Source organism: Musa acuminata, unplaced genomic scaffold (assembly GCF_036884655.1).
Source record: "Musa acuminata AAA Group cultivar baxijiao unplaced genomic scaffold, Cavendish_Baxijiao_AAA HiC_scaffold_1138, whole genome shotgun sequence".
Classification (NCBI taxonomy): Eukaryota; Viridiplantae; Streptophyta; class Magnoliopsida; order Zingiberales; family Musaceae; genus Musa; species Musa acuminata.
Window position 1 is genome coordinate 2,265,025 of NW_027021350.1, and position 72,089 is coordinate 2,337,113.

Sequence of the window (72,089 nt, forward strand, 5' to 3'; positions counted from 1 at the left end):
ACCAAATTAGACTGATAAATCCTAGCCAGCCACCATCGTCATACCTTATTAACATCCCTGCCCTCAAAAAAAGGTTGTAATGATAGGGACAATACAAATTTTTCCTCAAAATTAATTAAAATAAACTACTTGGTGCTGATATTGCAATGAGCTTAGTGTCTTTAAATACTTAAACTTCACTTAATAAGATGGTTTCATGTAAAGAATATTCTTTTGATCTATATTTCAACTATCATATATATAATATTGATATCTACATTCGTTGTTATGGATCGTACAGTATATCTTGATTATTCATGAGAGTTTCTAGAGATTACCTAGATCTCTAATCGTGATTATATATAATCACTTTCATATAAGAGAGTCTCTATCTATCAAGGATGTGTACAGAGTCGTATCTCATGAAAAACATCGTTTCATATCTCTTTTAGGGATATACGCTTCATATACCTTTACATATAAGTAATAAACAATCATCATAAAATTAATGGTTAGAGTTAAGCTCTATTTATGTATTAATATATTTTTTACTCTTTATTTTTTAATATGCTCCTTGGCCTGGGGTTCTAACTAGGTTAACGTATCCCCTTAATGATATTAAGATTATAGTTCTCTTATTTGTGTCTTTGTTAAAACTATCATGACATATTATATAGTCATATAATTTTTTTTAATTTATAAAATATATAATTTATTTTATGTTTGACATGAATCATGTGAACAAATAATTGTAATACATAACAATGTCATCAAGAAGCATGCCAAAATATTTACAAATTATCACACTGAAATGATGATAAGTAATTACATATAATAAATAAATTCATAAATATAAACATGATATTGTTCGCACTACATTTCTTAAGAAATTTGAAATGTTCCCACATTTGTAAGAAAATTTAGCAGTAACATATTGTAAGATATACTTTACTAATATGCATAACATTATTTTATATATGCATCACATAATATTTTATCATACAGATTTTCCATAAAAGTATATTGTAACATTAATAACATTATAATTTTGTTTCTATGTACCATAGACTTCCACATTTCAAATTATTATTTGCAGATTAAGCTTTATTTATTTCTATATATTAGACAATCTTTATAAGTTTATCCATCCATGTACATGTGTATACTGCTTACTTATATTAAATGCATAAGAAATGAAATGAATCTAGTAACTTATTCAAGCAAAACAAAAAAATATACATGTAGCTTTTGATTTAAGATTCATTATAAGTTATAGTAACTCATGTAAGGCTATTCATCTTATAAAGGAATAGTGTTTCAATTGTACATTTTAAATTTAGTTTACTACTAGAAGCTTCCAAATATAAACAAATGTATAGTGCATTATAATTAAATTTCATGATCTTTATTTTGCACCTATAATAAGAAATCTTTACAAAGAAGAAACAATAATCATGCTTGGAAGTGATTAAAAAATAATGAGAATGCTCACACTTTATCATAATATAAAATATTGAGTCATGTCTAAGAAAACTAAAAACATGATTCAATATGTCAATATCAACCATGATGCATTTTAATGTCATCATCAACTACCTAAAAGCTATGTGCATGACACAATCATGAATTTTACGAGTTCACTGCTAATGTAATTCTATAGGGGTAAAACTCTATCGTAGCATATCTAACTAACGATCTACTACGATTCCTCCTTTAGATTATATGAACTCCAAATTAGATTATCTCAAAATCTTTTGATCTAACATCATTTTATCCTAAAATGAACACAGAATAAGATTGGATTTGTCTTTTCTATTGGTTATGAGAGAAGTTTGAAGTCAATGAGATGAAATCTGCCTCCAAAATATCACCGTACTGTTCGGATTTAACGGCGATGAAATCTTTCTTGCTACATCAGTAGCCAACCATACAATAATAATACAATGTCTCTGGCAGCCTTCTTCCGTGGGCCCCACCCTTCTCCTTTCGTTTCAGTATATACTCCCCTCCCTCTCTCTCTCTCTCTCTCTCCCTCTCGCGACAGCCAAACCAATCAACGAGAGAGAGAGGGAGAGCGAGGAAAAAGGCCAATGAGGTTCTCTTCCCTGTCCTTGCTTGCTCGCTCCTCGGGCTCTTCCTCTTCCTCCTCTCGGATATGCTTGCTGCTGCTGGTGGCGGGCTTAGCAGCGGTAGCGGCGGCTTCTTGCTCGCCAGCGGAGCAGCAGGAACAGGACAGGGTGGCCCGCCTTCCCGGCCAGCCCCGCGTTGACTTCGCCCAGTACTCCGGCTACGTCACCGTCGACGCCCGCGCCGGCCGCGCTCTCTTCTACTGGCTCGTGGAGGCGCCGCCTTCCGCTCAGCCCGCGCCCCTCGTCCTCTGGCTCAACGGCGGCCCCGGGTGCTCCTCCATCGCCTACGGCGCATCCGAGGAACTCGGCCCCTTCCGGATCGATTCCGACGGGAAGACCCTCTACCTGAATCCCTACGCTTGGAACACCGGTGGCTTCTCCCTCAAAGATTCGACTTTTATGCATCTTCGTGGTGTGTGTGCTCGTAAAAATCCTTCCTTTACCAACTTTTCCGATTGAATTTGGTGTCGGCAGTGGCGAACGTGCTGTTCTTGGACTCGCCTGCAGGCGTTGGCTTCTCGTACACTAATACTTCGTCTGATCTCCACACTTCTGGAGACCACAGAACAGGTTAGATTACTAGTTTTCTGTAAGAAAAATTTTTCGGTTTCAAATAATTCTTCTTCTTCTTCTTCTTTCTTCTTCTAGCTGTGGATGCATATAATTTCCTGGTGAAATGGTTCGAGAGGTTTCCTCAGTATAAACATCGCGAATTCTACATAGCTGGAGAGAGCTATGCAGGTCTCATAAGATTAATCACCGGCTTAATTCTTCTGTCATATATTCTTAGTCTCGAATCAATTCATTCACACCCGAATTTGATTCATCCCTTTCGACACAGGGCATTATGTTCCTCAGCTGTCCCAGATTGTGTACAGAAAGAACGTCGGCGTTGAGAATGGGACCATTAATTTCCGGGGATTCCTGGTAAGTTGTGCAACCTTTCTGCAATCAAATTCCTTATCAGTTCGAATTCTGTATCAATCCCTCTTTTGTTCGCATTCTTCTTTATTGGCTCGTTCAACACTAAATCGACTAACGTAAAAGCTCATAAACATACAAGGATTGATGTGTGAATTCTACTCTAAGACAGGTAGGCAATGCAGTGACCGATGATTACCACGATTATGTTGGAACCTTCGAGTACTGGTGGACTCATGGCCTCATCTCGGATGCCACCTACCGAATTCTGAGGGTCCGCTGCGACTACCAAGCCTCCGAACACCCTTCAGATGCATGCGTAAACGCCCTCGACACCGCCGATTCAGAGATGGGGAACATCGACCCTTACAGCATCTACACGCTTCCTTGCAACGATCATCCCCGATCTCTCAAGCGCAATCTAAGGGGTCATTATGTGAGCAATCCGCTCCCGAGTAAACCGCAAATTTGACATCGATTGAATTCCCGTGTTTCATCTTATGCTTCTTGCAATTGTGTCTTCCCAACTCAGCCTTGGATGTCCAGAGCTTACGATCCCTGCACAGAAAGGTATTCCAGGATTTACTACAACCGTGCCGATGTCCAAAGAGCGATGCATGCCAACATTACTGGAATACCATACGGTTGGGATACATGCAGGTTTGTGTTGGAATGACTGTAAATTTACGTGAAAGTTGAGATTCCACTGATCGTTCACCTGAAACGCATGACAGCGATACTATTAGTGAGAACTGGGGAGATTCACCCAAGTCCATGCTTCCTATTTACCGTGAACTCATTGCAGCCGGCCTAAGGATATGGGTTTTCAGGTACATTTGAGGAACTCTGTCTTTTTTTTCTCCCTTATTTTAAATACATAATATCTGAAAACTAAAATCCATTGGTTTTTTACATGATGAAATCTATCACATATGATGAACTTTCACTATAAAGGAAACATGGACTTCTTCTTCATTCATCAAACTGCCTGAAGCAAAAGTAGATATTAAATTTCACTGGAAAATGCTTCCGCAAATGAGATTGAATCAGATGCATGTCACTGAATTGTTCGATTCTGTTCAACCTGTGAAGGATGCCAGCTTCAGATCAACAGATGAACTAATTATATTTCAGTTTCTAGAGACTGCTTCACAACCTCTATAAACAACACATTTGTTTTGATTTGATGATAGAATTTTTGCTAATGTTCATCCTCTGATATCTATGGCTGTGCTGCACTTTGCGACAGTGGTGATACAGATGCTGTAGTCCCCTTAACTGCAACAAGATACTCGATTGATGCTCTCAGATTAAGAACCCTCGAGAAGTGGTACCCATGGTATGACCATGGAAAGGTCAGTCACAAGAATCCTCTCTCTGATGCTACTACTAGTTCACGTTCATGATGAAGCTTATCGGAGAACATTTCGGTGTCTTTTCGTGTTCGATACATCCATTAGGTTGGTGGATGGAGTCAAATCTACAAAGGCCTAACCTATGTGACTGTTACGGGAGCCGGACATGAGGTCCCTCTTCATCGTCCCCGACAAGCTCTGATGCTCTTCGAGCATTTCTTGAAGAACAAGCCCATGCCGGCGCAGCCATAAGAAGGTTGGCCAAAGCAGAAAGCTCAAAGAAAGCAACAAAGAATAAAGATGGAGGGCTGTTTGATTCTTGGTGGATACAATCTTCTTGTTTCGGCTTTCATTTATCTATACATAATTCGATATATTTACGCTGTTATTTTTTATTTTTATTTTAGCAGCCACTATACCATAGCATTAAAGGTTGCTAAGGGCTATGATCAAGCTTTATATGTTGTCTTCAACAGCAAGGAAATAAAGTTACGACACACGCAATTCATCATTAAATTGCCTCCTCAAGTGTTGGTGGTCATATTGATGGTTATTTACTGTAAGTTTCTATGCTAAGTGATAGGGCATATTTTGGCCCTAGATGAATCGTTAACCACGAATCCGACGCCACACGTCGTCAGAACCACAAGGTGTACGCCATATCAGGTTCGGTACCGATATACTGTGTGACTTGACCACCCCGAGAGCTTGGGGCGGTGCCATTTGACGCCGCTCAGACACCCCCAAAGACGTTATCTCGTCAGAAAAGTCATCCCGCCCTTGCGAAAGTCAGTGGCTACACTGAATCGAGGCGCAACCAACCCTCGCACATAGGTATAAAAACCCCTATCCGATACCCGGCCAGGGGAGAGAAAAAAACGAGGGCGGACTGAACTGACTTGCTCGTCGAAGGGGCCAAAGTCGAGAAGCACCCGACGAAGGCCATTTTACAGGGAGGTGGGCACCCCCAAGTGACGGGCGTCTTTACCCTGGAGTCATCATCCGATACGCAGAGGAGGGTGGTCCGTCGACCCAAATCCCAACCAATGCCAGCTTGCACCCCTCTTCCCAAGGGCGTGCCCACGCCGCGAAGAAAAGCTGCCAACCACCCCGGGGATGAGAGGATACAATTCCCCACAAACGACACTCAAGTCGGCAGGTCTTGGAGCGCCAACCCCCACCCACTCACGAGGGCTCAACCGACCCCGCCGGTCCGACCCTCGCCCGAGATGCTCAAGAGGCGCAGCCACCTCATCATCCTACTTATTCCACCAGAAGTTTCCGACATCGGCCCGCGGACCTAACCGTGTTGACTCATCAACCATGGTACTTTTGTTCACTAACATTTTGGCACTAGAAGGAGGGCCATGTCGCTAGAACACCTGGCAGGAGCTTGCCCCGGGAGAGAACTCCCGACCTCCCTCCCTCCCACCAAACCAGAAAGTCAAGCCCTCCCCGGCCCTGCGGACGGGAGGATACCGACTTCGACGCCAAATCGCTACTGGCGTCTGTTCAACGACCCGGGATTGTCGCCCTCGAGGCTTGCCCCGGGGCCCTTGGTCGTGACACTTGAGGCGTTCCTTAGCCTAACCAAGCAAGTGTAGGCTATGGCGGGCATGATGCAGACGCTCGCCCCAATCATCCCTCAAATCGTGCGGTTGGCGACACCCCCGACCGATCTGACCCAGCAACCCCCGAATGGGGAGCAAGTCGGGATCGAAGAAGCCCAAGAGCAAGTGACAGACCCGAGGGGTCCTCCTGGGCAAAACACACCTGCACCCTGCCGAGTCACGCTATCTCATCTTGAGCCTGACACCATATCGTCCGACTCGGTGGACAACTCGCTTAGAGCCCAGCTATCCTGGGTCAACCAACGCCTGGATGCATTCCAGCGCGAGCTTCGAAAATCATAGAGCGAGTCCAGCGAGGGCGCCTCGGGCGGGTCTCCCTTCACTCAGGAAGTACAGGACAAGCCAGTACCCCTCAACTTCAGGCTGCCGACACTGGAAACATATGACAGAGGCTTCGATCCCATGGAGCACGTCTCTATATTTCAGGCCCAGATGGCCCTCTATGGCACCTCCGATGTGCTGATGTGTCGAGCGTTTCCGACCACTCTGAGGGGGCCAGCGCGAACGTGGTTCAGCTGACTACCTCAAACCTCAGTCTCGTCCTTCGACCAGCTCACCAAGAAATTCGAGTAAAACTTCCTCACCAGCACGCGACTCAGGCCTTCCATGGCCACTTTGCTCGCACTATCTCAACGCGAGGATGAGTCGCTCTCTCAGTTCATGGCATGGTTCGCCACCGAGATCCGGGGGTTTTCGGATGCTCAACCCTCTCTAATCTTGCAGGCCTTTTTGATGGGTCTGAAGCCTTCGAGGTTCTTTTGGTCATTGATCGAGAAGCTACCAGCGACCATCTCCGAAATGCTCCAACGCGCCAACCAGTACGTTGTCGCCGAGGCACTAGTGGCGGGGAGGCACGTAGAAGGCAAGAAGCCAAGGTTTGAATTGTCTTGGGGAATGACCTCGGCGGTTTCGACACCTCCCCGCCGTGGGCTCAGCTGATAAGAGCTATCGCTCCCAAGGCCCCCGCCTCTTCCCCTAAATGCATCCCGCACCAAGATCTTCCTCCAAATCAAGGAGACGGGTCTCTTGCAGCAACCTCGTCCTATGAAGGCCGCCCGCATAAATCAATCCAAATATTGTAGGTTCCACCGAGACCACGGTCATGACACAGAGGACTGTCGCGACCTCCGGAATCAAATAGAGGCACTAATCCGGAGAGGCCACCTCGGATGCTACCTCAAATCCCAAGAGGCGACTCCACGCCCTAGGGGACCCACCGAGAGACAGATCGACGTCATTTCTGGCAGGCCAGTAACTAGCGGCAGCATCACGACAACAAGAAAGGCCTACGCCCGCAGCACGATGGAGAAACATCCCCGGCCTGAGCACGAGCCTAAAATCACTTTTGGGGCAAGAGAGGTCGAGCGCTCCCACCATGATGACGCTTTGGTGATCTCCATCCAAATCGCCAATGCTCGAGTTAAGAGGGTGATGGTTGACACCAGGAGTTCCGCCGACATTCTCTACTTCGATATCTTTAAGAGGCTCGACTTGACCGGGGGAGATCTCACCCCTGTGGCATCAGCACTTACAGGGTTCACGGGGGATTCCATCTCCCCATCGGGGAGGAACCGAGAGCGAAAACAATAATGACCACCTTTATGGTAGTCGACCTGCCCTCGGCCTACAATGTCATCCTTGGCCGCCCAACCGTCAACAAGATCAAGGTGGTGGTCTCCACCTACCACAGAACCATCAAGTTCCTGACCTCGGCTAGGGTTGGGGAGGCCCGAAGTGACCCAGGGGAGTCGAGGCGATGCTACCTCACTGCGGTTACTCTCCCAGCAAAGCCGCACCCAACTCCGGTTCCCGACCCCCGTGGAACACCCGTACCACGAGCGACGCTCGAGCCCCTGGTGCCACTTATTGAGGTACCCCTGAAGAGGAGCCGATCCGACCAGAATGTCAAGGTCGGGACTGCACTCCCCGAAGAAGACTAGCTCCACCTTGTTGATTTCCTGGGAAAGAACGTCGACATATTCACATGGTCCCCCAAAGAGATGCCCGAGATTGACCCAGAGATGGCGCAACACCGACTCAACATCAACCTCGAGGCACGGCCGGTAAAGCAAAGGCTAAGAAGGTTCGCCCCCAACCGGCAGAAAGTGATCGGAGATGAGGTTGATCGCCTTATAAAGGCCAGGTCTATCGCCAAGGTTAAATACCCCCGGTGGTTGTCGAATGTAGTCCTCGTTAAGAAGCCTAATAGAAGTTGGAGAATGTGTATTGATTATATCGATCTCAACCAGGCATATCCCAACGACTGCTATCCGCTCCCCATGATAGACCAATTAGTTGACGCCACCGCAGGCCATGAACGCCTTATGTTCCTGGATACGTTCTCGGGCTACAACCAAATCCGGATGGCGACCCAAGACCAAGAAGACACTGCCTTCGTCACCAACCGGAGAGCGTATTGTTACAAGGTGATGCCCTTCGGCCTAAAGAACATTAGCGCAACTTACCAAAGAATGGTCGATAAACCTTTTAAGCACCAACTTGGGAGGAACATGGAGGTATACGTAGACAACATGATTGTAAAGAGCAGGGTTGCAATGACACATTTGGCCGACCTGGCAGAAATGTTTTAAATGCTTAGGCGGTTCAACATGCGTCTGAACCCAACGAAGTGTGTCTTCAAGGTCAGCTCAGGGAAGTTCCTCAGCTTTATCATTCACCAGTGGGGGATAGACACCAACCTAGAGAAGGTATGTGCCATTACCGAGATACACTCCCCTCGCTCGGTCAAAGAGGTACAACGACTAGCCGGGAGGTTGGCAGCGCTTAGCAGGTTCGTGTCGCGTTCAGGCGATAAGTGCCTCCCCTTCTTCCAGGTTCTACGGCGGGCCGACAACTTACTTGGACCCCGGAGTGCGAGGAGGCCTTCGAAAAGCTGAAGGCGTGCCTCGCCCACTTGCCCCAACTCGCCTCACCCGAGCCAAGCGAGACCCTCGGCCTCTACCTGGCGGTCTCAAGCCATCAGCTCGGTGTTAGTTCGAGAGGTACCATCGGCGCAGCAGCCAGTGCATTACATCAGCCATATCCTCGAAGGGCCCGAGACGCGATACTCCCTGATCGAAGCTAGCTCTCGCCCTTATCATGATGGCCCAGAAGTTGCAGCCCTACTTCCAAGCCCACACAATCAAAGTGATCACCGACCAACCACCGCGATAGACCCTTTCCAACTTTAACACATCGGGTCATATGCTCGATGGTCGGTCAAGCTCAGCGAATTCGACATTCAGTACTCCCCCAGGACCGCCATCAAAGCTCAGGTGCTGGCTGATTTCATTTTTGAGCTAGCTCCCGAGGACCAGGCTGTAGGGCGACAAAGCAGCCAGTGCATGTGGACGCTGCACGTAGACAGCTCATCCACTTCCGGGGGGGGCGGGGTCGGGCTTATCCTTAGAGACCCGTCGGGAGAAACCCATGAAAGATCACTCCAATTGTAATTTCGACCCACTAACAACGAAGCCGAGTACGAGGCACTGCTCCATGGTCTATGCCTCACTCTGGAGTTGCACATAGACGATATTGAAGTCTTCAATGACTCCCAATTGGTGATGGGGCATGTCAATAGGAGCTGCGAAGCCCGAGACCCAACGATGGTGTCATACCTAATGGAGGTAAAGTGACTCGCCCACCAATTTAACCGCCTTTCAGTCGCCAGAATACCTCGGGCACGGAACGAGCGGGCCGATGCGTTGGGCAGATCGACCTCCACCCGCATCCCTAGGTTGGCCCCAACCACTGAGTCCGTGGCAACCCCGACAATAATGACTCACGAGGTCGCCAAAATGAATCTACCACCGAATTGGATAGAGGATATCCTCCGCTACAAAGCGGGCGGGAAGGAGCTCGACGACTCGACGGCTGCGAGATGGTTAAGGTGAGCTCAAGCTTGGTACTATGTCATCAGTGGAAGGTTGTACCGAAGGGCTTTCTCTTAACCCCTCCTACGCTGCCTCACACCGTCAGAAGCCGAAACCATCCTTGTCGAGCTCCATGAGGGGATTTGCGGGGAGCACATCGATGGACGAACCTTGGCCTTCAAAACCCTCCGGCAAGGGTACTATTAGCCGACCATGCACTAGGATGCCATGTCATACGTGCAGCAGTGCCCGCAATGTCAGTGACATGCCCGACTGCCACACCAGCCGACAATTCCCCTGACTCCGATAGATGTGGCCTGGCCCTTTGCCCAATGGGGGTTCGATCTCCTCGGGCCCTTCCCTCCGGCATCAGGTCAACGACGTTTCCTCATAGTCGGGGTCGACGACTTCACGAAGTGGGTTGAAGCCGAACCCTTGGCCTCCATTACCGAGAAGCATGTCCAGAATTTCACATGGAAAAACATTATCACCCAGTTCGGGATCCCGAAGGCTATCATTGCAAACAACAGGACTCAATTCAACAACACTAAATTCAAGGCCTATTGCCAATCGTACGGAATCTAGTTGAAGTTCAGCTCGGTCGCACACCCCCAAACCAACGGCCGGACCGAAATGATGAATCGAGCAATTCTGGAAGGCCTCAAGAGGAGAATCTCAGGCGCGCATGGTGCCTGGGTGGATGAGCTCCCTAGCGTCCTGTGGGTAATGCGAACAACTCCCAAAATCGCCTCGGGGGAGTCCCGTTCAGCCTGGCATTCGGGACCGAGGCAGTCCTTCCGCCCGAGATGTTATTCCCGACCTTGCGCACCTCCAACTATGAGCAAGGGCACTCTGAGGAGGGACTGCGGGCTAACCTAGATCTCCTTGAGGAGAGAAGAGCCAGGGCACATCTGTGCGCCTTGGCATACAAGAAGGCGACCACTCGGATATACAACCGAAGGGTCCATCTACGTCTGATCCAGGTTAGAAACCTTATCCTCTGAAGAGCAGAAGTAAGTGACCCGACCCGAGCAAGGGGAAAGCTTGCACCCAACTAGGAAGGCCCCTATCGAGTCTATGACATGGTTTGAGAAGGAACCTACCGACTCAAGACTATGGAGGGAAGTCCCCTGCTGAGAACATGGAATGCTGCGAACCTGAAGAAATTCTACCCTTAAGGGGGAGCTAGTCGGGACACAGAAAAGATATGGGAGCCTACGCATCCACGGTCGGGGAGAAGAGCAAGCCAGAGTTCCAAAATGAAAGTGCTTCTTGATTATAAAGGAGGTACATATAGTGGTCGGGCAACACGGCCCCAAGCCCGACCAGACAAAAAAAAAAAGAAAAAGAAAGAAAACAAAACACAAAAGGAGAGGGGGCGTAGCCCCTAGCTCGGGGGAGGAGTCATCGACCCATCGTCGAAGGGGACATTCGCAGGCATGTCGACATCCTGGTCTGCCAGGTGGTCAACGAACGAGTCCGACTCCAGGTCCAGGTCTGGGTACTTCACCTGGAAACGAGCACAGGCCACCCGATACTCGTACTCGTACGTGACCTGGCCCGACCTCACCAGGCCGCGCTTGAACCCGGCGGATGCTTTATACCCAACGGCCGCTTCCTCGACCCTTCTAGGCAGCCCCAGCCGCTCCTCCTCTAGTGCCTCCTCGGCGGCCTGGGCCGTCGACCTAGTGGCCTCGACGTCCTAGGAGAGAATCAGCAGCTCATCATCTGATGAACGGATGTGTGACCAGCTTTCTTCTAGCTCAGTCTTGAAACGAGCCACCTCCTCACCCAACGCCATGGCGTGCTCTTCGACCGCGGCAAAGGCCTCCGGACCCCCCTTGGCTCGTAGCTCCAGGTTCTCCCACTGGAGGGCGGCGTCAAGCTCCATCTGATGCCCGATCACCCGTCCGGCATCGAGGACCCAGTCGATCAACGCCATTCCGTAGTGTTGGCTCTGCATGAGAATCGTTGTCAGCATCCACAAAGGAAGGAATCGGTAGGAAGGGGAAGCCATCACTTACCCAGATGAGCAACTTGGTCGCCCGCTCTACCAGGACCTCGAAGGCAGAGCTGTAGAGGTCCTTGGCTAGCGAGGGGTGCAGCGCCCCTCGGACGAGCTCCTGGGCGGTTTCTCCATCACCCCAGGGGTAGCTGTCGGCCTTCAGAGTCGACCACCGGGTGGTGTAGGGGGCTCCCGGCTCCCCAACCGGAAGATCAACCATAAGCTGGGCTTGGAACTGCCCGCCCTCAGGCCAAGAGAAGATGCGGCACAGCTCCTGCACTGGCAAGGGGCATGCCAGCCCCCTCTTGGAAGGGTCGCTACCGGACAACCCGGCCGACCCCTTCCCCTTCCTACTCTTCGAGCCCTCCCCCTGGGCAGGGACCCCAGGTGATACCAGGGAGGTGCTCGAGCGAGTGGCCCGGCTTGCTAGTGTCTTCTTAACTGTCGTCTTCATTTTCTTAGGAGGGCGCTCTGATGCCGGTGATGTCGGCGCCCTCTTCGGCGTACCCTCCAGTACGACAATCCCACCTCTGGAGCCCTCCCCATCCTGAGACGGGGGCTCGACGACCTTGGTGCTGGCGGTCTTCTTCATTGATCATAGGTCAACCATTTCTGCAAGAATAGACAACGGTCAGACGACATGGGATGAACGAGTGAGTCATTATATACGAATAGCCATACCCCTGATGGTGGGGCTCAGCTCAGCTCCAACCATCCACTCCTCAATCATCTCTTTAATTACCTGAGAAGAGGATAGGATACCCTTTAGACGATCCACCATCGTTGTGTCACCAGCAGAGAGCGATGGGGGGGCATTATCGATGGACTGAATAGCCCACCCGGTGCTGAAGCCCCACTCTTGATCACAATTGATGTAAAAGAAATGCTTCTTCCAACCTTTGTTGTTGGAGGGCACACCACTAATCTTGAAACTACTATGGGTGGTCAAGTAATATCCGCCTGGTCCCCTCCCCAAGCGGAAGAAAGCTAGAAACAGAGACCGGGATGGTTCGATCCTAGCCCCCCGACGCTCCCAAATGAAAACCATCAAGTAGCGCCAGGAGTTGGGCGACACCTAGGATGGGGAAATCCCCCAGAAGTAAAGACAATCCCTAATGACGGGGTGCACTGGAAACCACAGCTCAACTTCAAGCACCCCCACAGTCAGCCTGAATCCGTCGGGGACCTGGTCATACGACCATTGCCCCGGACGAGGGGTGTGTAGGCCATAGCACTTCGGGATGCGGTAGCGATCCTGGAGCACTCTCAAAATATCCTCGGTCACCACCGAGTCTACATCGTGCCAGGACTTGAGGGCCTCAAGCTCGGTTGAACCCTTTGAGGTCTCTGAAGAGGCGCTACCCGAGGACACACTCACTACCTCATCCTAGGAGCTTGCAGGAGGAGAAGGAGAAGGCGAGGGAGAAGGAGTGGGAGAAGGGGACAAAAACGAAGACAAAGATGAAGACGGAGATGGAGACATCCCGACCTTAGAGTCGCGGGAAAGAAGCCCGATTGCCGAGGTGAGGGATTGAAGCAAAGAGGATGGAGGAGTTGCAAGGAAGGAGTCGAGGCACAGGACGAAGGACTGATCACAAGAGTGATGATAACCGCCCTAGATGGGGACTATAAGATGGGCGTGACCCACGGCGAGGTGGCGATTAGGGCTTCCCAAGGAGAGCAACAGTCGCGACATTTAAGACCCATCACAACCCCTCGGATTCGCCAAATTCGCCCGCCTCAAACTCCCCGCTAGAGGCATCCCATCACCCGAGATCCCCCCACCGAAGGCCGTTCAAAATGAAGTTTCCCGCCATGCCACATGGCGCTCCACCTGGCCCGCCATGTGGCACAATGGCGTTCAGGTATGACTCGCACCCAAGCACGATTCCTGCTCGAGTCACTCCAGATCGCCCCCGACTGGCGACCTATCAGCCCCAAGCACGATTCCTGCTCGGGTCGCTCCAGATCGCCCTCGACTGGCGACCCATCATCCCCAAGCACGATTCCTGCCCTGGTCACTCTAGATCGCCCCCGACTGGTGACTCGTCAACTCCAAGCACGATTCCTACCCGGGTCGATCCAGATCGCCCCCGACTGGTGACCCGTCAGCCCCAAGCACGATTCCTGCCCGGGTCGCTCCAGATCGCTCCTGACTGGTGACCCGTCAGCCCCAAGAACAATTCCTGCCCAAGTCGCTCTAGATCACCCTCGACTGGCGACCCGTCAGCATTCGATATGGAGCCGAGCTCAAAAACTCGGTCCCCATACTCAATACGGAGCCGAGCTCACAAACTCAGTCCCTGGACTCAATACGGAGCCGAGCTCACAAACTTGGTCCCCAGACTCGATTCGGAGCTGAGCTCACAAACTTGGTCCCCAGACTCGATTCGGAGTCGAGCTCCCAAACTCGGTCCCCAGACTCGATATGGAGCCAAGCTCATGCGCTCGGTCCCCAAACTCGATAAAGAGCCGAGCTCACAAACTCGGTCCCCAAACTCGATTCGGAACCGAACTTATTCGGTCCCTAGGTCCAATTCAGAGCCGAATCTACCCACTCGGCCCCCAGATCTAGCTCCTATCCGAGTCACGCTAAATCGCTCTCAATTTGTGACCCGTCAGCACCAAAACCCGAGCTCGGATGTAGTCACTTGGCCCACAGGCCCAACTCCAATGCCCGAGCCACACCTCGCAGCCAATCTAACGCCCGGATCGCATCCCGCTCAATCCGATACCCAAACCGATGACCTAATCCGTTATCCAAATCACCCCACAACAACCTCGACTCGCCGGCATCAATGTTTTGATTTCACTTCGTCAGACCCCTATCGTTCAATCAACGGGGTTGGTCCTACCTGCATCATGGGGTCATACCCCTCTAAATCACCCCCGATGAGTCAATCCACCTCTCCCACGGAAACACCCAGTATAATCACGTCCCTCAGCCCCAAGCATGCCTCCTGGTCTGTTGGGGGTCTGTCGGCACACCCCGGAGGGGAAGGAGAAGTGATAGGGCATATTTTGGCCCTAGATGAATCACTAGCAATGTCACACGCTGTCAACCATGAATCCGACGCCACACGCTGTCAGAACCACGGGGTGCACGCCACGTTAGGTTCGGTACCGATATACTATGCGACTTGACCACCCCGAGAGCTCGGGGCGGTGCCATCTAACGGCGTTCAAGCACCCCCAAAAATGCCATCTCGTTAGAAAAGTCATCCCACCCTTGTGAAAGTCAGCGGCTACGCCGAACCGAGGCGCAACCAACCCTCGCATGCAGGTATAAAAATCCATGTCCGACACCCGGCCAAGGGGGAGAAAAAAATGAGGGCGGACCGAACTGACTTGCTCGTCGGAGGGGCCAAAGTCGGGAAGCACCCGACGAAGGCCATTTTGCAGGGAGGTGGGCACCCCCGAGCGACGGGCGTCTTCACCCTGGAGTCATCATCCGATATGCAGAGGAGGGTGGTCCGTTAGCCCGAATCCCAACCAACGCCAGCTTACACCCCTCTTCCCAAGGGCGTGCCCACGCTGCGAAGAAAAGCTACCAACCACCCCGGGGACGAGAGGATATAACTCCCTACAAACGACACTCAAGTCGGCAGGTCTTGGAGTGCCAACCCCCACCCACTCACGAGGGCTCAACCGACCCCGTCGGTCCAACCCTCGCCCGAGACGCTCAAGGGGCGCAGCCACCTCATCATCCTACTCATTCCACCATAAGTTTCCGACATTGACTCCCGAACCTAACCATGCTGACTCATTAGCCATGGTACTTTTGTTCACTAACACCAAGCATCTCACATGATGTGTGATAAATTTCTCAAATGTGTCAACTAGAGGTACATATCATTCTTTTTAAACTAAATATCACACTTTGTTGATTTTTTTTGTGGCTTTTGTTTTAGTGAGTCATAGAAAATGAAGAAAAAATAAATCATCTGTTCTATGCTTATTCGATTGATATATGAGCATTTTGGATATATATATATATATATATATATATATATATATATATATATATAATTAATTATTGAGGAAATAAAATATTATATCTTTGTTTATAAAGAAAGCAATTAATAAGAAAATTTAAAATATATTATTATTATTATTATCCTAAAAAATAGTATTAAAATTTATGTTTTAGTATTGGTACGTATATAATTAAATATAAATCAGGTTTGGATATTTTTAATTATATTTATGTACGAGTATGATAGAAAGATAGGTATCAAATTACCAAAATAAATTAAAAGGCGGTCAGCAAAAATGAGATGAGCCACCGCGGGGCAGAAACCCGATTCCCCGAGTCTCCGTGTCTCCGAGTCCCGACTCAGCCGATTCCAACTGATTGCCGTGACGGCCAAGAAGTTCTCCGTCTCGCCAGTGGTATTCCCCTCCTCCGCCGGGAACCCCAACGTTACCCACGAGCGCCAGGCTCCGCCCTTCCAGCGTCCTCGCCCCTCGAAACCCGGCCCCGCCAACACTAGCATCCCCTTCATATCCATGGATATCCTCTCGATCCTGAACCCCCTCCGCGTGAACCCTAGTCTCCACGAGGACGCCGACCTCTCCGGCCCTATCCTCTTCCTCATGGTCTTCGGTCTCTTCCAGCTTCTCGCCGGAAAGTTCCACTTTGGGATCATCTTGGGTTGGTTCATCGTCGCCGCTCTCTACCTCTATGTGGTCTTCAATATGCTCGCCGGACGGAACGGGAACTTGGATTTGTACCGGTGCTCGAGCCTGGTTGGGTACTGCATGCTGCCGATGGTGATGTTCTCGGCAGTGTCGCTTTTTGTGCCCCATGATGGGATTGTGATCTTCGCGATGGCAGCAGTTTTTGTGCTGTGGTCGACGAGGGTTTGCACGGGGCTTCTCGTAGAGTTGGTGGCATGTCGAGACGAACATCGCGGCCTCGTAGCCTACGCTGTCTCGTTTACATGCTCTTTTCGCTGCTCATTATATTCTGATTCGTGGTGACAACTCACAGCCTTTTGGTATTTCTTTCGCTTATCATTTACTTGATGCAGTTTTGTCATATGGTCATTTCTCGTCATATATGATGCAAAGGATAGTAGTAAGACCTTTTAACACAAACGCGGAACGAGATTGGCCTAATTATTTATCTAATTAGACCTCTCTAGAATCCCTATTCTCGTACTTAAAAATTTATATTAAAATTTTTATAATTATGAAAGTAAAACATCTAGTTCTATTTATCCTAATGTCATTGATTTTATCGATAAAAGCATAAAAATGATAGGCAAAAAGATAATTTCAATATCTCGATTATATTTTTGATGGTGACGGACGATAATACTATTGGTGGTCGCAAGTGACTATTGTAGATGAGAAAAGAGAGCGACAGCGAGAGGTGAGGCGATGACATAAATGTCGATTTTCTACATTTGCGTTGGTTTCGCTTGGCAATTATGTCGGTGCCGATACAAATGTAAAGTAGTAAAAGAGTTGCTTGGCATTTGCATCAATGTTAACATAAATGCAGAGTAGCATCGTCTTTCCTCACATCATTGTCGATGCCGATATAGATGTAAAGCTGCACTACTCTACATCTACATCTGCAATGGCATCGATTTAGATGTTGAGCGAGCGACAATGCTCAACATCTATGTCGATGCCACTTTTCATATATGTCGATGTCGATGCAAATGTTGAGCGACCCTTTCGTCGCTCTACATCTATATCGACGTTGATACAGTTGCCGAGCGATACTGACATAGATGTTGAGTGTTGGCATCTATATTTATTGCCTCACGTTTCGTTGTCACTCTTCTTCCTCATCTACAATAGCCACCCGTGACCCTTAGCGACGTCATCATTCGCAACCATCGAAAACGTAACAACAACTACAAAATTGTGAATCTCAATTATTTAAGATCGATTATGAGAGTAAGAGATCAATGACCCCATGAGAATAAAAGTTCAATAACTCTACGAAAGTCCTGCTTCTTTGGTACTATATTGCTTCTATGCTCATGACCCCATTATCCATCACCTCATATATGTTTCTCTTTTTGTATGCTCGGTACATCCGCCCCAATGGCATTGTGGACCTCCTTCGAGTCCACTCCCATTTATAATGCTTAGTTTTGGACAACTAAGTCCATCTGGTTGTATCCTTGCTTCATCACCCGTTTTGACCACCTACTTCAACACCTTTATATTCGCCAAACAATTCTCCTTGATCGATAAAATGATATATTATAATTTTAATCTATAGCCTCCGCTATCATATTATAGGGCTCATACTAATCTATTCTCCTTGCATTGTTGATAGCAATATTCACTTATTCAATTTTGTCATTTAACTTGTCAAGCTTTCTTGAGCGAATATGAGCTCCAGAGCAATCCAACCTTTCAATTGCCTTGATCATATCTCTATATAACCAAGTCTCTAACGGAACTCATTGATACTTGCATTCAAAATTATTCATCAAAGATACACTACCTCATACATTGATGATCAAAGATTTCATTCGATGCAAAATTCAGTACACATACAAAATACCGACCTTTGCGATACCATGATATTTACTTCTTAAATTCATAATCCTTGCTCTCAACAATTCCAAATCATACCTCCATATAACAAAGTTTATCACGGGACTCACTCGAACTAGTTAACGTTAATATCTTCATGATAATGACAATAATAAAAAGGTCATGCGCTAACGTGCCCTAATTTCAGCCATGATATCTTCCTTCCTTCGTGGCATTCAAATTTTAGTCAAGCGGACACATGGTCATCTTTTAATTCTTCAATTCTCTTCAACAATCCCCTGTTCTTAGCTTCAGTTATTTGGATCTGTCAAAACTTAATTATGAACCAACCTAAGTTCGCCATCTCCTTTGTTAGACCGAATTACCTCAAAGACTATGTTTGAATAGTGTTGTGACTTTCATGAGCATAGATTTTTTGGTTGTAAAATATGCGGTATGGAGACCTTAAATTTTCTGTCTTCTACTTGAGGCTAAAGTGCGACCCATTGGGAATAGCAATTAGGGTTCGAAACCAAGAACATCTTTCTGTCAAAACGAGTGTCAAGGGTTCTGTGAAAGTTTAAGTTTCAAAAAGTATAATTTTGGTAGAACGTAATCACATCAAGTGGCTGTAGTTTAGTGGTAAGAATTCTACGTTGTGGCCGTAGAGACCTGGGCTCGAATCCCAGCAGCCACATTTTGAGTCTTTTTGGCACACCGTTTTATTTTATATTCGAGAAATTTTATTTAACATACGTACGTTCTCGAATCTATGTATATATAACGATATATATGGCAGAACAATAGTGTTATATATATATATATATATATATATATATATATATATATATATATATATATATATATTAATTTGGATTTTTCTAAGAGTATCGTAAATTTAAAAAATTCTAACAAAGCACCCAACTCCTATTGATAATAAAATTATTTTGCTCCCACAACTTTAAAAATTTTTTATCCCTAACATACGTACGTTTTATTTTGAGTCTTTTTGGCACACCGTTTTATTTTATATTCGAGAAATTTTATTTAACATACGTACGTTCTCGAATCTATGTATATATAACGATATATATGGCAGAACAATAGTGTTATATATATATATATATATATATATATATATATATATTAATTTGGATTTTTCTAAGAGTATCGTAAATTTAAAAAATTCTAACAAAGCACCCAACTCCTATTGATAATAAAATTATTTTGCTCCCACAACTTTAAAAATTTTTCATCCCTAACCCTAATCATGTCTTCGCCCACACCTAAGAGTATCGTAAATTTAAAAAATTCTAATAAAGCACCCATCTCCGATTGATAACAAAATTATTTTGCTCCCATAACTTTAAAATTTTTTCATCATAGCCCTAACTCTAATCATGTCTTCGCCCACACCTAATCACATGACCCATCAACCTTTGCGTGGAGGTATAGGCGATTATGGGAGGGGGAGGAATGCGCATTGAAGTGCAAAAGACCATAAAAAGGAGAGGGGGAAGGGACAACTTTATGTATATATAATGATATATATGGCAGAACAATAGTGTTATATATATATATATGTTAATTTGGATTTTTCTAAGAGTATCATAAATTTAAAAAATTCTAACAAAGCACCCACCTCCTATTGATAATAAAATTATTTTGCTCCCACAACTTTAAAAATTTTTCATCGTAACCGTAACTCTAATCATGTCTTCGCCCACACCTAAGGGTATCGTAAATTTAAAAAATTCTAATAAAGCACCCACCTCCGATTGATAATAAAATTATTTTACTCCCATAACTTTAAAAATTTTTCATCATAGCCCTAACCCTAATCATGTCTTCGCCCACACCTAATCACATGACCCATCAGCGTGGAGGTGTAGGCGATTATGGAAGAGGGAGGAATGCCAACATTGAAGTGTAAAAGACCACTAAAAAGGAGAGGGGGAAGGGACAACTAGTAAAACGAGTTCACATGTGGAGGTGTAGACAATAAGGAGAAAGGAGGATGATAGTTGGTATTATTAGCGTACATGCAAAGACATAAGGGGGGGAGAAGGACAACAGAGGCATGATCAAGCACAAACAAAGGTGTAACAAAGGATAGTGATCGATACAGATAAATGATCATTAAAAAAAATACTTTATAAATAATTTTCAAACTTCATATGTTTTACAGAAAAAAAAATCGAAAGTTAGCGTTTTACTGAAAATTCATCATATATAAATAAATAAATAAATAAATAAATAAATATATATATATATATATATATATATATATATATAATTTTGTTATCAATGATATTTAAATTCTAATATTCGATACAAATCCGACCATCATTCGTCTCTCTTTTGCTTCGTCTTGAAACCCTCGTCGAGGGAGATGGAGAACGACCCAAACCCCCATGACCCTTCGTCCGCTGGAGGCGGGGAAGAGGCGAAGAAGGGCCTCGTTGTCCTCCTCGTGGGCGCCCCCGGCAGCGGGAAGTCCACCTTCTGCAACGACGTCATGGCCGCCGCCCGCCGCCCCTGGGTCCGCGTTTGCCAGGTCGGCCCCCTTTTTTCTGTTTCCCCTTTATCGATGGATTCGTGCGACCTAATTGTCGCGTAAAGCCTTCGTTTTCGAAATCCGATTGCTTTCTGCTTTTGTACTCTCCGTTGCATGCGAAACAGCAGGATGAGCCTCGACTGATCTTAGGATTCGTTGGAAGCGGTGGCTCTGAATTCTATTTGTTGTTGTCATATTCCTCAGCTTCTCTTGCAGAGTTTGGTGTATCTTGGATTCAATAAAGTTGTTTCCTTTGCGTAGGGTGACTTCGATTTTAGGGAGAAATGAAGTGTCTTGCCGTGTACTTATTGGCCTAAGTAACGATTCAAGTTGTACATTTGATCTAGGCTCTGGATGTGAAATGTATAATGTGTTTGATTCCAGTACATCCTTCATGACGTGAGCTGCATTATAACTCGTCTTGTCATAGCTGGTTTTGTTATTCGAATACTTCTTCTGATGCTCAGGGTTCAATATCTCTTCGTTGATGACATGAGTATTGCTTATGTCAGATTGATAATTATTTGATGCATAGTCATTTATCTCAGTATTTCACATTTTGGTCGTATTTGTTTCTTCCAACATAGCTCAAGAATGAATTTGATAATGCACACATCAGATTGCAAGTAGGTTTCTGTGTTGTTTCCATCTTTGTTGCATGCAAGAGTTAACAATGTGGATTATAAAACTTTTTTCTTTATTTCTACTTCCTGTTTAGATATTTGATTGAACCTTGCGCAATGGTGATTTCTAAGTGAGATGATTGTTTAACTTAACTCCTGACAATTTCCTGTTTAGGTATTTGTTTGAACCTTTCAGTCTTAGTTTTTGTTCCTTGAGATGGGAAGGTAAATGAAAATTCGATTATTTAATTTTATGGTATCCTCTTGTGTCAATTTTCTATTATTATAGTGGTTATTCTGGGTATAAACTAAGTGCATCTTTTCCTCTAAGTTTTTATGTTCTTATTTGAACCATCTTTTATACCATTAGATGAAACATTTGACCCACTAGGTTGAGAGGTTGGTTTCTTTGGAAACCTCGGTAGAGATACTTTAGTTTGAGTTGTTTATGGACTCTCTTTCTTGGTTGTTACTTCTGTTCTTCTTTGACTAATAAATATGGTCTAATTAGCTCATGTTGCTTAAAGGAAATTCTTGTTCAGACTCATTTTGATGTTTGAAATTTACAGTATTGCATCCAATTCCTCATGTTAAAAAATGCATGTATTCACCTTGTCTTCTTTTTTCCTCACAACTTTACTATTATTCTTATAGGATACCATCGCAAATGGCAAACAGGGAACAAAGTCACAGTGTTTAATGAGTGCAGCTGCTGCACTCAAAGATGGTAAAAGTGTATTCATTGATCGATGCAACCTTGAACAAGAACAACGAGCTGATTTTGTTAAACTTGGTGAAGCACAAGTAGCTGTGCATGCAGTGGTTCTTGATCTTCCTGCTCGATTGTGTATTTCTCGGTCAGTAAAGCGGACTGGGCATGAGGGGAAACTACAAGGTGGGAAAGCTGCTGCAGTTGTTAACCGCATGCTACAAAAGAAAGAGCTACCAAAATTAAGTGAAGGATTCTGTCGGATAACATTCTGTCACAGTGAAAATGATGTCAAAGAAGCTGTTAAAGCATACAACAATCTTGGTCCATCGGGCAACCTTTCAGCTGGAGTATTTGGACAGAAGAATAAGGATGACAAAGTCCAGCTTGGAATAATGAGATTTCTGAAGAAAGTAGATAAACAAGATCAAGATGCAGGCAAGGATATAACATCTGATCAAAATTTAACTCAGGCAAATGTTCCAAGACAATATTCTATAGGCAATACCTTCACTGCTGAACTTGAAAACAAAAATGAGGATCAGGGAAGTTTGAATGATGAAAACTCTTCAGAGAGATCTTTTGTCGGTGGTAGTTCCTGTAATGATGTTCATACTCTGGCTTTTCCATCTATTTCGACATCTGATTTTCAATTTGACCTTGAAAAGGCATCCGACATCATAGTAGATAGTGTTTCTGATTTCTTGAATAAGTTTGACAGTGTCAGGCTTGTTCTAGTGGACCTGAGTGATAAGTCAAAGATTTTATCCTTGGTCAGGAAAAAGGCAGCAAAGAAGAATATCGAATCTAATAAGTTTTTCACGTTTGTTGGAGACATTACACAGCTGTACACAAAAGGAAACTTCAGGTGTAATGTCATAGCCAATGCTACCAACTGGTAAGATTTTTTTTTCATACTCTGATTGAAGATCATCCTATTTACTTGAACTCTTTTGGAACATGACTTTTGGAATGCCTTGTTTAAATAATTATTTTGTGTATAACGTGTTGTCACGGTCTTAGCTGGAATTGCCTAAGGCGTGAGGCACCCTTGCGGCCAAAGACGCGAACTTAGCTTGCGTTGCCTAAGTCGCGAGTCACCCTTGTGGCAAAGACGCGAACTTAGCTTGCGTTGCCTAAGTCGCGCTTCGCCCTTGCGATATTGCTCCGCAAGGATCAGCCCACTTGTAACCTCTCGCAGGTCCCGAAGGACCTGTAAAAGAGAAAGTTGGTTAGTTCGAAAGAACGAGCAACGGACAAGTCCCGAAGTCTCGCGAAAAGGGGAAGCTTTACAAGCAATTCAGCGAGCACCTTGTGTGCACAAGAGAAAAGAGGGAGAGGGAGAAAACAAGGCTTTAGAAGGATGAACGAACAACTGCAAGCCCACAAGCAGTCGCTCACCTGGTCCCGGGTGCGAAGACAAGTTCCCGTAAAGGCCACGTGCGAATTTGCGAAAGAGAGTTCAATGCCCGGTATATAACCGAAGCCCCATCCAGCTCTGTGCCACCCGGGGGGTTCAAAGGGGCTGAGATGGCTGACGTTTTGGTGAGCGGAGGCAGTTCTCCGCAACCCTCCCGCGGCACGCGAAAACGGAGCTGTTTTGGGCTGTTTTGGGGCTGTTTTGCTCGGTTCGGTGAGCGGTCGCTTTGTAATGCTGCAGCTTATTCGAACTTACATATTTACAAGCAAAATGACCCAAAACCAAGAGAAAACATGCTGTCAAGCAGCTATACATGCAGGTGTGAGCGACGAACGGTTCGTTGAACGGAGTTGTTGCGGGTGCGCGACGACCGTTCGTGACAGTGTGGAAAAGATGTGGTGGGTAACTTGGTTTCATTCCATTCATTATTGTAAATTATCGGGGAATAAAGTTTGTTTTCTGTATGGAGAATTAAATAGAACTTATAAATTGTTATTACCTACTAGGTGATTTCCAAAACTGTGTCTGTACTCCACAGTTGGAAATGGACCCACTTGTCCACATTGGTTAAAGATGAACATGTAATATCAGAAATATTGAAACTGGGTATAGTTTCTTTAGTTGGTAGCAAGGATGTATTAAATGATGAACTATATATTCTCAATAAAGGCTTGGACGTTGCCAGTGTGTTAATCATTTGAATGAAAACGAGTATGTGAAATGCAATTTTAAGATAATGTTCTATGATATAGAGCTCAGTGTTGAATAATAAAACACCAATTATTGATGTAGTTACATTGGTAACGTCTTGGGCAAGATGTTTAGTAAATGATGTGTGCTTTAATACTTTGCAGAACCTGATGACGGGTTCATTGCTGATCATCCAAATTGCTGCAACATAGAGAAGGCTCAAGATGGTGAAAAAAGCACAGTAGAAATGAGAATAATAAAGTGCCTATCAGAAAGCTTGCAATGAGTTGCTGCTTGAAGAAGTGATTGTGAAGTTTGCTATTGTTGCCCCCCATCCCCAAGTCCCACACCCCGCCATCATAATAGATGAACCACCACAAACTATTGCCATAACAAAAGCCAGCCCCTATTAAACTTAAATAATAGGCCAATATGGCTATGCATACATTTGTATGCTTATTCACTACTCAGGATAGGATATCCCTCAATATTACCACCCAAGACAACATGGACCTAGTTTAGCACTCGTGTAAAATGAATTATTTGTTGGCTTCAAAAGGTTCTTCAAGAATTCTAGCTTGTATATGTACATTTGACCTACTAAGTATGCACCTTGTCAATCTATAAAGGCATAATCGTGTTAGATTGTCTATTAACTTTAGGCATTCACTAGAGTTTATGCTGTGGGTGTCCTAATATCATGTAAATATGCTATAGTAGGTGCTACCCAAAGATTTGAATTTATAGTTAGGATTCAATAAGATCTGTCTAGTGTAAACTCTAGAATTTAAATTTTTGTTGGCCATCTTAAGTCTTATATTGATCTTGATGAATAAATTAGTTTATGCTGCTTATTTCAATGGCCGTCTACTTTCTGAGTGCTATATCTGCATATTAGTTCATGTTGTATAGTTTCATGCATGGTTTGCCTTATTGGTCCGTATCGATGTACCAACTGGCCATTGGTATGGTACGTGCTCAATTGTACTGATGCATTGACACATGTTATTGTGAGGCATATCGACAAACCGATATGTACCACCCATACTGGTCTCTTATCGGACCAGTATGTACTGCTCATACCGGGTTGTCACGGATTTAGCTGGAATTGCCTAAGTCGTGAGGCACCCTTGCGGCCAAGACGCGAACTTAGCTTGAGTTGCTTAAGTCGTAATGCACCCTTGTGCCAACTTTTCGGACTTAGCTAGGATTGCCTAAGTCTTGAGGCGTCCTTGCAACATATGCGTCCGCAAAGGTTTAGCCTAGTTGCAACCTCGTTCAGGTTCCGAAGGACTTGTAAAACAGAAAGTTGATTAGATTGAAAACGAGCGACGGACAAGTCCCGACGTCTCGCAAAGAGGGAAGCTTTACAAGCAATTCAGCAAGCACCTTGTGTGCACAGGAGAAAAGAGAGGAAAGCGGAAAACAAGGATTTTAGAAGGTAGATTGCAAGTCCACAAACAACTGCTCACCGGGTGCTGGGCGCGAAGGCAAGTTCCCGTCAAATCAACGTGCGAACTTGTGAAGATTTTTCAACGCCCGACAATATACCGAAGCCCCATCCAGCCCTGTGCCACCCGGAGGGTTCCAGGGTGTTGAGATGGCTGACGTTTTGTGCGCTGCAGCGGGCTGCAGAAAACAACCCGCGACACGTGAAAACGGAGCCATTTTGGGGCTTTTTGGCCTGGCGCGGTGAGCGGTCACACTGTGCGTTGCAACCTGTTCGAACATGTATTTTTACAAACAAAAACACACAAAACTAAGGCAAAACAAGCTGCCATATCTTTGTTCAAGCATGCAAAAGCGACGAACGGTTCGTTGAACTAAGTTGTTGCGAGTGCGCGATGACCGTTCGTGACATTCTCCCCCACTTAAACTGTCGATGCCCTCGTTGATGCTTGTTGGTAGTTGTTGATTATTGCTTCTTCATGTCGTAGGGCGTCTTGGGGCTCCCAATTGGCTTCAGTTCGGGGAAGCTTTTGCCATTTCGCCAAGTACTCGGTTTGCTCAGCTCCATTGGGTAGTTTTATCTTGCGATCCGCCAGAATGGTTTCAACTCGCTTCTCGTAGGAGGCTCTGGTGGGGGGTAGCCAAGTTGGAACACTTCGGGAAGCATCTTGCGGATCTGAGTGGTAGGCTTTCAAGTTGCTGGCGTGAAAAACATTGTGAATTTTGAGCCATGCCGACAGCTGCAACCTGTAGGAGACATTGCCCACCCTACTGATAATTGGGAAGGGTCCTTTATACTTGCGCACCAATCCTTTGTGTACTTTGTTTATAAAGAATTGGAGTGATGCTGGTTGGAGCTTCACCAACACCAAATCGTCGACTTTGAACTCTTGTGGTCGCCTTCCCAAGTCGACCCACTTCGTCATCTTTTTGGTCGCCTTCTCCAAGTAAGCCCGCGCAATATTTGCATTTTGGTGCCATTCTTTTGCAAAGTGATATGCTGACGGACTATTTCCAGTGTATCCAATAGCCAAGGTGTGAGGAGTCGATGGTTGTTGTCCTGTAATGATCTCGAAGGGGCTTTTGTTGGATGCAGAGCTCTGCTACAAATTGTAGGAGAATTGGGCTATGTCCAACAGCTTTACCCAATCTCGTTGGTTGGCACTCACGTAGTGTTGAAGATATTGCTCTAGGAGCGAGTTTATCGTTTCAGTTTGGCCATCCGTTTGGGGTTGGAGGCTTGTGGAGAAGTATAACTTAGTCCCCAACATTTTGAATAGCTCGGTCCAGAATCGTCCCAAGAATCGAGCGTCTCGATCACTGATGATATTGTGCGGGACTCCCCAATACTTCACCACATTCTTCATCATCAGCTTGGCCGCCTCCTCTGCTGAACAGTGTAGGGGTGCAGTAATGAAAGTTGCATACTTTGAAAATTGATCAACCATCACGAGTATCGATCCGAGTCCCCCTACTGTCGGCAAGCTTGATATGAAGTCCAAGGAAATGCTCTCCCACGACCTTTCTGGTACGGGCAATGGCTCCAAAAGTCCCACCGGCTTCCGCTGCTCCACCTTGTCTTGTTGGCAAGTGAGGCATGTTCGAACATATTCCTCCACATCAGTCCCCATCTTCGGCCAGTAGAAGGCCCTCTCCACGAGAGCTAAGGTTCTATGAATGCCAGGATGTCCAGCCCAAAGGGAATCGTGACACTCTCTTAAGAGCTCACGCCTCAAATTGTCCACTTGAGGGACATAAACCCTATTCCCTTTTGTGTAAACGAGTCCCTCTTGGACCTAAAATTGTCGTGTCTTGCCTTCTTTGTTGAGCTGCATCAGGGTTACTGCCTGGGGATCACTGTACGTCCATCCCTGATCCTGGAAAGGAAGTTGGAGTGCAACTGACTTGCTTGGCCTCTACCCTCCAATTGTACAGCATTCGCACGCTCCACTTTCCGACTCAATGCATCGGCCACGACATTTGCTTTTCCGGGTTTGTACTCCATTGTCATATCAAACTCAATCAGGAAGTCCTGCCATCGTGCTTGCTTTAGGGAGAGTTTCTTCTGAGTTTGGAAATAGCTCAATGCGATGTTGTTTGTCCTCAGTACAAATCGCGATCCAAGAAGGTACTGCCACCAAACTCGTAGACAGTGGACCACTGTTGTCATCTCCTTCTCGTGCACCGGATACCGCCGCTCGGTCTCATTGAGCTTGCGGCTCCCGTAGGCCACCGGATGACCCTCCTGCATGAGCACTCCCCCAATAATGAAGTCTGAAGCATCTGTATGAACTTTGAAGGGCTCCCCATAGTCCGACAACTTGAGCACTAGTTCTTCCAACACAGCAGCCTTCAGATCTTGGAACGCAGCTTCACATTTATCAGACCACCCCTAAGGCTACTCCTTCAGCAACTCCGTCAGTGGAGTTGCACGTTTCGAATACCCCGCTATGAAGCGTCGATAGTAGTTGACGAAACCAAGGAAGGATCTCAACTTTGGCACCTTCTTTGGAGTTCGCCATTTCGCAACAGCTTGCACCTTCTTCTTGTCCATCCGAATGGAGCCATCACCGATTCGATGCCCCAAGAATAAGATCTCTGTTTGAGCAAAGTAGCACTTCTCCCTTTTCACGAACAAAGTATTCTCCTTGAGAACCTTGAAAATGGTCTGAAGGTGCTCCACATGCTCCTCGAGCGTTTGACTGTAGACGACGATATCGTCCAAGTAGACGACCACAAACTTATCCAAATACTCTTTGAATAGTTTATTCATAATAGTGCAGAACGTGGCCGGAGCGTTGGTTAAGCCAAAAGGCATCACCAAGAACTCAAACGCTCCATACTTGGACACGCAGGTAGTCTTCACTTCGTCGCCTTCAGGAATGCGCACCTGCCAGTATCCCGACCGGAGATCGAGTTTGGAGAAATACTTGGCCTTGCCCAATTGGTCGAACAAGTCCGCGATGAGCGGGATTGGATACTTGTTCTTCACCGTCACTTTGTTGAGGGCTCGATAATCGACGTATAATCGAAGGCTCCCATATTGTTTATTTTGGAAGAGAATTGGAGCTCCGAATGGTGCTTTAGAACTGCAGATGAGACCATCGCTTAACAGTTCATCTAACTGCTTTATGAGTTCTGCCAACTCAGGAGGGGGCATGCGGTATGGTGGTCTCACTGGAGGCTTCACTCCTGACTCCAGCTCGATGTGATGATCCATGCCTTTGCATGGCGGTAGAGTCTTCGGTAACTCGGGTGGCATAACATCTGTGAACTCCTTCAGGACGTTCGCCACCACAGTAGGTCCATGAATGGCCTTCTGGTCGAGTGGTTCTAGCTTCATAGCTGCCACGAATGTTAATTCGTCTTTTCGTACCCCATTCTTCAGTTATGTTGGAGTTCCCTGGTTCCTCTCTGAGAGATGGGAACCACACAGGGGTTGTCACCTCCCATCATACATAGGGAGTTTAGGAACGACATCGACACCAACTTTGCCAATTGCATGAATTCCATTCCAAGAATCACTTGGAAGTCGTCCAGTGGCACCGCCATCATATTTGTGCTCCCGCTTCATGGTCCGATCTTGATGGGAACTCCCTTTGCCAACCCGGAGATTCGCTTAGCCTCCGAGTTCATCGCCTTCATTCGACTTGGGTTCTTCTCCAAGATCAGCCCAAGTCGCTTTGCTTCCCGATCGGTAATAAAGTTTTGGGTAGCTCCCGTGTCCACCATTGCATGGGTTGTTTGGCCATCGAGCTTAATATCCATGTACATCAGCTCGCTACTTCCTGCTTTCAATGACTTTGTCTTATTGTTCTCCCCCACTTGACCCCGCAATGCATTTAACAAACGCATTGCTCCCATTCGGGGACCTTGCGACTCCTCATCGTCACTACTAGATTCTGAACTGCTTGAACCAAGGGCGATGGCTTTGCCCTTGTCTAATTTGGGGGGATGGATGGAAGCTGTTAAAGCATTGAGTGCTTGTTTCTGTGGGCACTCCCTCACCATGTGCGGCCCTTCGCACAAGAAGCATCCGCCAGTCTTCGGAGCCATAGCTTTTGAGCTTGGCCCTTTGTGGGAACTCTTCTTCCTTTGTTCGCCTCCAGGCTCCTTCCCTCGAGAATATTTTGGAGGGCGATTTCCTGAAGATTGTTTCCTTTTTCCCGGGTCCTCAGAGGAAACAAAGTCGGTGAACCTTTCTGCAGTAGCAATTGCCCCGATCACATCGGTGACATTCCTTCGATGTAGTTCTTGTTGAGCCCATGGCTTCAAACCATCGAGGAAGCTGAACAGTTTATCCTTCTCGGACATGTCTTGTATGTCCAGCATTAGTGCAGAAAATTGCTTTACATAGTCTCGAATGGAAGTACTTTGGCGGAGTTGTCTTAGTTTCCTGCTTGTGACGAACTCTGTGTTCTTAGGTAGAAACTGAGTTCTCAACTCCCGCTTTAAGTCCCATGTATCCACCCGACACCGACCTTGTTGGATCTCCTTCCATCGGGTTCGCCACCAAAGTTTTGCATCCCCGTTCAGATACATGGTTGCTAATTGAAACTTTGGTATCTTCAGAATCATGCCTGTAGCTCGAAAGTACTGTTCCATGTCAAATAAGAAATTCTCGAGCTCTTTTGCATCCCTAGCACCTCCATAGCAATGAGGCTCAGGTGCCCTCAGGTTTTGTGGCGGTGCAACGCGGGTGTTGCTCCCTCCCACATTTAGTGCCCTTGTGAGTGCTGTCACTTTAGAAGTGAGTTCCGCCACGACTTCGTGCAAATGTTGCATGGAGTCTTTAGTATCATCCGCCAATCGATCGACTAGGGCCTCAACCTTGTCGATTCGGGATTTAGCTTTTTCTTGTGAGCTCTCTACCCCAAGAAACCTTCGCTGGCCTTGGTAGAGTTCCTCCAAGCTCACTTCAAGAACATCCAAGCGGGTTTTCGCCACTGTGAGTCTCTCCTTATGACTCATCTTCCTGGTTGGCGCTCCAGATTGCACCTCCTCCGCTCGCGGAGAGCAGTCAATTTCTCGCTCATCATGTTCGCTGCCATGATCCTCCAAAGCAACTCCAACGACATGAGTGCGAGTTTGCACTTGCAGCCCACCTGCGGCTGCTTGGGGCAAAGGTCCCGACTTGCCCCGCCTTGCTCGATTCACCACGATGCTTGACCATGGCAAGATTGCGAAGTTCCTTTGCTGCTTGCTCGAATTGGTTGCCCGCTCTGATACCACAATGTCACGGACTTAGCTGGAATTGCCTAAGTCATGAGGCACCCTTGTGGTCAAGACGCGAACTTAGTTTGAGTTGCCTAAGTCGCAACGCACCCTTGCGCCAACTTCTCGGACGTAGCTGGGATTGCCTAAGTCTTGAGGCGTCCTTGCGACATATGCGTCCGCAAAGGTTCAGCCTAGTTGCAACCTCGTACAGGTCCCGAAGGACCTATAAAACAGAAAGTTGATTAGATTGAAAACGAGCGACGGACAAGTCCCGACGTCTCGCAAAGAGGGAAGCTTTACAAGTAATTCAGCAAGCACCTTGTGTGCACAGGAGAAAAGAGAGGAAGGAGGAAAACAAGGACTTTAGAAGGTAGAACAAACAGATGCAAGTCCATAAACAACTGCTCACCAGGTGCCGGGCGCGAAGGCAAGTTCCCGTCAAGTCAACGTGCGAACTTGTGAAGATTTTTCAATGCCTGACAATATACCGAAGCCCCATCCAGCCCTGTGCCACCCAGGGGGTTCCAGGGTGCTGAGATGGTTGACATTTTGCGCACTGTAGTGGGCTGCAGAAAACAGCCCGTGACATGCGAAAACGGAGCCATTTTGGCCCGGCACGGTGAGCGGTCGCACTTTGCGCTGCAACCTGTTCGAACATGTATTTTTACAAGTAAAAACACACAAAACTAAGGCAAAACAAGCTGCCATATCTCTGTTCAAGCATGCAAAAGCGACGAATGGTTCGTTGAACGAAGTTGTTGCGAGTGCGCGACGACCATTCGTGACAGGGCGGTATGTCATGGTACGGTAAACCTTAGTTTCACGTATTGCGTTGCCTTTGAAGATCATAAATGAAAATTTTTACAACGTAATCTGCTCAGGCACCGGGAATGTTTATATTTCAGAGTGGTGCTTCATGCAGGCGGCTGAAACCAGGAGGTGGAGGTGTCAATGCAGCAATATATAGAGCAGCAGGTGATTCACTTGAAATTGCAACAAAGCAACGAGCAGAAACTCTTAGTCCTGGGAATTCTGTTGTTGTCCCTCTTCCTTCGTCTTCACCTCTCTACTTACAAGAAGCGGTGACTCATGTTATTCATGTTCTTGGACCAAACATGAATCCGCAGAGACCAAATTATCTAAAGAATGACTATGTTGAAGGTTGCAAGATTCTTCGTGATGCTTACTCATCGCTTTTTGAAAACTTTGCTTCCATCTTCAAGTGTCAAATGAGGAATGAAAGCAAAAGAAGTTCAAGTGGTATTTCTAATTCACAGAATCCCTTGAAAGGAACAACTGGCACTTGTTTCTCACATAGTGATCAAAAGACCAAGCGAGAGGGCTGGTATGATTCAGAGAGAAACAAAAAATGCAAAGGATTTCCCTTCAATGCTGCTGCAAAGGAGAAAATCAGCACTCCACATGGCGGTCATGGATATGCACATTCTGAAACTCATTCTGATGTATTGAATTGGGATGAAAATTCTAGCAACTTGACGAGCAGTTCCAACCCAGGTCTTGAGGTGAAGGAAAAAAATTGTGCTGAAGTTTCAAAAAGGACATGGAATGCTTGGGCCCAAGCACTTCATGTAATTGCATTGAACCCTGAGAAACACAAGGATGTTGTGATGGAGATGTCAGATGACTTTGTTGTTTTAAATGACCTGTATCCCAAGGTTTGAAAATCAATATTTGTTTTGTCATTCACTGTCCATTTTCTTTAGCCACAATTACTGTGCAGGCGACAAAACATGTTCTGGTCCTGTCGAGATTGCACGGCCTTGATTGTCTTGTGGATGTCCACAAGGAACACCTTCCGTTATTGAAGCGAATGCATTCTGCAGGGCTAAAATGGGCCAAGATGTTCTTATGCGAGGATTCTTCTTTGATATTTAGACTTGGATATCATTCAGTAAGTTCATCATTATCGTCAAATTTCTCATTATATCTACTTATTTAATCTGATTCTGGTCTGATGTGATTGTCATCAAGGTTCCATCAATGCAGCAACTGCATCTTCATGTCATAAGCCAAGATTTTGATTCGGCACACTTGAAGAACAAGAAACACTGGAACTCTTTCAACACCTTGTTCTTTCGTGATTCTGCTGACGCAATCAAGGAAATCGAAAAGCATGGAGTGGCAACAGTTATCGAAGATGAGAGCTTGCTGAAAATGGAGTTGCGCTGCCACAGGTGTCGCAGTGCACATCCTAATATCCCAAGGCTTAAGTCTCACATTGCTAATTGCAAAGCTCCTCTGCCTACTCACCTTCTCCACAATGGTCTGCTTGTGTCTGCTGCATCAAAAAGTGTCGGGTGAAACCTCAAGAAATATCTCATGAAGCACTCTTTGTACATCTTTTTTTTGGACTTTGGAGTAGTTGATACAGAGCTTTGGTTTTGTTGTGGATAATTTTCCCTTCTTCAGTCATGAGGCACGTAAATCTCCTCTTAATACTTTCTAAGATGCAAGCAGTGTTTATTTTGACGATTCATCCGCACAACCATTTCACATCAGCAAATTTCCTTTTGCATTGAAGATGTGCAAATTATATGGATCTTTTATCTTAATTAAATTAAGAGCATCTAAATATTTTATCTACATCATCCAATAATAATTTTTTAGGTATTATTTTACCTTTCCTTGCATTATTAACATTAACTGTCTCGTTTGTTTATATGAGTTGTGGATTTATATATTCATATTCATTTTTATCATCTATTAAGATTATACCTAATTATCTATGAATTTTTTTTATTAACCTCATACATTCATATCAGTGAAAAAGTATTTTGCTGTCATAATACTTATTTTATAAAAAAATTTCTTTTAATCCAAAATTATTTTCTCTCCTATTTTAAGTATATAGTTATAGTATTGGAGTCTCATATATTGAATTACAACTATTAATAGAAATTATATATATATATATATATATATATATATATATATATATATATATATATATATATATATATATATATATATATATATATATATACTAATGTGATTTTTGATATATATACTTTATAAATATGATAAATGATATATTCATATTTTTTTTTACTTTTAAAGTTTAAGTACAAGCTTTTCAAAATATATTATTTATAATATTTTATAAAATTTTAATTGAGCATGCATAAGTATCAATGTCTGCTTTAAGCATATTTTTAGCAAGAAGGCATAATTCTTTAGTACAACAAAATAAAGTGTACTAGTGAACTTGAATATGAGATGATAATAAGTATACATATACTAATTGGAAGTGACAATTGAATTTTAATTGATCAAGTGAATCTCAAGACTTAGAACGAGTTGAACCATAATTAAAGTAGGTAAGTTTGAGATGATAATAAGTATACATATAGTGATTGGAAGTAACAATTGAATTTTAATTGATCAAGTGAATCTCAAGACTTAGAACGAGTTGAACCATAATTAAAGTAGAGAAGTTTGAGCTTTAAATATCATGTATGTGGAGGATAATAAATTATTTAGATATAATAAAGTAATAAAAATTAAATAAAAATATAAATCAAAGAGGACAGTTATACAAAAAGAAATGTTGAGATATATAGGTAAAATTGAAGGATGAGTTTAGACAAAAAAATATAGCTATTTAGATATAATAAAGTAATAAAAAATTAAATAAAAATATAAATCAAAGACGACTGTTATACAAAAAAAAAAAAATGTTGAGATACATAAGTGAAATTGAAGGATGAGTTTAGACAAAAAAAAATATAATCTTTATTAAGCCAAATTAGACTTTCTCTCGGGTTTTCTCATAGAGACCCAGCTCTATAAAGGTTGAGGTAAGAAAAACTTAATATTTCCCTTGCTAAACCTAGGATTTTAGTTTTACAAAATATAAGTTAATTTTTACAAATGCTTTTAAGTAGTCTAGACTTTAAATTTATATTTAAATTTTAAATATATATTATATAAATCTCTTACTGTTCCAAGGCATTTGACATGACTTTAATATGAGATTGGTATGAGTTACTTACAATCTATTATTTTATGAGAAAAATGTTTTATTTGAGTTAAATTGAGCCCATTAGGAATACGATTAGGCTCTATATATGTTTTTGTAGGTTCCCTTAGGGTTGTGTGGGATTTGGAATTAAGTAAATACTTGTAACAACTAATTCCTAATTCCACATATACCCTATATGCATGACTAAAGTAGGATGTCACATTTTAATCCATATTATTGCTATCAATAGGAATGCAGTGAAGAGTAGATAATCTAAAATTTAAATACTAACTTACTAGATAAAATTGACACGATTTCGCTCTGTATATAGTATTTTTGACACCTATATATAATTATAATATCTAAACAAAAGAAAATATGAACATGCATATGTTAGGATCGAATCGGCACTAAGTGGGGGGAAGGGTGTTGGGGGTGAATTATTGCGTAAGTAGAAAATGTCGATTTGAAAATCTTCATACGATTAAAAATTGATGTCAGAAAGATGAGTTTAACTCGAAAGCTCGTTCGTAAGCGTAGTGAAAGTAGTAAGCAAGTAAGACAGTTTGTGGTAAAGGTAAATAGCAAGAGTAAAAATACAAACTAAGTTTTATAGTGGTTATCGTGACCTACATCCACTCCCGATTCCTCTTCACTCGAGGTCATCGGCTTCCACTACCAATCATCTTTTAATGGGCGAAGATCAAGTACCCATACAACTCGATTCTTCTTTTGACAGGTTCAGGAGATAACCTTTACACCCCCACTACCTTCTTTTTTAAACTTCACTAACACTTAGAGCTTGAGAGAAGTTCTCATGAGATTACTATAGTGTTTTTCTTTTTTTTGCTCTAAGTTCTTATGTGTTATAAGTAGGGATAAGAGGGATATCTATAGGCCCTAAATGGATTCAAACTTGGAGCTTAAAAGTGTCTCATCTTCGATTTTCAGGGTACTAGCCGTACCACTCTTGTGTTGGGCCATATCATTACCTGCAGCATTGACACTAGGCGGTACCACTGCTCAGTCTAGTGGTACCACAACCTGATAGCCATTTATGGCTGATGGTACCACCATCTAGACCACTTGGGAGGTTGATCCTCAAGCAGTTCCACTGCCAACTCCAGTGGTGCCACCGCTTGATGTGGCTTCAGGTCACTGAATGGTCCTTTCTCTTGGCCCAAAACAGTCCCAATTCAAGCTCAATTGGCCCCTAATTGAGTTAACTTAATTAAATTCTAAACCAACCTAATTACGATCTAAACTAATTTGATCTAGACAAATTATTACGAAGCACACATCATCCGTTGTCCGGTATATCATTGGTTCATCCAACGCTTTATCTGATCCTTTGGCACATCGTCCTCTCTTTTAGCGTATTGCCCAATCGATATTTTGACTCCCGCAACTTCCGATCTCCTTAGCGCAATGTTCGATCCTTTGATTTGATGCCCAAATTCATGGTATGAAATCTTCTACCAACACGTCGACCGATCCTCCGATCCAACGTCCAATCTTCTAACATGTTCAACTCTGACCCAACATCCAATTCCTCCTACTTTAATCAATTTACCTCTCCTGATCGAAGCTAGTCCTACATCACTCAAAACGCAGATTAGATCATAATATTATCAATTGGTTTCATCATTAAAATTTGAGATTCAACAATCTCCCCCTTTTTGATGATGACAACCAATTGATGATGGAGTTAATCTTAACTCACCCTATCAATATGCCATATTGATAGAAACTTTGAATTTAAAGAATTATAAGTCCAAGCAACATGTCATCATAAAATCATGCATAATCCAAATTTCAATACATCATTTCATGCACGATTATCATAATTTCTCCCCCTTTGTCATCAACAAAAAGGAGAAGTGCAACTATCAAGTTTTAAAGACATAATTTCGAAGCATCAAATTTCAAAACATCAAAGAGCATCATAACTCAAATGATCATCATACCTTCTCCCTCTTTGTCATCAATAAAAAGGAGAAAGGTATAGCTAGCAAATGTTTAATTATGCAAGCAGGTAAGATAGCAAGTTTTGCATCGTTTAGAACATGCAAGCTAGCTATTCTTGGTGATGTTCAAGATAGGAAGTTCTTTCTTCTCTTTTGAGAAGTGCAAGCTAGTAATTTTTATTATTCTTGAAATATGCAAGTTAGTAAGTTCTTTGCTTCCCTTTGAAATGTACAAGCTGACAATTTTTCTCCCCCTTTGTCATTGTAAAAAAGAAGGAAAGAATACAATGTTGTAATTCTTTTCCCTTTACATCAATTTTCAAAACATGACAAAGATAAAGTATCAATCTTATTTCAATATGGCATATTAAAATAAGGTATCATTTCAGAAAATGATAGTTGTTGAATTTCACATCGTTTCATAAAAAAAAAAAAAATCATGAGTATTACATGCGTCATTCCAAATCATAAATATTTCAAATCATGATGGTATCAAAATGTCAAATTACATTAATCCTTCCATGCATGATCATAATTTCTCATTTGTATGTATCAATATAATATCATGAGTATTTCATTCATAATTCATATCATCACATGAAGAATATCAGGAAAAATTAATTAGGTAATGAGATATATACTTCATGAATACAATGGAATCATGAACCAAATTTCAAATTATAAATATCGAAAAGATAAATTACGATTCTTTTGGATAAATCAAATAGCGAAAAGAAGAATCATATTATGATTTGGATAAAACTCCTCTTTTGTATAAAAAGTAAAAAGAATCATTAGAGAAACAAATAGAATATCTCGATTCATGCATAAAAAGTCTTAAGTTGTCAAGATTATGATTTATATATTAAAGAAAAAATCTCAAGTTATAATTCAAAAAATCATGAATCATAAAAAATCTCTTCTTAAATAATACGAGAACACATAATAAGATATCTTGATTCATAAAAGATTTCAAATTATAATTCCGATGAATCAAAATCACGATATAGGTAAAAACTCATTCAAAATCAAAATCATCAAAATCACTTTCAAGAGATTCTAAATGACATAAATAGATTTATTAATCTCTTAGGATCTCTCGTTGAAAAATTTAATAAGTGGTTTGGTCGTTGTAACTTACATCCACTTCCGATTTCTCCACCGTTGAGGTCACCGATGTCCACTAATAATCCTTCAATAGGCAAAGACCAACCACCTATTTATATCATTTCCTCCTTTTCGTGGGTTTAGGAGAAAACCTTTACAAGACTCACACATCTTCTTGGATGATTACAAAGCTAAAGAGAGCGAGGAGGAGGACTCTTTGCACTTTTACAATACTTTTACACCCAAACATTTAAAGATTTTTTCACACTTTGATTACACTTTGTTACCCTTTCATACAGAAAAGGATGGGGTATTTATAGGCCCTAATGGCTTCAAAATTGGAGCCAAAAAGTGTCTCATCCTGAGTTTTTGGGGTACTAGTGATACCTTTGCCTATGCTGGACAGTACACCACCACCTGCATCACCGACACTATGCGGTACCATCGCCTGATAGCCTGCCACTAGGTGGTACCACCGCCTAGTCTGGTAGTACTACCACTTAACAGAGTCTTGGAGATTGGGCTCTGATAGTACCACCGCTCAGTCTAGGCAGTACCACTGCCCAAACTACCTGGGAGGTTGAGCCTCAGGTGGTTCCACCGCCCACCCTGGGCGATGCCACCGCCTGACAATATTTAACAACTTATTTGGGCCTTGAATCCGGCCCAAACCAATCCAATTACGGGACCAATTAGCCCTTAACAAGGTTAATGAGATTACCTTCCTAACATAATCCTAATTATGAGCCAACTACGATTTTTAAGGCATACAATAAACAAAACAAGCCCGATAAGTCTAGGTTTCTTCCGGTGAGCTTCCGACAATCTTCTAGCAGACTTCCAATGATCTCTCAGCAATCTTCCAGCGGACTCTCAGTAAGCTCCTGAACTTTACGATGACTTTCTTGGCGAGTTCCGACGAGTTTCTTCTCGGTCAATTCTGGTAGAATTTCCGACGAACCTCCGGACTCCCGATGAACTCTAAACTCCCAACAAAATCTTGATATTGACTTCGGCATTTCATTTTGCTTTATGCCTTGATTGCTATCGTAGTTAATCCTATACACATTTCTTAACATATATATTAGATCAAATAATTTACCAATTGATTTTATCATCAAAATCCAAGATTCAACAATCTCTCCCTTTTTGATGATGACAATCAATTGATGACGAAGTTAACATTAACTCCCCCTATCTATATGCCATACTTGAGAAAAGACACTCTTAAACTCAATCTGCATATCGATAAGTTATATGCAATTAAACTTATCAATATGCACATCATGATACCAATCATGATTTATCATCTCAAAATACGATATCACATATTTATCATAGTACAAATGATATCAAGGCATGCCATCTATTTTTAAGTCCAATATAGAATGATGATAGACAATCATCATTTTCAAGTATGATACGAATTTCAAATATGAATTTTAAAAATATTCAAATTTCGATAAAAGATGATAATTCATTAATCTGAGGCATGATATCAATTGTAAGTAGGAAATTAAGCATTATAATCATAATGATAGACAATCATTTTGATACGAAATCAAGCATGATTTTAAGAATAAAATATTTTTAAGTATTTATGTTTTTCAAGTATTTATGATGTATTTGACGATTCCAATCATATTTCTAGTAGTCGCAAAACATTCAAGCATTTATAATATGATACATTTAACATATTATGTCAAATATTTATAATTCCAAGTTGCCTCCAATTTACCATATTTCTCCCCCTTTGCCATCAATAAAAAGGAAATGGACAATCGTCTCAAGCAAAATTTAACTTATTACGATAATGCATTTATCAAGAAGGAAAGATTCATGAATAGTGTATTTATCAAGAAGAATCAAAATATTGAAAGTTCATGAATATCCGTCAATAAAATCTATTTCTCATTAAAAATTCATAAGAGTGAAATCCGTGAGAGATGTATTTGTCAAATTCATGAGTGAAGGGTCTAAGTGTATCAAAAATCATTAAGTGATGGAGCAAGAGAATGAAGAAAATTTGATAACATGCAAATTGAAATTTTGGATTTCATGAAAGCTTTATTTATGAAATGAAATAAATGAAAGCTTTATTTATAAAAAGTCGAGAAAGTTCGAAAAAGATACACAACGAACTCATGCATTCAGATAGTTTAACATCCCTGACATTGCAAATGATCATCATAGTCCATAAAAATTCTTCTTTCATGAGAAGAGTAAGCAAGAATTCATGGGAAAGAAACATCAAATGAAGGATAAAAAATCCATGAATAAATCTTCATAAATCAAATCATTTCCTTTTAAATAGAAGAAAGAAGAACTCATGAAAAACAAGACATCAAGTTGTAAATACCAAAAGTCCATGAGTTGAGTCTTCTCTTTTGTAAATATCACTGGAAGGAAAAAGCGATCTCAATTTAAAAAGAAAACTCAAGTTACAAAAAGAAAAAGAAGAGAAGTTCGAAAAATATACCAAGGAATTTATACATTCAAAAGATTTATCATGCCTAATTCTTCAAGTGTTGTAAGCATTAAACCATCATCACGAAGCACATCAGCACAAAACATCATAGAATGTAAGAAGAATATATAGAGCACAACTCATCATGGTACTTTTTAGTTCCCTACTCCCTTTTAATAGTAAAAGAAAATATATAACCTATTCAGGTGGTGGTAAATCAAAATACATAAACAAAGTATTTAGTTGCTGATGAATTTACTGCATCTCGGTTAAGATATGAACTTGATGTAGTTCAATTCGATCCAGTCGAGTCACTATTGGATCGACAGATGAGGAGAGTGCTTGCTCTATCGAAGGTGCTACCTCAAGGGGACTGATAGGAGGAGAATGACTTTCCCTATAGATAGGTGTTTCTGATTTTGGTTCAGGTGGGGTAGGTTCAGTTCTTCTAGGTAATCTAGTCCAAATTTCATTTCTTACTATGTATCTTAATCTCCTTAATAGGTTTCTATTGATGATATTGAATCAATCTAGTTTTAAGGTTTCTTCATCAGATGGAATAACTATGTTATGTGCATGCATTAGTCTAGTGATTAAACCACTATAAGGAAGCATCATATCTTTTGTTGATAGTTCAATCATGTTTTGTTTTATCAGATATCCAAAACAGTTATCGTGTCCCATTGTTTCTAATTCCATTTGACTAAGTTCATCATGATGATGTTGTTTTGGACGTAGGATACTTATCACCCTGTGATGAAGTAATTTTGTGCTAAAGGGTAGCAAATGTTCACAACTTTTTGGAATGATGGATAGATTTGGGTTACCAAAGATAGTTTTTAATGCCTCAGAATATGTAACCTCAATTGATTCTTTATCCCAAAGCCCTCTAAAGTAGCAACCTCTTCTTTTCTCAGGAATTCCTATAAGGTTACAAATTACACTATCCATGATAAGTATGTGATGCCCTAAAAGATAAGTGGACACCTCATCGTTTTCATCAACATGCAAGTTGTTGTAAAATAAACAAACAAGTCTAGGATAAATGAGTTCACTTATTTGGAAGATTGGAAGGACATCTAAGTTGGCATTGAATTTATTTTAAATTACTCAATTCTTCTAGATCTACATATTTTCCCTTATGAACACTTATAGATTCCAAGGTTGGGAATTTAAAGGCATGTTGAGGGGAATCAAAGAATATAGAATCATAGGTTTTATCTACTCTCCTCTTTCTTTTGTCCCTTGAGGATCTTCTAGATACCATGGAACCACACATATTATCAATGAGAAAACTATAAAAAGCAAGATCTATGAATTGAGAAAAAAATTGAGGATTACCCTTGTAGTTCTACCACTGGTCCTAAAAGTGTTTTTATAGGGCAGAGTTGTGGGCAGTGGTATCGCCAGTTGGGCGGTGCTATCGCCTACTGACAGTGAGTATTGGCAGTGTTACCGCTAGTCCGATAGTGCCACCATTGGTGCTTTGTTTTGGTGCAAGTTTTCCTTATCTAGCATTTTTCTTTTGATATGCAGCAAGAAAATACTCTTGCCTATTTTTCTTTTGAGATAAGTAAGATTACAATCATTATGTGGTGCAAACACTTATTTGCATAAATATCATATCAAGTCATTTCAAAGTTTGACTTTCGTAAATAGAAGGAAGAATTCTTATAGAAATGATCAGTTCATACATACCTATGGTCCAAGAATCAGATCTCTTATTTTGTGAATTGCAAAGAGAAGGAATGATCTCCAAAAAGAAGACTCAATTTTTAAAAATTAAGAAATCTGAAAAATATAAAAGAGGAACTCATGCATAAGAATTCTCAAGAACAACCATTATTCATTTGGATAATTTTTCCTCTTTAGTATAAGTTAGAAACATAAGATATCAAATAATCATCAAGTATGATTTGATTGAATATAAACCATATTCATTTTGTTACCGATAGTTCTAATTCTAATGATATTTCATTTATCATTTTGGCTAAAGAGCTTTATGAAGTATTTTGGATCTCAGGTCATAAGCCTTGAGAATCCACTATCAAGGTACCATTTCTTGCTCTTAACTTGTGATGATAAATATTTCTACAAGAAAGGGTGTTTTCTTTTAGGTACCTATTTTGCCTTGGGTTCCTCATAAATAGATCTACCTAACTTATCATTTTGCATTAAGTTATTTAAGGTTCCTTTAGGGACCCAAATTAACTTATGTGGACTATACCTCTTAAATGGACATTTATGAGCAACATGTCCAAGTTTGCAACAAAAGTTACATTTGGTATGGGGTGATACATACAAGGTAGGGCCTTCAACAAAGGTGGTTGGATTTTGGTGAGACCTACTCACAAATCTGATTCCGTCTCTTCTATGAATGTGACCCTTATTGGCAAGGATCATGTTCAAGGACTTGCTACTAACCTTAAACTTTTCTAGAGTTTCTTTGAGTAGCAAGTTTTCCTTCTTAAGTGCTTCTAAGTGTTCACACTTAATGCATGTAGGTAATGAAGGACTATCATGCTTAAGTTTTTTAAATTTGGTATTTAGAAGGACATGCTCCTTTTTTAAAGAATTATACTTTTTGCTTATTATTCTATATTCATCGAACAAATCATGAAAAACACTTAAAAGTTCATTGAAAGATAAATTTGTATCTAATAAACCACTTACCTCATCTCCGATAGCCATTAGTGTGTAGTTGGCGATTTCCTTGTTGCTTTGTTCTTCGTCTTTAGAATCGCTCGAATCATCCCATGTTGCTTTGAGCATTTTCTTTTTCTTTGGTTGTTTCTTCTTCATTTGGGGACATTCGTTTTTGAAATGTCCTTGCTTCTTGCATTCATAGAATATAACTTCTTCTTTCTTGGGTTCAATTTTGTTTTTAGTGTCATTTTTTGATATATTTTTTTTATGAATTTTTTGAACCAATCATGGGGCTCTGGCATTGAATCAATTTAAGAATGCACTGCTGAATCATTTCAGACCTACAGAGTAAGAAAATATCGATGGCCAACTCGTAAAGATTCGACAAACCTCTACGATTCAAGAGTACTAAACCAGGTTTGAGAAGTTATCCTATCTTACTCATGATTGGACTAACTGTCAATTGTTAAGAACATTCATTGAAGGACTCAAGCCAGAAATAAAAAGGGAGGTTAAGGCATGGCAACCCCGTACCATGACAGCTACGATTTCTTTCACCTGAATACAAGAAGAAGAGCTCAACCAAGATGCTTGAAGGATGAGAACCTCTCCTAGGCCCATGGCATATAAACCTCCTTCTACTCCCAACCATCCTTCGCTGCCAAAAAAATTGACAAGAGAAGAACTATATGATCGATCAGCAAAGGGTCTTTATTTGCATTGTGACGAGCCATGGAATCGCAATCATCGCTGCAAAAGGCTCTGTCGCCTATTAAACCTCTTGAAGACATGGAGGAGGAGGTCCAAGAGTATGAGGAAGTGGTCATGGATGAAGAACAACAGCCGGTTTACATTATGATGCATGCCCTTGTCGATTACACGAACCCACAAATAATGAAAGTGGGAGGACTTCTAAAGCAATAGCCAATCCCTGTTTTTATTGACACTGGGAACACTAATAATTTTATGAATAGTAAGGTTCCTATTCGGATGGCCTTACCTATTGAGAATTGTAGCAAGTTTGATGTTAAGATCGCTGACGGATGGATTTTGAAGTGTGATCGTAGGTGCCCACGGGTGAAACTACTACTGTAGGACTAAGAGATAATTATATATTTCTTCCTCCTCCCTCTTGATGATTATGAGGTTGTGCTCATTATTGAATAACTGATGACATTAGGTGATGTTTCCTAGGACTTTATGAAATTAATTATGAAATTTTACAATAAGGGGAAACAGGTGATACTGCATGGGAAACGTAGAGGCGACGTAACGACGATTTACACACAACGAATGAAGAAGGTTTTGCATAAAGTATGCAATGACTTTTTGGTACAACTTGAGTAGCAAACTAAGAGAGAGCCAACAAAATTTGAAAATCTAAACCTATTTCCTTTGCTTGCTGATTTTTTAGATATATTTGATGAACCGCGTAACTTACCTCCTACCCATCGGTATGATCATTGTATACCAATTTTCTCAGGCAAACCTCTAGCAAATACTCAGTCATATCAATATTTACATTTACAGAGGAATGAAATAGAAATGATTGTCAAAGAGATGCTCGAAATAGGAGTTATTTGGCCAAGCTGCAACCCCTACTCTTCATTGGTGCTCCTTGTATGAAATGACGGAACATGGCGAATGTGCATTGATTATCGAGCTCTCTATGTTATAACCGTCAAGGACAAATACCCTATTCTACTAGTAGATGAATTTCTTGATAAATTAAAAGGAGCACAAATCTGCACAAAGTTAGACCTTCGATTTGGGTATCATCAGATACGAGTGTACGAAAAAGACATACCGAAAACCGCCTTTCGAACACACAACTGCCACTACGAATTTTTGGTAATGCCCTTTGGTCTCACCAATGCTCCCTCCACCTTTTAAAGCCTTATGAATAATATTTTTTAGAATTATCTTTGTAAGTTTGTGCTAGTTTTCTTCGACGATATCCTTATTTACAGCCCTTCTCTTGAAAGTCATTTTCAGCACTTATGACTTATTTTAACGATTTTGTGAGAACATGTTCTTTTTGTCAAAAAATTTAAAGTATAACTTTCTTCAACATAAGGTAGAATATTTTGGGTATATCATATCAGAGGAAGGTGTGGCAGTTGACTCCTATAAAATTGAAGCAATGCAGAACTAGCCGACCTCGAGGAATAGAAAATCGCTACGCAGCTTTCTCGGTTTAATAGGCTACTACCATAAGTTCATGAAAAACTATGGAAAGATTAGTGTATCTCTTACTTTCTTGCTAAAAAAAGATGCTTTCCAATGGTTGGATAAACCCACCATCGTCTTCTATGAACTTAAAGCTGCAATGATAACAATGCCCGTACTAGCGCTACCCGACTTCGGGAAGACTTTTCTTATTGAAGCCGATGCCTCCAGAGTCAGGATTGGTATTGTACTAATGCAAGATGGCTACCCCCTCACTTATACTAATAAGACATTATCTCCCTCCCATCTCAAGATGACTATTTATGATAATGAGATGCTCGCGATTGTGCATGCGGTGACCAAATAGAGACCATACTTGATCGGGTGACGCTTTCAAATCAAGATTGATCATAAAAGCCTAAAATATTTCTTGGAGCAGAAAATATCTTCCCCCAAGTGGCAAACATGGGTAACAAAGCTTCTTGGATATGATTATGAAATAACTTACAAAAAGGGGAAAGAGAATGTTGTTGCAGATGCGCTTTTGCCGGTACCCGAGCAAGCTGAATTTTTTATCGTTTTACTTTCAACCAGTGACTTCTTTAAGGATATTAAGAGTGAATGGTAGGAAGACCTGGAGACTAGTAAGATCATAAAAAAATTGGAGGAAACACCAAGCTTCGTGGCTCATTATAATTGGGACTCAAAAAAATTACACTATAAGGGATTCATTGTACTTGCCAAATTCTACTTGCATAAAGACCATCTTTCAAGAGATGCATTCCATACCTATGGCCGAGCACTCTGGGTTTCTTAGAACTTATAAGAGAATTAAGTAATATTTTTATTGGATAGGGATGAAAAATACTATTGCTAAATTTGTGGAACAATGTGATGTATGTCAGCGACATGAAGGCAAGACAATGGCAAGTCCTGAAAAGCTACAATGTTTACCCATCCCGAACTCAATATGGACTGATATATCAATGGACTTCATCGAACGACTTCCCTCATTATAAGGAAAAGGTATAATTTTTGTTGTGGTTGATTGCCTTACAAAGTATGCTCACTTTTGCGCTGTTCGTAATCCCTACATTGCTTCTAGTATTGCTCAAATCTTTATGGAGAATATTATAAAATTACATAGGATGCCGAGATCTATTATAAGTGATCATGATAGGGTCTTCACAAGTAGATTTTGGATAGAGTTATTCCAAATTCAAGACACTAAATTGAAAATGAGTATGACGTATCACCCACAAACCGATGGCCAGATTGAAGTAGTGAATAGGTGCTTGGAGACATACCTCATATGCTTCACTATCGACCAGCCAAAAGAGTGGACAAAGTGGCTTCCCTAGGCTAAGTGGTGGTATCATACAACTTATCATTCATCCACAAATTGTACTCCCTATGAGGCTATGTACGGTCGACCTCCCCCTGTGATCCCAATATATGTGTTAGGTACCTCTAAAGTAGAAAAAGTAGATAGGAAACTATAGGACAGAGACAAAATGCTGAAGTTGCTAAAAGATAATCTCACTGCAGCTCAAGCAAGGATGAAATAATAATATGATCAACACAAAGACGAAAGAGAATTTTTAGTAGGAGATTGGGTCTTCCTATGACTCCAGCTATACAAGCAAACATCAATCCAGACCAGAGCATCTATGAAGCTTTCACCTTGATTCTATGGACCCTACCAAATTTTGGAGCGCATCAGAGCGGTAGCATACAAATTAAACTTACCCGCCAGCTCCCGAATCCATCTAGTCTTCCATGTGTCGTGTTTAAAGCTCAAGCTGGGACAAAACGAGATAGCCTAAAGTCATCTACCAAATATGACTACTTAAGGATAACTCCAGACCCAGTCGAGTGCCATTATTGATCAACGGATCGTGACTCAATGACGATGACTCTCTATTGAAGTGCTAATACAGTGGGCGAACCTACAAGCAGAAGATGCCACTTGAGAGAAATATGACGACTTAAAGATTAAATTTTTAGAATTAATAGATTATCAGCCTCGAGGATAAGGCTGATTTGAAGAGGGCGGGTCTGTTAGGACTCTAGCTAGGAGAGTCCTTATTGAGTTTCATTGAAAGGGGCATTCAAGTTAAACCTACCTAGCCGATCCCAATTAAAGATCATAAAGAGGCCGACTAAGGATAGAATTAGTTTGGATGTTGCTTCTTAGAGAAGCATTAGGAGTTGATTATCTGTAGGAGTCTTGAGTAGGAGTTCTATTAGGAGTTTTGAGTAGGAGTCCTATTAGGAGTTGGGGTATAGAAGCCTTATAAATAGTGATGTATTCATCCTCTTTTAATAAGCAATAAATGAATATGTCTTAGTAGCCTTGAGCAGCAACTTGGAGGAAGAAACCCCTATAGAGTTCCAAGGAGGTCGATCCCCTAAAGAGATCAACCCTAAGCTTAGAATTTGTAAGAGTTCTAACATACTCATATAGGGTATCCTTAATGTCTTAAGTCTATAGATTAGATACATAACTAGAACTACGAAATTATTATCTGACAATGAGATATAATTAACCAACCAGCATTTCGTAAGTGGACCACTTATTGAACTCATTCTCTAATAAGCACCTATACTATATCCCTAATGTCCCTACACAAGTAGCTATGAGATCAACTACCTCCATTATATGGATGAGTATATAACACATTAATTTATCCGGTTATCTTTATATTACTCTCAAGTAACCTATGACCAGAAATATTTAGAGTATATGTTTATAGGCGAATTAGTCTTATTATTATAATCTCATTATAATCTAATTCCTATTATTTAGATCTAGGGATGTCACAATATGTATATTCATCATCAATATAAAGAGATAAAATGTCAGAATAATAATAACAAAAAGATTATTCAATATGTCACATATACTATCTCTTACGTGATTGACTTGTAGGACACTAATAAATAATAGTGAGTAATGAAATCGACATATATTATAAGCATATACAAAATAATGAAAACATATATGTACCTATACGAAACAATACGAGACAAATATAAACTTTTATATAATGCATTCAGATATAAAAAGAATTAAGAAAAAAAATATACAAGAGTTTAAAAAAATCACATAAAGCTCAATTGAAGAAAAAATTTTAGATGAATTCAATTTTGAAGAGATAGTATAAGAATAGGCACAATTAACAAAAGTTTTGTTTTGACAAAACCTACGAGGTATATTGCATAAATTATTTAAATAATCAATTATACTCTAGTTTACTAAAAAAATATATTATTTGAAAGATATATCAATCTACTTTCAGATAAAATAAGTCTTATATGAATTAGATTTTCTAATAGGGAATTACAAATAATTTGGTAACAAAATTTTAGAGAACATCATCTCTATTTTCCAAAATTCATAGGGTCGATTCTAATAGATGTTTGGGTACACATTTGTATTTCAAATATTTCAAGTAGGTATTAAAAGATAGATCTATAATTCTAGTTTACAAAGAATGATATTTCATATAAATTAAAATTTCCAATAGAGAGTTATAAACAACGAGTAACGAAAGATCAAAGAATATAATCTTTATTTTTGTAGAATCCACAAGGTTAATTCAAATAGATGTTTAGGTAGGCATTATACTCCAAATCTTTTAATCAGGATAGAAAAAAAGATCTATAAGTCTATTTTCAAATAAATAAGTTTTGCCCAAATCATAATTTTGTGTAAAGAGTTATGGCTAAAACATGGCAAAAAAGTAAGCTATCTTAGCACCCTGGAACCCCTCGGGTGGCATCAGGGGGGATGAGTTTTTGGGATAGTGTCGGGCATTGAATACTCTTCACAAGTTTGCATATTAACTTGGTGGGAACTTGCCTTCTTGCCTGACACTTGGTGAGCAATTGTTTACAGAATTATAATTGTTCGTTCAACCTTTTAAAGTCCTTATTTTTTTCTTCCTCTCTTTTTCTCTCTTACACTCAAGGTACTCACTGAATTGCTTGTAAAGCTTCTCCTTTCGCGAGACATCATAACTTGTCCGTCGCTCGTTTTCAAACTAAACAATTTGATATTTTATAGGTCCTTCTAGACCTACATGAGGTTGCAACTAGGTTGACCTTTTACGGATATATATATCGCAAGGGTACCTCATGGCTTAGGTTATCCTAGCTAAGTTTGAGAAGTTGGCACAAAGGTGCTTCATGACTTAGGCAACTCTAGCTAAGTCCGTGAAAATTATCACATAGCTTAAGCAATTCTACCTAAGTCTATGACATTATGGTATCAAAGCAGGCAAGCAATTCGAGCAAGTAGTGAAGAAACTTTGCAATCTCACTATGGCAAAACATCATGGTGAATTGAGCAAGACTGGACCAGTCAGACCATTACCCCCAAGCAGTCGAAAGTGGGTTGCAAGTGCAAACTCGCTCTCATGTTATTGAAGCCTCTTAGGAGGAGCACAACAATAAACATGATGAGCGAGAAGTTTGCTACTCTCTATGAGTAGAGGAGGCATAATATGGAGTGTTAACCAGGGAAAAGAGCCACAAGGAGAGACTCACAACAGCGGAAACCTACATAGATGTTCTTGAAGCGAGCTTGGAGAAACTCTACCAAGGCGAATGAAGGCTTCTTTCTTGGGGTAGAGAGCTTGTAAGAAGAAGCTGAATCTCGAATCGATAAGGTTGAGTCCCTAGTCGATCGACTGAAAGAAGACACTAAAGACTCTGTGCAACATCTGCACAAAGTTGTGATAAAACTCACTTCCAGAGTGACATTACTCACAAGGGCACTAAATGTGAGAGAGAGCAATACCTGTGTTGCGTTGTCACAAAACTTTAGGGTGTTGGAAAATCTGGGGCGACATCATATGCACAACAGAAGAACAAAAAATAAAATCCCAGAATTCCCACAGAAAAATAAGATTTTACCGTCATGCAAAGATTGGTGTGTAAAAACCTTAAAAATTAAAAAATTACGTGTATAAGAAAAATGTGTTACCTAGGGAGATTGTATATCCTTGAAAACCTACAGATCTATGAAATAGGATGAATGAGGTCAATTATATTAAATCTCGAATTTTGATGATGAAACCAATTGATAAGTATTTATGAATTGATCTGCATTTTGAGTGACACAGGATGCTTCGATCAAGATGAGACAATTAAAGCAGGAAGAATCATGTTAGGCCAGTGGAAGATGTTAGAAGATTGGACATCTAGCTGGAGGATCGGATGACGTATCGACAGAAGGCTTCGGGACATGGATTCGAGCATCGGGCTAAGAAGAGCGAAAATTGCGCCAATGATATCGGAGTTGTGGAGGTCAACTGGCCGATTGAGCAATAGGCCGCAAGAGAGGACGATGTGTCGAAGAATCGGACGAAGTGTCGATAGACCAATAACATGCCGGACAACATGATTTATGCTTAGTAATAATTATCTATATCGAAGTGTGTTTTTACATGTGTAGGATTAACTATGATAGCAAGACATAAAGCAAAATGAAGTCTCGAAGTCTAGAACGTGATTTCATTGGGAGTTCGAGAGTTCATCGGAAGTCCGGACATTTATTGGAAGTTCTGTTGGAATTGACCGAGAAGTCCTGAAGCTTGCCAAAGAAGTTCGTCGGAACTCGCCAAGAAGATCATCATGAAGTCTAGGAGCTTGTCGGGAGTCCATTGGAACATTACCGAAAGATCGTCAGAAGTTCATTGGAAGAACGCCGAAAGAAACCTAGACTTATAAACTTTGTTTAACTTAGTAAATGTCTTAAAATTCATAGTTAGCACATAATAGGGATTAGAATTGGGCCAAGTTTGGACTGCGTTGGGCCAAGAAAAAGGCCCAAACAATGACCAAACAGGTGAAATCGTCATGGTACAGTCTCCAAGACTGTGTCAGGCGGTGGTACCGCCCAGTGTCAGGCTGTAGGCGGTGGTACCGCCCGTACCCTGAAATTTCGGGTGTTTGAATTTTGGGCTCCAAATTTGAATCCATTTGGGGCCTATAAATACCCTAGCTATTCCTGCATAGATTAGTAAGAAATATTAAGCAAAACCCTATGATTCTAAAGTTGTAAATCTTAGAAAGTTGAGTTCCCTCCTCCTAGAGCTTAGAGAGAGTTCTAAGGGAGGTATGAGAGGGATACCTTATAAAAAAGTGTAAAAGGTTGTCTCCTAAACTTGTGAAAAGGAGAAGAGGGTTATAAAAGGTGGTTGGTCTTCGCCTATTAAAGGAAGACCGATAGTGGATGCCGGTAGCCTCAACGGAAGAGGAATCGGTAAAGTAGATATAGGTCATGACGATCGAACCACTATAAAAATCTGGTTTATATTTCTCTTGACTAATTTACTTTAACTGCAAACCACTTTACTTGCTTTACATCCACTATGCTCTTCTGTGCACTTTTAAAGTTATTACCTTTACGAAATAGTTTTTCGTCGAAAACAAATTTAATCGCAACGAAGTTTTGAACCGACGTAATTTTTGCCGCTACACTATTTCACCCCCCCCTCTCTCTTAGTGCCGACTCTTTTCGTAACAAATTATCCTTCTCTCTAGTGATGATCCATATGGTAGGGGCTATGAAGATGCTCCTCAAATCGTTGCCTAAATCTCTTCGTAACTCGCACCCCTTCTTGTTGTTCACATGACCCAAATAAAGACTATAGTATGAGTAGGAGAGGGAGAGAGGAGAATAGGAGGAGGCAGCCAAAAATATCCTAGCCCATGACCCTTTGATTCCCTCTTATTTATAGAGGCCTCCTATCAACTTATCCTAATGGATCCTACTATATTGGGGGTACTAGATCTTCATCTAACTACCTAAGTTTCTTAGATTAGTGGATCTCTACGTAATAATCTCTTATTGACTGATCCAATAATTCAACGACTTCCAAGGGTTGAAAATGATTATAGCTTAGAATTAAACAAATTTATCTTCTAAGTCGTGAGATTCTCCTAAGTGCAAAAAATATTTCTAATAAATATATTATTATTATTATTATTAATTTTTAAAATTTTACTTTTTTTATTTTTAAATCTATTTTTAATAAAAATGGATCATAAATCTCGTTTTCTTATCACATTTTCCTTACCGGAAAGATGCATTGGATGGACCAGAAATGACAATTACGTCATAGTTATGAGTTTTAAGGACAAATAATTATATCCATACTAAACAAGATTCTAAGGACAATAATAGCATCGTCCTTACAAGAGATCAGATAGTTACTAGATTCATCATTTCCCTCGATCCCTGTCGTTTTCTTTCCTTTTTTAAACTGTAATCGATGGGTGTCCATCGTCTCTATGCCATTACATGTTTCCTTTTTTGAGCTGTTTTCGTTGCCATGCTTGTGTGGTCACAAACACACGAAACGACGTGCACACATATAATGGATAAGACGTACCCTTGATGTTTTTGACTCCGAGCGCTAATTCAAATTACCTAAAATAAAGAATATATATCATGTTTGATTCTCATATATGTTTGACTAAGATTCAGGGAATTCGTAGATCAGCCACATCAGGTTTTCCATGGCCGACGTTTCCAAATCCCTCTCTCCATCGAGGACCAAGGAAGAAGAAGAAGTCCATCGCCGGACCTATCAACACTTCACACAACTCGTGTCGGCACTACCAAGCGTAGAGGCCGGCAATATCAACCCAATCCACTGCTACAGCGGCTGGTATGGGTTTCCGTCGGCCATAATAGGCACCATGGCCGCCCAAAAATACTTCAAAGCTCGCCCTACCGACGTACTAGTCGCCACCATTCCCAAGTCCGGCACCACATGGATGAAAGCTCTCGTCTTCTCCACCATACATCGCGGTTCTGGCGTCGACTCCCGACGTGCCTTGGAGTCCTGCAATCCCCACGAGTGCATCCCCTTTCTTGAACTCCAAATCTACACCAACAACCGAGTACCTGACCTGAGCAAGCTGCCACCCCCCCGACTCTTCTCCACACACATCCCCTTCCATTCCCTACCGGCGTCGGTGGTGGACTCCGACTGCAGAGTCGTGTACGTGTGCCGCAACCCCAAGGACAACTTCGTATCGTTATGGCACCACAAAAACAGGCAAGCGACGGAGGCCAACGAGGAGCCATGGCAGCTCGAGAAGGCCTTGGACAGCTTCTGCAAGGGCTTCTCCTTCTATGGCCCGTATTGGGATCATGTGCTCGGTTACTGGAAGGCGCACTTGGAAAGGCCAAAAAAGATATTGTTCGTGAAGTACGAGGAGCTGCTGCAGGACACCGTAGCTCAGCTGAAGCGGCTGGCGGAGTTCCTTGGCTGCCCCTTCTCGGAGGATGAGGAGAAGGAAGGGGTGATCGATGGCATCGTGCGGTTGTGTGCCATGGATAGCTTAAGCAATTTGGAGGTGAACAGGAGCGGCACCATGGACTTGGGGGGTTGGACGGTCGACAACAGCATCTTATTCAGACGCGGTGTGGTGGGGGATTGGCTGAATCATCTCACGCCCGAGATGGCTGATCGATTGGATGAGGTGACGAAGGAGAAATTTGCTGGTTCTGGTTTGATGTTCTAAGGCACATATCTCGAAAGAATAATATATGTGTGATCCGACTGAATCTGAAGTTGTAAGATCGATGAAGCTAATTTCCTTTTTCTTATTTCCAGACTTTTTTTGCTTCTTTATCTCCTCCAAGACAACACATTTCTTCATCGTTCTTCTACGTTTACTGGAGAGGCAATGGTTGGGTGAGGTTTACATGCAGATCTAAGGTGCTCAATGAGTGCTTCATTTATGGCGTGTTTGAGATTCCTCAAATACAGGAGAGAGAAGAAGCGGCCGTACGATGGAATCAAAGAAGCCATAGCCAGATTTAATTGCTACAAGCAAGTCTTTAAGTATTATTCTTTTGTGTAAGATTACATCCTACATTTGTTCTGGAAGAAGAATCTAAGTAGAACCAAAACATCTCCTTATGAAAAGGGCATTATAAAATATCCTATACGCAAAGCTTGGCAAGTCTATCAGAAACGGGAAAGCCATTACATCCTACATTCATTCTGCGTGACATATTCATTCATGGATTTGATACCAACCATGAATGATAACATAACTCAAAAGTATGATTGCCTGTCGAAACAAACTTTTAACTCTTGTTGTGACCGTATTACACAATAGCATAATATCATTGAAAGATGTTACTGACACTGAGCCCTAAAATACAAAAGCTGAATTATCGATTAACTGCTTAAGCAAAAATTAATAGGAAAAACTTTAATAAAACATGCTTTTATAGACTGGCTAGTTCTTTTAAGGCATCATCATCTTTCATTGTGAAACCATTGAAGTATATAGCACCTTTAAGCACTCCATAAGTGACTGAGTAAAAGAAACAGGACTGATGTGACCTGAATCCTGGACCACATGACCAAACTAAATTTGACGGTGTAAATCTCAACAACTGTAAATCTCATTCATGACAACTCATGCTGAAAGATTTCATCTTTCAAATAATAACACTTGAGAAGGATGAAGAAAGAAATTACAGAAGCTGATTTGCATTAACATATCCCTCTCTTATTTATACATATTAAGAGGAAGGATTTTCCTTAACAGATTAGAGGATTTCTCTTAATAGAACAGAGAGATTTTCTCGTATTGTTAAGAAAATCTGATCTATTATCATGCCCTCGCAAGAGGTGCTCCTATCAAGGACACTAATCTTAGATCGATGTAAGGCAAAAAGTTGACGAGCGAGAGGCTTCATGAGTGAGTCGGCTAATTGATCAGCCGAATTGACATAAGAAACTCGTAGTTGACGGCGAACAACTTTATCTTTCACAAAGTGGAAGTCGATAGTAATATGTTTCATACGAGAGTGGAACACTGGATTAGTGCACAGATAGGTAGCTCCGACATTATCACAATATATTATATGAGTGGAGTTGATGTTGAGTTCCTTGAGCAGATTTATGACCCAATTGAGTTTTGCAGTGGCAGTAGCGATGGCACGGTATTCAGTTTCAGTTGTAGACCGTGTGATTATCTTTTGCTTCTTAGAACTCCAACTGATTGGATTAGCATCAAGGAAGATAATATACCCCGATGTGGATATTCTATCATCAAAGTTGCTAGCCTAATTAGCATTGATAAAGGTATGAAGTTGAAGTGGAGATCGTTTATGAAGAAAAACACCATAATTGAGGGTCCCCTTAAGATATCGTAGGATTCGGTTGACCGTAGGCCAGTGCATAGTAGATGGCCTCTGCATAAACTATGATAATTTATTGACTGCAAATGAGATGTCGGGACGGGTGAGAGCTAAGTACTGTAGGGAACCAATGACTTATCGATATTGAGTGGGTTCCGTCGGTATTGAGTGCATAGTAGATAATTTGAGAGAGCTACTGGTAGAGAGAGGAGTTATAACCATATTTGCGTCCTGCATATTTGTTTTAGATAATAAATCTTGAATGTACTTTTTTGTGACACAAAGAGACCGGAAGATATAAATATAGCCTCTACACCCAAAAAGTAGTTCAGGGGTCCTAGATATTTGAGCGAGAATAGATCTGCGAACTGTTTGATAAACACTTAGATTTCTTCGGGGTTGTTGCCTATTACAATGATATCATCCATATATACCAGAATATATATTGTATCGCTATGGTGTTGTCGTAAAAATAACGAGGAATCAGATTTGGATTTGAGAAAGCCAATTAAAGTCAGAAAAGAGCCAAGTTCAATGTACCAAGCTCTTGGAGCCTAACGAAGTCCATAAATAGCTTTTCGAAGTTTGCAGACATGCCTTGGATACTGAGGATAAGTGAAACCATGAGGTTGTTGCATAAAAACATCTTCAGTTAGAGTCTCATGTAAAAAGACATTATTAACATTCAATTGGCGTAATTACAAGCCCTTAGTGGTGGCCAGACTCAAGATAAGTCTGATTGTAGTAGGCTTAACAACAGGACTAAATGTCTCAGTGAAATCAACTCAAGGTCTTTGATGAAACCCTTTGGGGATGAGGCGTGCCTTATATCGGGCAACAGAGCCATCGGGGTTCCGTTTAACTCGAAAAACTCACTTACACTCGATGATGTTTTGTGTACGATGAAAGGATACTAGATCCTATGTTGAGTTATAGAAGAGGGCATTATATTCCTCACATATGGCGGTACGCTAATGCGGAGATTTTTGGGCTTGAGTGAAGGTGGTGGGTTCAACGGTGGTGGATGAGGAATCCACGATAGCATAAAGATCAAGGACCTGGCGTGGTTTGAAAATACCACTCTTAGAGCGTGTGGTCATAGAATGATTGGAGACTACGGGACCGTGAGGTTTTGTTGTTGGAAGAAGCAGTTGAGAGTCATTGACACTGGTCGGGTCAGGTAGAGGTATGTTAGGGTCACTTGGCCGAAAAGGAGGAAAAGATAACGATTATAATCTTGAACCAAGTATCCCAATAGTCGGAAAAGAAAGAAGTGGAGTAGGAACGGAGAGAATAGGCAATTGCTGAACCGAAGGAGTGGAATAGTGTGGATCACGAGAAGGTTAAGGCAATTGCTTAACCTTAACTCGCCCTATCAATATGCAAACTTTGAATTTAAAGAATTATAAGTCCAAGCAACATGTCATCATAAAATCATGCATAATCCAAATTTCAATACATCATTCCACGCATGATCATCATAATTTCTCCCCCTTTGTCATCAACAAAAAGGAGAAGTGCAACTATCAAGTTTTAGAGATATACTTTCGAAGCATCAAATTTCAAAACATCAAAGTGCATCATAACTCAAATGATCATCATACCTTCTCCCTCTTTGTCATCAATAAAAAGGAGAAAGGTATAGCTAGCAAATGTTTAATTATGCAAGCTAGTAAGATAGCAAATTTTGCATCATTTTAGAACATGCAAGCTAGCTATTCTTGGTGATGTTAAATATAGCAAGTTTTTTCTTCTCTTTTGAGAAGTGCAAGTTAGTAATTTTTATTATTCTTGAATTGTGCAAGCTAGCAAGTTCTTTGCTTCCCTTTGAAATGTACAAGCTGACAATTTTTCTCCCCCTTTGTATTGTAAAAAAGAAGGAATGAATACAATGTTGTAATTCTTTTCCCTTTATATCAATTTTCAAAACATGACAAAGATAAAGTATCAATCTTATTTTAATATGACATATTAAAATAAGGTATCATTTCATAAAATGATATTTGTTGACTTTCACATCGTTTCATAAAAAAAAAAATTCATGAGTATTGCATGCATCATTCCAAATCATAAATATTTCAAATCATGATGGTATCGAAATGTCAAATTATATTACATCCTTCCATCATCATAATTTCTCATTTGTATGCATCAACATAATATCATGAGTATTTCATACATAATTTCATATCATCACATAAAGAATATCAAGAAAAATTAATTGGGTAATGAGATATATAGTTCATGAATACAACGGAATCATGAACCAAATTTCAAATTATAAATATCGAAAAGACAAATTATGATTCTTTTGGATAAATCAAATAGCGAAAAGAAGAATCATATAATGATTCGGATAAAACTCCTCTTTTTTATAAAAAGTAAAAAGAATCATAGTAGAAACAAATAGAATATCACGATTCAAGCATAAAGAGTCTTAAGTTGTCAAGATTATGATTTATATATTAAAGAAAAAAATCTCAAGTTATAATTCAAAAAATCATGAATCATAAAAAATATCTTCTTAAATAATACGAAAACACATAATAAGAGATCTTGATTCATAAAAGATTTCAAATTATAATTCCGAGGAATCAAAATCACGATATAGGTAAAAACTCGTTCAAAATCAAAATCATCAAAATCACTTTCAAGAGATTCAAAATGACATAAATAGATTTATTAATCTCTTAGGATCTCTCATTGAAAAATTTAATAAGTGGTTCGATCGTTGTGACTTACATCCACTTCCGATTCCTCCTCCGTCAAGGTCACCGACATCCACTAATTGTCTTCCTTCAATAGGCGAAGACCAACCACCTATTTATATCATTTTCTTCTTTTCATGGGTTTAGGAGATAACTCTTATAGGCCTCACACCTCTTCTTGGATGATTACAAAGCTAAAGAGAGAGAGGAGGAGGACTCTTTGCACTTTTACAATACTTTTACACTCAAACATTTAAAGATTTTTCCACACTTTGATTACACTTTGTACCCTTTCATACAGAAAAGGATGGGGTATTTATAGGCCCTAATGGTTTCAAAATTGGAGCCAAAAAGTGTCTTACCTTGAGTTTTCGGGGTACTAGTGGTACCATCGTCTGTGCTGGGTAGTACCACCACCTGCAACACTGACACTAGGCGGTACCATCGCTTGACAACCTGCCACTAGGTGGTACCACTACCTAGTCTGACAGTACTACCACTTGATCGAGTCTTGGAGATTGGGCTCTGATAGTACCACCGCTCAGTCTAGGCAATACCACTACTCAGACCACCTGGGAGGTTGAGCCTCAGGCGATTCCACCGCCCACCTTGGGCGATGCCACCACCTGACAATGTTCAACAACTTGTTTGGGCCTTGAATCCGACCCAAACCATTCCAATTACGAGACCAATTAGCCCTTAATAAGGTTAATGAGATTACCTTCATAACATAACCCTAATTATGAGCCAACTACGATTTTTAAGGCATACAATAAACAAAACAAGCCCGGTAAGTCTAGGTTTCTTCCGACGAGCTTCCGACAATCTTCTGGTAGACTTCCGATGATCTCTCAGCAATCTTCCAATGGACTCCCAATAAGCTCCTGGACTTCACGATGATTTTCTAGGCGAGTTCCAACGAGTTTCTTCTTGGTCAATTCCGGTAGCAATTCCGATGAACCTCCGGACTCTCGACGAACTCTCGAACTCCCAACGAAATCTCGATCTTGACTTCGGCATTTCATTTTGCTTTATGCCTTGATTGCTATCATAGTTAATCCTACACACATTTCTCAACATATAGATTGGATCAAATAATTTACCAATTGATTTTATCATCAAAATCTAAGATTTAACAATCTCCCCTTTTTTGATGATGATAATCAATTGATGATAAAGTTAACCTTAACTCCCCCCTATCTATATGCCATACTTGAGAAAAGACACTCTTGAACTCAATCATCAAACCGATAAGTTATAAGCAATTAAACTTATCGACATACACATCTTGATACCAATCATGATTTACCATCTCAAAATACGATACCATATATTTATCATAGTACAAATGATGTCAAGGCATGATATCTATTTTTAAGTCCAATATAGAATGATGATAGACAATCATCATTTTCAAGTATGATACGAATTTCAAATATGAATTTTAGAAATATTCAAATTTTGATAAAAGATGATAATTCATTAATTCGAGGCATGATATCAATTGTAAGTAGGAAATTAAGCGTGATAATCATAATGATAGACAATCATTTTGATACAAAATCAAGCATGATTTTAAGAATAAAATATTTTTAATTATTTATGTTTTTCAAATATTTACGATGTATTTGATAATTCCAATCATATTTCTAGCAGTCGCAAAACATTCAAGCATTTATGATACGATTCATTTAACACATTATGTCAAATATTCATAATTCCAAGTTGCCACATTTCTCCCCCTTTGCCTAAAAAGGAAACGAAATTTGACTTATTACGATAATGCATTTATCAAGAAGGAAAGATTCATGAATAATGTATTTATCAATAAGAATTAAAATATTGAAAGTTCATGAATATCCGTTAATAAAATCTATTTCTTATTAAAAATTTACAAGAGTGAAATCCATGAGAGATGTATTTGTCAAATTCATGAGCGAAGGGTCTAAGTGTATCAAAAATCATTATGTGATGGAGCAAGAGTATGAAGAAAATTTGATACCATGCAAATTAAAATTTTGGATTTCATGAAAGCTTTATTTATGAAGTGAAATAAATGAAAGCTTTATTTACAAAAAGTCGAGAAAGTTCAAAAAAGATATACAACGAACTCATGCATTCAGATAGTTTAACATCCCTGACATTGCAAATGATCATCATAGTCTATAAAAATTCTTCTTTTATGAGAAGAGTAAGGAAGAATTCATGGGAAAAAAACATCAAGGATAAAAAATCCATGAATAAATCTTTATAAATCAAATCATTTCCTTTTAAATAGAAGGAAGAAGAACTCATGAAAAACAAGACATCAAGTTGTAAATACCATAAGTCCATGAGTTGAGTCTTGTCTTTTGTAAATATCACTAGAAGGAAAAAGCGATCTCAATTTAAAAAGAAAAATTAGAGAAGTTCGAAAAATGTACTAAGGAATTTATACATTCAAAAGATTTATCATGCCTAATTCTTCGAGTGTTGTAAGTATTGAACCATCATCATGAAGCACATCAGCACAAAACATCAGAGAATGTAAGAAGTATATATAGAGCACAACTCATCATGGTACTTTTTAGTTCCCTACTCCCTTTTAACAGTAAAAGGAAATATATAACCTATTCAGGTGGTGGTAAATCAAAATGCATAAATAAAGTATTTAGTTGCTGATGAATTTACTACATCTCGGTTAAGATATGATATTGAAGTAGTTCAATTCGATCCAGTCGAGTCACTATTGGATCGACAGATAAGGAGGGTGCTTGCTCTATCGAAGGTGCTGCCTCAAGGGGACTGATAGGAGCAGAATGACTTTCCCTATAGATAGGTGTTTCTGATTTTGGTTCAGGTGGGGGAGGTAATCTAGTCCAAATTTCATTTCTTACTATGTATCTTAATCTCCTTAATAGGTTTTTATTGATGACATTGAATTAATCTAGTTTTAAGGTTTCTTCATCGGATGGAATAACTATGTTTTGTGCACGCATTAGTCTAGTGATTGAACCACTATAAGGAAGCATCATATCTTTTGTTGATAGTTCAATCATGTTTTATTTTATCAGATATCCAAAACAGTTATCGTGTCCCATTATTTCTAATTCCATTTGACTAAGTTCATCATAATGATGTTGTTTTGGAAGTAGGATACTTATCACTATGTGATGAAGCAATTTTGTGCTAAAGGGTAACAAATGTTCATAACTTTTTGGAATGATGGATAGATTTGGGTTACTAAAGATATTTCTTAATGCCTCAGAATACATAACCTCAATTGATTCTTTATCCCATAGCCCTCTAAAGTAGCAACCTCTTCTTTTCTCAGGAATTCCTATAAGGTTGCAAATTACACTATCCGTGATGGGTATGTGATGCTCTAAAAGATAAGTGGACACCTTATCATTTTCATCAACATGCAAGTTGTTGTAAAACAAACGAACAAGTCTAGGATAAATGAGTTCACTTATTTGGAAGATTGGAAGGACATCTAAGTTGGCAAACCATTGAATTTATTCTAAATTACTCAATTCTTCTAGATCTACGTATTGTCCCTTATGAACACTTATAGATTCCAAGGTTGGGAATTTAAGGGCATGTTGAGGGGAATCAAAGAATATAGAATCATAGGTTTCATCTACTCTCCTCTTTCCTTTGTCCCTTGAGGATCTTCTAGATACCATGGAACCACACATATTATCAATGAGAAAACTATAAAAATTAAGATCTATGAATTGAGAAAAAAAATTTGAGGATTAACCTTGTAGTTCTACCACTAGTCCTAAAAGTATTTTATAGGGCAGAGTTACGGGAGGTGGTATCGCTAGTTGGGCGGTGCTATCACCTACTGACATTGACTACTGGCAGTGTTACCGCTAGTCTGACGGTGCCACCATCGGTGCTCTGTTTTGGTATAGGTTTTCCTTATTTAGCATTTTTCTTTTGATATACAGCAAGCAAATACTCTTGCCTCTTTTTCTTTTGAGATAAGCAAGATTACAATCATTATGTGGTGCAAACACTTATTTGCATAAATATCATATCAAGTCATTTCAAAGTTTGACTTTCGTAAATAGGAGGAAGAATTCTTATAGAAATGATCAGTTCAAACATACCTATGATCCAAGAATTAGATCTCTTATTTTGTGAATTGCAAAGAGAGGGAATGATCTCGAAAAAGAAGACTCAATTTTAAAAATTAAGAAATCTGGAAAATATAAAAGAGGAACTCATGCATAAGAATTCTCAAGAACAACCATTATTCATTTGGATAATTTTTCCTCTTTAGTACAAGGAAGTTAGAAACATAAGAGATCAAATAATCATCAAGCATGATTTGATTGAATATAAACCATATTCATTTTGTTACCGATAGTTCTAATTCTAATGATATTTCATTTATTGTTTTGACTAAAGAGCTTTATGAAGTATTTTGGATCTCAGGTCATAAGCCTTGAGAATCCACCACCAAGGTACCATTTCTTGCTCATAACTTGTGATGGTAAACATTTCTACAAGAAATGGTGTTTTCTTTTAGGTACCTATTTTTGCCTTGGGTTCCTCATAAATAGATCTATCTAACTTATCATTTTACATTGAGTTATTTAAGGTTCCTTTAGGGATCCAAATTAACTTATGTGGACTATACCTCTTAAATGGACATTTATAAGCAATATATCCGAGTTTGCAACAAAAGTTATATTTGGTATGGGGTGATACATGCAAGGTAGGGCCTTTAACAAAGGTGGTTGGATTTTGGTGAGACCTACTCACAATTATGATTCCGCTTCTTCTATGAACGTGACCCTTATTGACAAGGATCATGTTCAAGGACTTGCTACTAACCTTAAACTTTTCTAGAGTTTCTTTGAGTAGCAAGTTTTTCTTCTCAAGTGTCTCTAAGTGTTCACACTTACTGCATGTAGGCAATGAAGGACTATCATGCTTATGTTTTTCAAATTCAGTATTTAGAAGGACATGCTCCTTTTTTAAATAATTATACTTTTTGCTTATTGTTCTACATTCATCGAACAAATCATGAAAAACACTTAAAAGCTCATTGAAAGATAAATTTGTATCTAATAAACCACTTACCTCATCTCCGATAGCCATTAGTGCGTAGTTGGCGATTTCCTTGTTGCTTTGTTCTTCGTCTTCATAATCGCTCGAATCATCCCATGTTGCTTTGAGCATATTCTTCTTCTTTGATTATTTCTTCTTCATTTAGGGACATTCACTTTTGAAATGTCCTTGCTTCTTGCATTCGTAGCATATAACTTATTTTTTCTTGGGTTCAATTTTATTTTGTGTCATTTTTAGATTTATTTCTTTATATGAATTTTTTGAACCAATCACGGGGCTCTGGCATTGAATCAATTTAAGAATGCACTGATGAATCATTTCGCACCTTCAGAGTATGAAAATATCGATGGCCAACTCGCAAAGATTCGACAAACCTCTACGATTCAAGAGTACTAAACTAGGTTTGAGAAGTTATCCTATCTTACTCGTGATTGGACTAACTGTCAATTGTTAAGGACATTCATTGAAGGACTCAAGCCAGAAATAAAAGGGGAGGTTAAGGCATGGCAACCCCGTACCATGACAGCTACGATTTCTTTCACCTGAATACAAGAAGAGAAGCTCAACCAAGATGCTTGAAGGATGAGAACCTCTTCAAGGCCCATGGCATTTAAACCTCCTTCTACTCCCAACCATCCTTCGTTGCTAAAAAAATTGACAAGAGAAGAACTATGTGACCGATCAACAAAGGGTCTTTATTTGCATTGTGATGAGCCGTGAAACCGCGATCATCGCTACAAAAGGAGCTGCCACCTATTGAACCTCTTGAAGACATGGAGGAGGAGGTCCAAGAGCATGAGGAAGTGGTCATGGATGAAGAACAATAGCCGGTTTAAATTACGATGCATGCCCTTATCAATTACACAAACCCGCAAATAATGAAAGTGGGAGGACTTCTGAAGCAATAGCCAATCACTGTTCTTATTGACATTGGGAACACTAATAATTTTATGAATAGCAAGGTTGCTAATCGGATGGCCTTACCTATTAATAATTGTAGCAAGTTTGATGTTAAGATTGCTGACGGATAGATTTTGAAGTGTGATCGTAGGTGCCCACGGGTGAAACTATTGTTATAGGACTAAGAGATAATTGCATATTTCTTCCTCCTCCCTCTTGATGATTATAAGGTTATGCTCAGTATTGAATAACTGATGACATTAGGTGATGTTTCCTAGAACTTTATGAAATAAATTATGAAATTTTACAATAAGGGGAAACATGTGATACTGCACAGGAAACGTAGGAGTGATATAACGACGATTTACACAACGAATGGAGAAGGTTTTGCATAAAGTATGCAATGACTTTTTGGTATAACTTAAGTAGAAAACTAAGAGAGAGCCACCAAAATTTGAAGATCCAAACCTATTTCCTTTGCTTGCTAATTTTTTAGATATATTTGACGAACTGCGTAACTTACCTCCTACCCATCGGTATGATCATTGTATATCAATTTTTTCGAGCAAACCTCAAGCAAATACTCGGCTATATCAATATTTATATCTACAGAGGAATGAAATAGAAAGGATTATCAAAGAGATGCTCGAAATATGAGTTATTTGGCCAAGCTGCAACCCCTACTCTTCATTGGTGCTCCTTGTATGAAAGGATGGAACATGGCGAATGTACATTGATTACCAAGCTCTCAATATCATAACCGTTAAGGATAAATATTCTATTCTAATAGTAGATAAATTTCTTAATAAATTAAAGGGAGCATAAATCTTCACAAAGCTAGACCTTCGATCCGGGTATCATCAGATACGAGTGTACGAAAAAGACATACCGAAAACTACCTTTCAAACACACAATGGCCACTACAAATTTTTGGTAATGCTCTTTGGTCTCACCAATGCTCCCTCCACCTTATAAAGCCTTATGAATGATATTTTTTAGAATTATCGTTTTAAGTTTGTACTAGTTTTCTTCGACGATATTCTTATTTACAACCCTTCTCTTGAAAGTCATTTTCAGCACTTACGACTTGTTTTGACGATTTTGCAAGAACATGTTCTTTTTGTCAAAAAATTTAAATTATAGCTTTCTTCAACATAAGGTAGAATATTTTGGGTATATCATATCAGAGAAAGGTGTGGTGGTTGGCCCCTATCAAATTGAAGTAATGCAAAACTAGCCGACCCCGAGGAACATAAAATTGCTACGTAGCTTTCTCGGTTTAATAGGCTACTACTGTAAGTTCATGAAAAACTATGGAAAGATTAGTGTACCTCTTACTTTCTTGCTAAAAAAGATGCTTTCCAATGGTTGGACAAAGCCACCATCATCTTCGATGAACTTAAAGTAGCAATGATGACAACGCCCGTACTAGCGCTACCTGCCCTTGGCAAAACTTTTGTTATTGAAGCCGATGCTTCTGGAGTCAGAATTGGTATTGTACTAATACAAGATGGCCACTCCCTCACTTATACTAATAAAGCATTATCTCCCTCCTATCTCAAGATGACTATTTATGATAATGAGATGCTCGCGATTATGCTTGGGGTGACCAAATGGAGACCATACTTGATCGGGCGATGCTTTCAAATCAAGACTGATCATAAAAGCCTAAAATATTTCTTGGAGAAGAATATATCTTCTCTTGAGCAGCAAAAATGGGTAACAAAGCTTCTTGGATATGATTATGAAATAACTTACACAAAAGGGAAAGAGAATGTTGTTGCATATGCGCTTTTGCCGATACCCGAGTAAGCTGAATTTTTTATCGTTTTACTTTCAACCAGTGACTTCTTTAAGGATATTAAGAGTAAATGGTAGGAAGATCTGGAGACCAATAAGATTATAAAAAAATTAGATAAAACACCAAGCTTCGTGGCTCATTATAATTGGGACTCAGATGCATTGTACTTGTGCCAAATTCTACTTGTATAAAGACCATCTTTCAAGAGTTGCATTCCATACCTATGGCCGAGCACTTTGGTTTCTTAGAACTTATAAGAGAATTAAGCAATATTTTTATTGGATAGGGATGAAAAATACTATTGCTAAATTTGTGGAACAATATGATGTATGTCAGTGACATGAAAGCGAGACAATGGCAAGTCCCAAAAAGTTACAATGTTTACCCATCCCGGACTCAATATGGACTGATATATCAATGGACTTCATCGAACGACTTCTCTCATTATAAGGAAAAGGTATAATTTTTATTGTGGTTGATCGCCTTACAAAGTATGCTCACTTTTGTGCTGTTCGTAATCCCTACATTGCTTCTAGTATTGCTCGAATCTTTATGGAGAATATTGTAAAATTATATGGGAAGCTGAGATCTATTATAAGTGATCATGATAGGGTCTTCACAAGTAGATTTTGGACAAAGTTATTCCAAATGCAAGGCACTAAATTGAAAATGAGTACGAGGAATCGCCCACAAACTAATGGCCAGATTGAAGTAGTGAATAGGTACTTGGAGACATACCTCATATGCTTCACTATCGACCAGCCAAAAGAGTGGACAATGTGGCTTCCCTGAGCTAAGTGGTGGTATCATACAACTTATCATTCATCCATAAATTATACTCCCTATGAGGCTATGTATGGTCGACCTCCCCCAGTGATCCCAATATATATGTTGGGTACCTCTAAAGTAGAAAAAGTAGATACAAAACTATAGGACAGAGACAAAATGCTGAAGTTTCTAAAAGATAATCTCACTACAGGTCAGGCAAGGATGAAATAATAATATGATCAACACAAAGGCGAAAGAGAATTTTCTGTAGGAGATTGGATTTTCCTATGGCTCCAGCTATACAAGCAAACATCAATCTAGACCAGAGTATCTATGAAGCTTTCACCTTGATTCTATGGACCCTACGAAATTTTGGAGCGCATTAGAGCGGTAGCATACAAATTGGACTTACCTGCCAGCTCCCGAATCCATCTAGTCTTCCATGTGTCGTGTTTAAAGCTCAAGCTGGAATAAAACGAGACAGCCTAAAGTCATCTACCAAATATAAGTACCCAAGGATAACTCTAGACCCAATCGAGTGCCATTATTGATCAACGGATCGTGACTCAATGACGACGACCCTCTATTGAAGTGCTAATATAGTGGGCGAACCTATAAGCAGAAGATGCCACTTGGGAGAAATATAATAACTTAAAGATTAAATTTTTAGAATTCATGGATTATCAACCTCAAGGACAAGGCTGATTTGAAGAGAGCGGGTCTGTTAGGACTCTAGCTAGGAGAGTTCTTATTGAGTTTCATTGAAAGAGGCATTCATGTTAAACCTACCTAGCCGACCCCTATTAAATATCATAAAGAGGCCGGCAAAGGATAGGATTAGTTTGGATGTTGCTTCTTAGAGAAGCATTAGGAGTTGATTATCTGTAGGAGTCTTGAGTAGGAGTTCTATTAGGAGTCTTGAGTAGGAGTCCTATTATGAATTAGGGTATAGAAGCCTTATAAATAGTCATGTATTCATTCTCTTTTAATAAGCAATAGATGAATATTTCTTAGTAGCCTTGAGCAGCAACTTGGAGGAAGAAACCCCTATAGAGTTCCAAGGAGGTCGATCCCCTAAAGAGATCAACCCTAAGCTTAGAATCTGTAAGAGTTCTAACATACTCATACAGGGTATCCTTAATGTCTTAAGTCTATGGACTAGATACACAACTAGAACTACAAAATTATTATCTGACAATGAGATATCATTAACCAACCAGCATTTCGTAAGTGGACCACTTAGTGAACTCATTCTCTAATAAGTACTTATACTATATCCCTAATGTCCCTACACAGGTAGCTATGAGATTAACTGCCTCCATCATATGAATGAGTATATAACACACTAATCTATCCGGTTATCTTTATATTACCCTCAAGTAACCTATGACCAGAAATATTTAGAGTCTATGTTTATAGGCGAATTAGTCTTATTATCATAATCTCATTATAATCCAATTCCTAATTCCTATTATTCAGATCTAGGAATGTCACAATATGTATATTCATCATCAATATAAAGAGATAAAATATCATAATAATAATAACCAAAAAGATTATTCAGTATGTCACATATACCATCTCTTACATGATTGACTTGTAGGGCACTAATAAATAATAGTGAGTAATGAAATTGACATATATTATAAGCATATACAAAATAATAAAAATATACATGTACCTATACGAAACAATACGAGACAAACATAAACTTTTATATAATGCATTCAGATATAGAAAGAATTAAGAAAACAAATATACAAGAGTTTAAAGAAATCACATACAGCCCAATTGAAGAAAAAATTTTAGATGAATTCAATTTTGAAGAGATAGTATAAGAATAGGCACAATTGACAAAAGTTTTGTTTTGACAAAACCTATGAGGTATATTGCATAAATTATTTAAATAATCAATTATACTCTAGTTTACTAAAAAAAAATATTATTTGAAAGATATATCAATCTACTTTCAGATAAAATAAATTTTATATGAATTAGATTTTCTAATAGGGAATTACAAATAATTTGGTAACAAAATTTTAGAGAACATCATCTCTATTTTCCAAAATTTATAGGGTCCATTCCAATAGATGTTTGGGTACACATTTGCATTCCAAATATTTCAAGTAGGTATTAAAAGATAGATCTATAATTCTAGTTTACAAAGAATGATATTTTATATAAATTAAAATTTCCAACAGAAAGTTATAAACAATGAGTAACGAAAGATCAAAGAATATAATCTTTATTTTTGTAGAATCCACAAGGTCAATTCAAATAGATGTTTAGGTAGGCATTGTACTCCAAATCTTTCAATAAGGATAGAAAAAAAGATCTATAAGTCTATTTTCAAATAAATAAGTTTTGCCCAAATCAGAATTTTGTGTAAAGAGTTATGGCTGAAACATGGCAAAAATGTCAGCTATCTTAACACCCTGGAACCCCTCGGGTGGCATCAGGGGGGATGAGTTTTTCGGGTAGTGTCAGGCATTGAACACTCTTCACAAGTTCGCATATTAACTTGGTGGGAACTTGCCTTCGTGCCCGATACTCGGTGAGCAATTGTTTGCGAAATTATAATTGTTCGTTCAACCTTCTAAAGTCCTTTTTTTTTTCTTCCACTCTTTGTCTCTCTGACACTCAAGGTACTTACCAAATTACTTTAAAGCTTCTCCCTTCGTGAGACATCAAAACTTGTCTGGCGGTCGTTTTTAAACTAAACAATTTGGTATTTTATAGGTCCTTCAAGACCTACACGAGTTTGCAACTAGGCCGACCTTTTACGGACATATATATTGCAAGGGTACCTCATGGCTTAGGTAATCCTAGCTAAGTTTGAGAAGTTGGCGTAAGGGTACTTCACGACTTAGGCAACTCTACCTAAGTCCGTGAAAATTACCGCATAGCTTAGGCAATTCTACCTAAGTCTATGACATCATGATATCAAAGCAGGCAAGCAATTTGAGCAAATAGCGAAGAAACTTTACAATCTCACCATGGCAAAACATCATGGTGAATTGAGCAAGATTGGACCAGTCGGACCATTACCCGAAGCAGTCGAAGGTGGGCTGCAAGTGCAAACTCGCTCTCATGTTATTGGAGCCTCTTAGGAGGAGCGCGACAATAAACATGATGAGCGAGAAGTTGGCTACTCTCTATGAGTAGAGGAGGCACAATATGGATTGTTAACCAGGGAAAAGAGCCACAAGGAGAGACTTGCAATGGCAGAAACCCACCTAGATATTCTTGAAGCGAGCTTTGAGAAACTCTACCAAGGCCAACACAGGCTTCTTTCTTGGGGTATAGAGCTTGTAAGAAGAAGCTGAATCTTGAATCGACAATGTTGAGTCCCTAGCCGATCGATTAGTGGAAGACACCAAAGACTTTATGCAACATCTGCACAAAGTTGTGATGAAACTCACTTCTAGAGTGACATTACTCACAAGGGCACTAAATGCGAGAGAGAGCAATACCTATGTTGCGTTGTCACAAAACTTCAGGGTGTTGGAAAATCTGGGACGACATCATATACACAATGGAAAAACAAAAAATAAAATCCCAGAATTCCCATAGAAAAATAAGATTTTATCGTCATGCAAAGAATGGTGTGGAAAAACCTTGAAAATTGAAAAATTACATGTATAAGAAAGATGTGTTACCTAGGGAGATTGTATATCCTTGAAAACCTACAGATCTATGAAATAGGATGAAGGAGGTCAATTATGTTAAATCTCAAATTTTGATGATGAAACCAATTGATAAGTTTTTATGAATTGATCTGCGTTTTGAGTGATGCAGGATACTTCGATCAAGATGAGACAATTATCTAGAACACGATTTCGTTGGGAGTTCGATAGTTCATCGGAAGTCCGGACGTTTATCGGAAGTTCTATCGAAATTGACCGAGAAGTCCCAGAGCTTGCCAAAGAAATTCGTTGGAACTCGCCAAAAAGATCATCATGAAGTCTAGGAGCTTGCCGGGAGTCCGCTGGAACATTGTCGAGAGATCGTCGGAAGTTCGTTGGAAGAACGCCGGAAGAAACCTAGACTTACGAACTTTGTTTAACTTAGTAAATGTCTTAAAATTTATAGTTAGCACATAATAGAGATTAGAATTGGGCCAACCCAATTAGGGGACAATTGGGCCAAGTTTGGGTTGTGTTGGGCCAAGAGAAAGGCCTAAACAATGACCAAACAGGTGAAATCGTCATGGCACAGTCTCCGAGACTATGTCAGGCGGTGGTACCACCAGTCTGGATGGTGGTACCACCCAGTGTCAGGCTGTAGGCGATGGTACCGCTCGTACCCTAAAATTTTAGGGGTTTGAATTTTGGGCTCCAGATTTGAATCCATTTGGGGCCTATAAATACCCAAGCTATTCTTGCATAGATTAGCAAGAAATATTGAGTAAAATCCTATGATTTTAAAGTTATAAATCTTAGAAAGTTGAGTTCCCTCCTCCCGGAGCTTAGAGAGAGTTCTAAGGGAGGTGTGCGAGGGATACCTTATAAAAGAAGGTTGTAAAAGGTTGTCTCCTAAACTTGTGAAAAGAAGAAAAGGGTTGTAAAAGGTGGTTAGTCTTCGCCTATTGAAGGAAAACCGATAGTAGATGCCAGTAGCCTCGACGAAAGAGGAATCGGTAGAGTGGATGTAGATCACGACAACCGAACCACTATAAAAACTTGGTTTGCATTTCTCTTGACTAATTTACTTTAACTGCAAACCACTTTACTTGCTTTACATCCACTATGCTCTTCCATGCACTTTCAAAGTTATTACCTTTACGAAACGGTTTTTCGTCGGAAACAGATTTAATCGCAATGAAGTTTTGAACCGATGTAATTTTTACCACTGCACTAATTCACCTCCCCCTCTTAGTACTGACCCTTTTCGTAACAAATTATCCTTCTCTCTAGTGATGATCCATATGGTAGGGGCTATGAAGATGCTCCTCAAATCGTTGCCCAAATCTCTTCCTAACTCACACCCCTTCTTGTTATCCACATGCCCCAAATAAGGACTATAGTACGAGTAGGAGACGGAGAGAGGAGAATAGGAGGAGGCAGTAAAAAAAATCCTAGCCCATGGCCCTTTAGTTCTATCTTATTTATAGATGCCTCCTATTAACTTATCGTAATGGATCTTACTATACTGGGGGCACTAGATCTTCATCAAACTACCCAAGCCTCTTAGATTAGTGGGTCTCTAAGTAATAATCTCTTATTGATTGACATTTATTTGATCTAATCCATAGGATCCAATAATT

The 72,089-nt window shown here is 40.5% G+C and overlaps 4 protein-coding genes, 1 non-coding gene and 1 pseudogene across 5 annotated transcripts; all 6 read left to right on the forward strand.

Annotated features, from left to right (window-relative positions):
- Positions 1–1,999: 1,999 nt before the first annotated feature.
- Positions 2,000–4,900, forward strand: LOC135671118 (serine carboxypeptidase-like 27). Its single transcript, XM_065179066.1, has 9 exons — positions 2,000–2,478; positions 2,583–2,678; positions 2,757–2,849; positions 2,950–3,035; positions 3,202–3,465; positions 3,562–3,689; positions 3,764–3,859; positions 4,279–4,384; positions 4,490–4,900. The coding sequence occupies exons 1-9, from the start codon at positions 2,070–2,072 to the stop codon at positions 4,634–4,636; spliced, it is 1,425 nt and encodes a 474-aa protein (XP_065035138.1). The 5' UTR covers positions 2,000–2,069; the 3' UTR covers positions 4,637–4,900.
- Positions 4,901–6,621: 1,721 nt separating this feature from the next.
- On the forward strand, positions 6,622–7,605 carry LOC135671137 (uncharacterized). The gene is made up of 2 exons (XM_065179089.1): positions 6,622–6,890; positions 7,098–7,605. Exons 1-2 carry the CDS (start codon positions 6,622–6,624, stop codon positions 7,603–7,605), a joined length of 777 nt encoding a protein of 258 aa, XP_065035161.1.
- A 6,141-nt stretch (positions 7,606–13,746) lies between these two features.
- LOC135671138 (uncharacterized) lies at positions 13,747–16,865 on the forward strand (annotated as a pseudogene).
- A 2,156-nt stretch (positions 16,866–19,021) lies between these two features.
- On the forward strand, positions 19,022–19,093 carry TRNAH-GUG (transfer RNA histidin (anticodon GUG)). Its single transcript has one exon. It is a non-coding gene; the product is annotated as a tRNA-His (tRNA).
- A 1,641-nt stretch (positions 19,094–20,734) lies between these two features.
- Positions 20,735–33,558, forward strand: LOC103974008 (transcription factor bHLH140). The gene is made up of 5 exons (XM_009388721.3): positions 20,735–20,953; positions 22,231–23,183; positions 31,984–32,737; positions 32,803–32,973; positions 33,054–33,558. The coding sequence occupies exons 1-5, from the start codon at positions 20,789–20,791 to the stop codon at positions 33,381–33,383; spliced, it is 2,373 nt and encodes a 790-aa protein (XP_009386996.2). The 5' UTR covers positions 20,735–20,788; the 3' UTR covers positions 33,384–33,558.
- Positions 33,559–52,903: 19,345 nt separating this feature from the next.
- On the forward strand, positions 52,904–54,028 carry LOC135671186 (cytosolic sulfotransferase 11-like). The gene has a single exon (XM_065179150.1). The coding sequence runs from the start codon at positions 52,930–52,932 to the stop codon at positions 53,941–53,943; it is 1,014 nt and encodes a 337-aa protein (XP_065035222.1). The 5' UTR covers positions 52,904–52,929; the 3' UTR covers positions 53,944–54,028.
- Positions 54,029–72,089: the final 18,061 nt, after the last annotated feature.

Bases quoted from the DNA above. Each gene is read 5' to 3' on its own strand.
- LOC135671118 (XM_065179066.1), top strand. From the start codon at position 2,070: ATGAGGTTCTCTTCCCTGTCCTTGCTTGCTCGCTCCTCGGGCTCTTCC. The intron at 2,679-2,756 runs GTTAGATTACTA...TTCTTCTTCTAG, and splicing joins TTCTGGAGACCACAGAACAG to CTGTGGATGCATATAATTTC. The intron at 2,850-2,949 runs GTCTCATAAGAT...CTTTCGACACAG, and splicing joins AGCTGGAGAGAGCTATGCAG to GGCATTATGTTCCTCAGCTG.
- LOC135671186 (XM_065179150.1), top strand. From the start codon at position 52,930: ATGGCCGACGTTTCCAAATCCCTCTCTCCATCGAGGACCAAGGAAGAA.
- LOC135671137 (XM_065179089.1), top strand. From the start codon at position 6,622: ATGGCCACTTTGCTCGCACTATCTCAACGCGAGGATGAGTCGCTCTCT. The intron at 6,891-7,097 runs GTTTGAATTGTC...CAAATATTGTAG, and splicing joins GTAGAAGGCAAGAAGCCAAG to GTTCCACCGAGACCACGGTC.
- LOC103974008 (XM_009388721.3), top strand. From the start codon at position 20,789: ATGGAGAACGACCCAAACCCCCATGACCCTTCGTCCGCTGGAGGCGGG. The intron at 20,954-22,230 runs GTCGGCCCCCTT...TTATTCTTATAG, and splicing joins CCTGGGTCCGCGTTTGCCAG to GATACCATCGCAAATGGCAA. The intron at 32,974-33,053 runs GTAAGTTCATCA...ATTGTCATCAAG, and splicing joins TTAGACTTGGATATCATTCA to GTTCCATCAATGCAGCAACT.